This window comes from Arachis hypogaea, chromosome 13 (genome assembly GCF_003086295.3).
Source record: "Arachis hypogaea cultivar Tifrunner chromosome 13, arahy.Tifrunner.gnm2.J5K5, whole genome shotgun sequence".
In the NCBI taxonomy this organism is placed as follows: domain Eukaryota; kingdom Viridiplantae; phylum Streptophyta; class Magnoliopsida; order Fabales; family Fabaceae; genus Arachis; species Arachis hypogaea.
In genome coordinates this window covers 51691458-51763546 of record NC_092048.1, presented here as the reverse complement: position 1 = coordinate 51763546, position 72089 = coordinate 51691458, and the positions used below count along the sequence as shown (strand labels likewise).

The 72089-nt window shown below is 34.6% G+C and overlaps 2 protein-coding genes across 2 annotated transcripts in view; one reads left to right on the top strand and one right to left on the bottom strand.

The window, feature by feature from the left end:
• The window catches only part of LOC112738355 (protein trichome birefringence-like 16), an 11305-nt gene extending 844 nt beyond the window's left edge, over positions 1-10461 (bottom strand). The window contains exons 1-4 of the mRNA XM_025788769.2: positions 10327-10461; positions 9349-9498; positions 2326-2521; positions 785-1128 (exon numbers count right to left, since the gene is read on the bottom strand). Coding sequence (XP_025644554.2) covers positions 785-1128; positions 2326-2521; positions 9349-9498; positions 10327-10408 — 772 coding nt within the window. The 5' untranslated portion in view covers positions 10409-10461. The remainder of the gene's footprint in view (positions 1-784; positions 1129-2325; positions 2522-9348; positions 9499-10326) is intronic.
• A 22581-nt stretch (positions 10462-33042) lies between these two features.
• Positions 33043-39329, top strand: LOC112738354 (ATP-dependent DNA helicase Q-like 3). Its single transcript, XM_072211962.1, has 15 exons — positions 33043-33126; positions 33451-33591; positions 33674-33708; positions 34257-34340; positions 34509-34597; positions 35033-35185; positions 35267-35367; positions 36366-36515; positions 36679-36771; positions 36860-36925; positions 37000-37133; positions 37536-37630; positions 37734-37861; positions 38084-38187; positions 38779-39329. The coding sequence occupies exons 1-15, from the start codon at positions 33055-33057 to the stop codon at positions 39227-39229; spliced, it is 1896 nt and encodes a 631-aa protein (XP_072068063.1). The 5' UTR covers positions 33043-33054; the 3' UTR covers positions 39230-39329.
• Positions 39330-72089: the final 32760 nt, after the last annotated feature.

Genomic DNA, 72089 nt, shown 5'->3' with positions numbered 1-72089 from the left:
AACTGATTGGTTCAATTAGATTTTTAAATTAAACTGAATATATATTACATGTTAATACTTTATATTTGTGATTTATATTATATAAAAACTGAATAACTTTTTGTTTGTTTAATTTGTCAATTTTAGTCATTAATAATGCTGCATATATACCAAAAATTAATTATTGAGTATAGAAACACGTATTTGGTATTTTAAAAAAATTATGATGCTACTATAAACAAATTTAATTATTCTTCTATTGTATATTTGCATGTTTAATTATTTCACTATATAGCAGTATAGCAAGTTTGATTATTTAATTAAAAAAATTGTATAAAGCAATATCTATAAATACATACGAATATATAATTGGTGATTTTTAAAAATAGTTTTGAAAAACAAGATACCAATATATCAATAAAGTTTAATTTAATTTTTATATTTTATATTTTATAGAAGTTATATATAAAAGATAAGGAGTGCTAGGGACAAACACATTTTGTGATTTGTAGCTATTAATTAGCTATCATTAATATTTTTAATAGTGTGAGATTATATCTAATGGTATCAGATTATTCACTTTTTTTTTTCTGATTAAGTGTTGACCAGATTTTAATAAAAGTGTTGTTCCTCTAGACTTTCTCATAAAGAATAGAACACAATTTAACCAATCTACACTCAGTTTAGTATTTTGAATAAAATGAAATGAAAGCAAACTATATATATCCAAGTTAAATTCATAATTTATAAGTTGATGCATGAGTCAAAGCTTTTTTCCTCAAAAGGAAAATCAAAGCGAACTCACCTGTGTTGAGAACTAGCACATGTATCTTGTGAAGATATTTCTGCAAGAATGCTGGAGGCTGGTCAAGGTGCATTGCAACATCTGATTCCGGATCAGTAGCATCAATAGGTTGAGTATCACAGAGAGTTGAAGACCAATAGTATAGAATGGTAGTATTAGTGGTTATGAAACGGTATGCATAACCATGGGGGTGAGTACCACCCTCAGGTTTAACTAATCCATATTCTATTCCAACATCTTCCACATCTTGCATTTCCTCTCCACCGGTGATCATGCACATTAAGGACTGAAACTGTTGACGGCCTAATGAGTCTCCAACAAATGCCAAAGTTTTGTGTTGCATCCTGAAATCTCACATTTATATATAGGCTTTTTATTAAAAAAAATTGCATTTAGTGAAAGAGGCTTTGCTACTAACTACACGAATATTGACTCGTGTGCTAACAAAACGCATTTCGTACATGGCCTGCAACCACCAAATGGTAATTCAGGATATTTCATTCTCTGTACCAACGAATTATGGCAGAACCCATGGTAATCGTGTACTAAAAATGAGTTCCAATATTTTATAAGTCACATTTTTTTGTTCTACAATTCATTGCGGAAAAAAAACAAACAGATATCCTCTGCTACCACTAAATGGCTATAGCCGCCTCAATTTGTTGATGTTGGCCACGAAATTGTAGTTGAAAAAAAAAATATTCTTTGAGACTTCTAAAGTGATAAAATAAAATATTAATTATAATTGAATTTGTAATTTTTATCATGTATAAATTCTGCTATTTTAATTTAAAGATGATTAAACTCTCACTTTATCATTTTAGAAGAGTTTGATTCATAATTGTTATTAGCCACACAAACCACAATTCATGAAAATGCTACACTAATTATTAACAAAGTCTATTTTGCATGTGGTGCACACTAATTGGGGCCACTCAAATGTATCTTTGAAATATGTTTTTTACTTATTTTCTATGTTAAAGTGTTTTTTTTTTTTTTTTGAGTTAAAAGAGTCCAAAACTTAATAGAAAAATTTGTTTCAAATTCTGATTAAAATGTATTTTGTTGGATTTTCAATTTCAAAATATACTTCTTTAGACCATATTAATCTTCCATATTCATGTAATTTTAATCCCCTAATTCAATGCGATTGATATAATAGCATAATTGCAACACAAATAAAGTACCATATAAAAATTTCGAAGCCTTATTATATATTTGTCACGCACACAAATTTATGTTAATCTTTAAGGTGTGTTTATTTTAGTGTTTTAATTTCTTTTTGGCAAAAAAACGTTATTGTTTTTAATAAAATAATTACTTCTCGCACAATTCTTTCTTCTTCCTCTTTTTATTTTTCTCCGTTTTTTTTAAAGGTAAAATTAAATTATATAAAAAATGTTTTTACATCGACTCTTTTAAAAGTTGAAACAAACGCAAAAAGTTTTAATGAATAGCAATCCATGATATAAAATATGGGCAACCTCTTACCTCTACATCTTCTGATATTGCTATAGATATAAAGTGAAAGAGTGAAATACCTTGTAAGAAATTTTGATCCTTGAAATTCCTCTAATTCACAATCTTTTGGTTGCCATCGAAGGTTTTCATATGCAAAATCAGTGCGTTGCGTTAAGCGACAAGCCCATGATCCTGACAACCATCGTTTACAACCAAATCCTGAATACAAAGGTCTATGGTTGTCGATCACCCATTTTCCTTTTGCGTAGTTACAATCTAATGAAATTGAAGAATTTGATAAAACAAAAAAAAAATAGTTTGTTAATATATGGTACTAGTTACACAGATGGATAAAGTTTATGGGTCCAATAAAATAGGAATATATGATAACATATGGCAACTATATATTATGCAGAACAACATAGCATTAAAAAGTAAAATCAAAGTTAACATGCATGCGCACATGGCAACTGTCGTCAAATTGTGTCACAATAAGCATACGACAGTTATTTATATATTATATAGGATATTATGCAATTAAATATTAATTAATCATAAAATTTGATTATGAAGTTCGATAAAATAAGGTCTTCAAATATAAACCCCCATCCCCCTCCCGCAAAAAATTGAACTGAGATTAAATATTTATCTTAATGGACTATTTATAGTAGAATTTGATACTAAATATAATAAGAGTAATAATGTAAATCAATCTACCAAAATCGTCTTAAAATTTTAAAATGCTGACAAAAATATTTTTTACTTTTGATAATGATAAAAATTAAATATCTTTAAAATATTATAAAATTTGAAAAAGAATCTGTTAAATATATATTTTCAAAAAATTATCTAAAAATTGGATTTTAATGCTATTTTCTATAAATATGATTAAAAAATGAGATATTTTTATCTTTAAATTTTGATAATTATACTTTAAATAGATTTTTTTGTTGCGATTTTAATGATCAAGGTATTGAAAAATGAAAAACAATCTAGAAATCAAATTTATTCTGATATTTTATGTGCTTTTTAAATAGTTATCTAAATATTTTTAAAAAAATTTTATATCAAATGCATAAACGATTTGTCAAAAATAAAAATCGTTTGGCACTTATAAAATTTTAAACATTAACAAATCTACATATGAAAAAAAGAAATTAAAGTTGTAGCCATAAAAGATGGGTTCTATATATACGATAAAATTATCCAAACACTGAAAAAATTACTAAAAAACTCCAAATTACCCTTAGATTTAATTATTCTGTTGGTCCCTATAGTTTTGCAAAATTTTCAATTAGATTCCTATATTTTTTTTTTTCTTTTAATTGGGTTCCTACACTAATTTTTTTTTAATTAAGTCCATTTTGACAGTAATTGACTTAATTTTATAGAGACCCAACTTAAAAAAAATTGATGCAGGGACCTAAATAAAAGAAAAAAAAAGTGTAGGAATCCAATTAAAAAAAAATTTTGGTGAAAGGACTCAATTAAAAGGAAAAAAAGTACAGGAACCTAATTAAAAATTTTGCAAAACTATAAGACCACCCTTATTCTAACCCTGATCTCAACCCCCTCCTCGAAATCTCAATCCTCCCTTTATTCTTTTCATAAATTTTACCACCTTCTTTACCAACACCACTACCACTGCCACCAACCATCGGAACCACAAGCAATCAAACCGCAAGCATTTAGATCTTCTTTTTCCAAATAAAAAAAAAGCAAAAGAAATTAAAAGATGGCGGTGATGATCGAGCATGCCGACGGAAAAGCAGTATTTGTTTCACTTGACTTTTTCTTCATCTTGTTCTACAATCATCTTTCTCAAAATGTAAGTTGAGATGGCTGGTTAAGATTTTGCAGAATCAGCCATGTCAAAATCCAAATTCACCACCACCTGAGAAACCACAATCGCTATGCTCCACCGTCGAACCGATAGGTTCGTCGTCGATGTTCTTCGTGACATGCATCCTTTATTCGCTATATATTGGAATAAACTAATTGATTTTCTCTGCTTCCAATCACCAAAAATCCACCAACGCCACAATTTCATTCCACCCATTCTTAGTGAATCATCAATAATCAATTATAACTAACAATATCAAACACCATGGCAAAGGGCTGTGCATCAAACGACAGCACACCATTGCTGCAAATCCAATATGTAGAATTAGAACCAAAAATAATAGGGACAGTGGATAATTTGGGCAGGAGTGTTGAGATTAGGATTAGGACAAAGATAATTTGAAGTTTTTATGTGATTTTTTAGTATTTGAATAATTCGTATAGAATTTATTTTTTATGGATACAACCTTAATTTTTTTATGGGTAAATTTGTTAGTGAAAACTTTCATAAGTAGAAATAGTAATTTTCTCTAAAAATAATATAATACTATTTTTGGTTATTTTTATCGTATTTTATAATATTTTGAGAATATTTTTGTTGTTATCAAAAGTGAGGGATATTTTTGTCGGTATTTCCAAAATTTGGATGCAGTTTTGATAGTTAATTCAAAAAATATTTTGTCTAATTTTTTAGTTTTCAACAAATTTTAATGACTTAGACATTTTATTAATTAATTAAGTTAAGCAAATCAATCTTTGTATCAAATTTTATTAAAAGTTAAACAAATTAATTTTTATTATTATTTAATAAAAATATAAAAACCTCTAAAAAAATTCTCGCATTAGTCCCTTCTCATAGACAAGCAATATGATATTTGAGATTATAGAATGAAATAGGAATTTATAAACTGATTTAATAATTAAAATTTGTTAAAAATTAATGTGTTAAAAAAATCTTTTGAAAATTAAATCGGAATATTACTCTATAATATATCCTATATACTGGTAAGTTCTAACATTAACATACAAACGATAATGGCTTTCTCTAAGTTGGGGTTGACTAATGCGTAAAATTTATATACTATAATACATGCACTTGTAATATATTAGATAATTTTTAATGAAAAAATAACTTTTTTACTCTTAATATTTGGAATTAATTTTAATTTTGTCTCTAAATTTATTTTATTTCAATTTTAATTTTATATTTTTTAAATGTGTCAACTTTATTTTTTGGTCAAATATTTTTTAAATCAACATAGAGTTAATTTCTTTTGGCAATTTTATATTTGTCTTTCCTTTTTTTTTTTCCAAAATTTTTAAAAATTTTTCACATCATCACCGTCACTACCACCATAAACGCAAATACAAGCACCACTACCATCTACCACCACATTCTCACGAGACAGAATACCAAAAAAACCGCCACCACCACATACAACACACCATGACACCAATATATACCACCACCACAAACCCCCACACACATTCTGTAGCTGTAGCTACTATAAATACAAACACATATATTGCTCTATTATTACTATCGTTATGGTCGCTACTAACAACAACAAAAAAACAACATTAATACTATAAAATCATATCACCTCATATCTAAAAATGAATACGTGGAACATAAAGTTTGTAGAATATACATGGTTCAACTACATTGGATCAAATACTTTTTGATATTATAGTAAAATTGAATAGACCTATTTTAATTTTAAAAACTAGTTTAAAAAACAAGAGTTTCTTAACTGTTTTCTTAACAAGAGGAACAAAATATTAACCAAAGTATATAAATTCTATTGCAAAGAACAGTGCAAGCAAGTAAAAGGTAACGCTTTTTTATTATTTAGCAACGTTTTTTAAAAAGAGTTGCTAAAACAAATATTACTAAAATGCAAAAAAAAAAAAATATAACTTTAATTTTAACAACAATTACATAATTTATAAACCATCATTAAACGTAAACATATTAAAATTCATGCACATATATCAACATATTAACTTCTAAAATTATGTTACCTTCGTTCGTGAAAAATCCATTGTGTGAAAAATCCCTTATAGAATTTAACGTATGTTCTTACTCTAAAATTTTATCTTCTATTTCTTCATCCCACCCCTTGCCACCTAACCCCTTTCAAAACCAGACCTCTCCCATCCCCATCCATATCCTCACCTCCCTCATCGTCTAGTGACACTGTCTTTGGTGACCTCTAACTCTCCAGATTGTCGCTGTCAGCCTCTTCACGGCCAGTCTCGTCGTTGCCAACCTCTTTGCCACCAACCTCGGCGTCGTCTCGGCGTGACCACTGTGTTGCTTGATTGCTACTCTGCGCCGCCGATAACTCCTTCCCATTGCTAATCTCGTCGCCGATAGATCTGCATCTTCTCGCCAACCTCATTGTCTCACCTTAACTACTGGAAGCTTATTGCCATTATTGCTAGCTAAGTTGGGCTATGGTTAAAGCATTGTCTATTACCCTAACCAAGCCAAAGAAGTTGCATTCGACTATTGGGATTGAAGTTGGTTTGGCCTGTTAGAAAGATAAGAGAAAGTAGTAGAGAAAGGATTTGTATCTAGCTATTTAGGTTGTGTGAAATGATACAATATAAAAGGAGGAAGTGCATGAAACTGCCGGAAGGAAGCATAGACAAAACTACCGGAAGGAAGTGCAGATAGAACTATCGAAAGGAAGCGCAGACGGAACTGCCACAAGAAAACGTAGACGAAACTGCCACGAGAAAATGCAGACAGAACTGTCACAAGAAAAGCGCAGATGATGCTGCCGCACGAGAAGCGCAGACGAGACTGTCACAAGAAAGCGCAAATAAAACTGCTGCAATAAAAGTACAGACGAAACTACCATAAAAAAAACGCAGATGAAACTGCCTAAAAGATGGCAAACTGTCCGAAAACTGCCCAAAAGTGTGGCACACTGTGAAGAGATGGTAAAATGTCAGAAGATGATGAACTTCTGGAAGGTGATAAAAAATATATAGTTTCTCCATGGGAATAGGTAAACAGCAAATGCCAATGGTGTTAGATTTATTAGACTCGAAAAGATACAAGACAGAGATAATAGGCTAATCGGTGAGGTGAAAAAGTATCAAAGGAGTGACAAAAGACAAAAAAAATGACATAAAAGAAAAGTGTGAAAAAAATAGTGATTTCACTAAAAAAAAAAACAATTTATCCTCTTCAAGGAGGACACTATGACTTTGATAGCATGTTAGAAAGATAAGAGAGAGCAGTAGAAAAAGGATTTGTGTTTATTCAAGTTGTGTGAAATGATACAATATAGAAGGATATTTATAGGTGTTAAGAGAATCGATATAATAATGACATAATATATATTAAATAATTCTAATAAATGTTAATTAATTCTAATATATTCTAACATGGTCTTCCAACTATGTCTTGCCAATAGAATCTGAAGTGGGATAGTGTCGGTTCTTTGTCTTGGCCGAGTAATTTTCGGTCAATAGGGTTTTGAAAGCGGGTTCGACTTCTATGGTGGTTGAGGAACTGAAAGTGTAGGAGGAGAAGCGAAGATAAAAGATAGAAGAAGAGAGTGATATTTTTTAACTGTGTGGTCATCTTTTTTTTTTTTTGTTATAGTGTATAAATTTATTGGGTGACCATTATTGTGAAAATCGATTTTGAAAGCTTATATATCCCCATTTTTTTGTGATGAATGCGACCCCAGATTTGGCTGCCGGAGACTGCAACAGCTGGAAGTCTATGGTTCTTCAATTAATTGTTGGACCAACCGTGGAGAGCTCTCGACCACCGGAGAGACTTCAAGGAGGAATCAAGTGAGATAACATAAGATGAGAAGATACCACATCCAACTCAAAATCTCAAGGTAGTAAGTTAATGGGTCTCTTATCTTATAAACTCCTCACTCTTCCTTGCTTTCTTTGATGTGGGACTAACTTCATGCACTCCTCTCTAGCTCCTCCATCACATATGAGTGTTCGTCCATCACAACGCCACAAAACACTGCGGGACACGCCGCCTGGACCACCTTTGCTGGGAAGACTTCCTTATTTTCTTTGATGTGGGACTAACTTCATGCACTCCTCTCTAGCTCCTCCATCACATATGACGCCGTCTGGACCACCTTTGCTGGGAAGACTTTCGATGCTTCACCTTGAATATCCCTTAAAACCACCAGGCCGATTAGAATACCCCTTAAAACCACCAAACAGGCCAACCGTGGAGAGCTCTCAACCACCAGAGAAGATTCAAGTGAGATAACATAAGATGAGAAGACACCATATCCAACTCAAAATCTTAAGGTAGTAAGTTAATGGGTCTCTCATCTTATAAACTCCTCACTCTTCCTTGCTTTCTTTGATGTGGGACTAACTTCATGCACTCCTCATACTTGCAACATTAACAATCTCCCCCTCAAGTGTGAGCCTCCAGATCAAGCATCAACTCCCCTCTAGCTCCTCCACCACATATGAGTATTCGTTCATCACACCGCCGCAAAATACCGCGGGACATTAATAAGGTTTGATTTGCAAATTTCATGGATATTAGTATGCTGCTGGTGGAAGATGTGGGTTTTCTTTTTATTTCATAAAGTGAAAGGTCACTATTTTTGTTTAATTTTAATTTGGTGGTGGTATTAGCAAAGATAGAGTGATTCTTTTTGTTGTGTTGTGTTATTTTGATGATATTGTTGCTGGTGAATTAGTGATATTAGTAGTGTAAGTGGTGATGGAAGAGGGTTACAGATATTTAAAATTTAAAAAATGGGGTGACGGTTTTGATTATTGTTGTTGTAAGAGGTTAAAGATGATGATAAGAACAATTTAAGAATTTAATATATTTTTTAATAAAATCAATAAAAATTTAATTATTAAATATTTTTGACAAACAAAATTAATTTTTTATGAGTATAAAATTAGTTTAATTTTTTTTTACTGTTATTTTTGCCGGCATTTAAATTTTTTATCATCAGCAATGACTATTTACTTATTTTTAATTTGGAAAAACATTTATCATAACAATATATTTAATTAACTTAGTTTGAGCATCAACTTGGTTTTGTTAAAACAATGGTAATCACATCAATTTGAATACTATAGCTAAAGATAACAATTAACATCAACCTCATCGCATGCTCACTTAGGAAATTTTATTTTCCAAAGTTAGGAATGAGACTCGAATCTGCGACTTCTAAGTGAGTATAAAAAGAATATGCCATTTGAACTATAACTTGTTGGCACTTAAAAACATTTATTACCTTCATTATTTGTTGTAGATCCATTTTCTAGAAAGCCAATGATAGAATTTGTTCTACTATGTTCTTCTTTTTCTAAAGTGGGTACTCCATGGATATCCCCTGCTTCAAAGAGAACTTCTGCTTCTTCATTCGTCAAACTTGAAAAAAATTCTACACCATTATAATAAAACACAAAGTGAAAGTCACAGGATAAATGTGATTATAGAAAGATATGAGGAAGAAGTAGGAAGAGGAAGAGAGCATAAAAGAATGAGGAAGCCCATTCTATGAGATAATATTTTATAGGAAAATTATTATATTTGTACACCTAACATCCTTGAATTTTATTGCAATTCGATTAAATAATTGTCTGTATATAAGACTAAATTAAGTGTTCAAATAATATCACCCTATTTATAATACTACTATCTCCATGTTAAAAGCATATAATCATTTACTTCATATCTTATATATGTAAGAATTGACCTTTTATGTTGAATTTTAAATTAGATTTTGCCATATGGATAAAAAAATTATTATTAATTTCTAAATCTATAATTACTTTAAGGAAAAACTTTTGTCTACATTGTAATACTTAATACCAAATTAGATGTTAGTAATAAAATGGTTTTGCACTTATATTATAGGAAATTTAAACTAAAGTTGTTAGCGAGTTAAGATATTTAATGTAGAAAAAATTCAATGCTTTTGTGATTTGTAATGCATTTATTATAGGGTAATGCTAGGTAGACAAAAAAAACAGCCAAAACTTATCTTATTTAGTATTTATTAATTGTCGTAACAATTAATGAATGTTAAATAAGACAAATTATGTCTGTTTTTGACTAATTTTCTTTGGTTACCAAACATTTCCATTATTATATATATATATATGAAAGAACAATTTACTATAGATAATTCTAAGAAAAAACCTTAGCAATACTATTAAACTTGAACCATATATTATTATATAGTTGCATTGCAGCAATAAAAGCAAACCTGAAGGAAGCAACATTTGTGAATAAGGGGGAATAAGTGCAGAAAGACTCTCCCATGACAATAATATGATAGTTGTGGACATTAACAAAATAGAAAAAAAGGAAAGCTTTTTCCTTTTAAAAAATCCATGGAAGCCCCTCTTCATCCTACACCAAACGTGAGATGAACAAATTAATTAAGAGAGAGAATATAAGAAAATGTTTGGATTAAGAAAGAGAATTTTGCTGCTAAATATTAAGATCCAATTAACTTAAAATCAGTGGAAACGAGGATAAAAAGATTGACATATTTGGTTTTAAAAATGTCTTTTATTTTCATTTCAATATTTTATGTTCCTAGAATTTTATAAAAAATTAAAATTTTACTTTCTTTTTTCACAAAATTTTAAGATATAAAATATTAAAAATAAAAATACAAAAAAGTTCGAAGGAAAATATCTGCCTCCAACACATATTACTCTTTCTCATTACAAAGGAAAACAAAGCTCCTCAGAGAATATTAAAATAATCATTCCAAAAAAAACAAAAGTCAAACATAAAAGATGATAATTGATAAAAAAGGAAAATGCTATTGTGCTCTGCAAAAAATAAAAAAATATCGTCTTAAATTTTAAATTATAAATATTAAATTTTAAATTTTAAATTATAAATTCTAAACTTTAAATTTTAAATTTAAATTATTAATATAAACTATAATTAATAAAGAATTAAAAATTATTAATTGACAAAGAGTACAGTAATTTTTACTTAATAAAAAGTATGCATGGATGAACCAATAAAAGATTATAATATGGGTTTTTCTTGAGCAGGATAAACTTAAAACTACTCACACAGAGAATTTTTTGAAATAGGGCAAGCTTAGTATAAACACAATTATAAGAAATAAATGAATAATTTCAACTAAAAGGAGGCTTTCTTCACTGAAGATAATAATAATAATAATAATAATAATAACTCATATTAGATATATACTAAAATTAGTTATCGATATAAAATATATTTAAAATATAAAATAAATATTAAAAATAAATTAAATAATACATATATTAATATACAAATATATGATAACTTATTTTACTAATGGCTTTTGGTGTGTTTATATTATTTTTGCAAGCTATATTGTTAACATAAACATGCACAATAATCCATCCGAAATTCTGGAAAAAAATATAAAACAAAATCAAAAAGTTTTTTAGGCCAATAGATTTTAGTAATTTTAGTCTGTAATTAGCCGGTACAAATAAAAAAAATTAATTTCGATAAATATAAATATAATCTGTGTTAATTTATGTATATAAATTTTAATAAATATAAATATAAATTATATATTTTATGTGTATAAATTTTTATAAATATAAGTGTAAATTATTATTAATCAAATAAATGATAATATTGTTTGCTAGCATTGCTGAATTATAAAAGGAGAAAGAAATCAAATTAAAGTTCATCAGCTAGGAAGCTATTTATCACAATCACATTAACCAATGATCTGCAAGAACAGAACTACAGAGGAACTCACCTAGCTGATCGAGAAGAGGGAGCTTGGTATAGCTACCAAGGATGAAGATTAGTTGCCAATTTTACTTGTACTTGAATTTTTTCTTTTTTTTTTTTTTGAAAAAATATACTAACCTAGGAGATGAGAGCTCTGAATATAAACTGTTTTGATCGAATAAACTCTGTTGAGCAGAATTAATAGAATCAATGACACCAAAATATTAACACATATACACCATTAAGAAACATATGCTGCAAATCGATTTAGAAACATAGACGAGATAACCAATAACAACAAAATATAATAAATAAAAAAATAATTTTGATGTAACGTGGTTTTATAACACTTTGGTTTTAGTTTTCAATATTGCTGTCATTTTTTTTTTCGGGGGCTGAGACGGAGTGATTGGTATAAATATTTGTAATATTAATAACTATGCTATTCTTTTACATTATATTGCGTTCTTTTAGTTTTTTTTTTTTATTTGTAAAACTATTTTTCAACAATTATTTTATTTAAAGATTAGGTTTTGAAATTTTTATTGAAATCCTTTAGCCCCTTGTTTCAACTTTCAAAGTATGCAACATGGTCCTAGACGTTTAAGAATTATATTCCCAAAAATATTATATCAGAAAATGTTATACGAAAAAAATTGTTTTTGATATGTCCGTAAATAAATTACATACATTTATTGTTTGTTTGTTTATCGCACATACATATTCTTAGAAATATACCTTATTATAATTCTCCAAATGCCCCTAAATTATATTGTTAGTAGTTATCTATTTTTTTCCTCCACTAGTTATTTTTAACTTTTGATTTAATGATTTGTTATATATAAATTGTACTTTTCTTATCTCAAATAAATAACCAGTTATGATTATGGAAATATAGTTCAAGGATAAATTAAACTGTCACATCTTAACTTTGAATAAATTAAACTGATTTACACACAATTAATTTTTTTAATATTATCTTATTTTTCTACTTACTCTTTTTCCTTCATTTGATAAAGTTATAAATAAAAATCACATTAATATTATGAAGATTTTTAACAGTTGTTTAAGGTCAATTAATATTATTTTATGCATGTTTTTCTTGTCTATAGTGATGTTCAATCATCAATGCATCAATAACAAATCATATAGTCATTTTTTTTAAGTAGATTTATAAAACCTGGGAAACCTTTCTCTGTAGACATTACTACTAAATGGACAATGGGCGATTATTAATGAAATGTTGCATTACTTGAAGAAAAAGAAAAAAGAATAATGTTGCGTTCTTCTTTCACCTTTAAAAATGTGTTTGATAATTGAAAGGAACTCTCAGAATATATTAAGATGAATTAATATTTATTAGAATTATTTATTATATCTAAATATTTATTATTAAATATTATGTTTTTATTAATTTTTTTTAGTATTTATAAATATTTTTTTATATTATATTATTTTAGATAATTTGAATACATTCAATAATATATAATTTTTTTTTAGTTTAGTCTTTTATTTCTAACATAGTATCAGAGTCATGGTATTCTCTTTGAGGAGGATATGTTATTTTTCTTTTGATAAAATCACCGTGTTAGGTACTAGACAAATGACATAACAAAATATAGAGATGAAAAATTAGAAATTTGTATAAAATATGGAAACAATTGAATAATTTTTTTTTGAAAATTACAACTTCTCTCTATTACAAGAAAATTACTATAACACTCTCTTTTGACAAAATGAGAATACACCTCTCTCTCTATATATAGGAGAAAACCTCTCAAAGAAATAAAATTCTCTATGTGACTCAATGTTACTATTGTTCTTGTTGAATGACTTGATTGAAATGAATTAAAGAAAAACTCAATTTATAGGTGAGTCTTTTCAATATGAACCATTCGTCCATTAGAAGTATATAATTTTTCTATTTTCAATCATTAAGATTCTAAGGTTATAAACTAGGATTGTTATTACCTTTCATTTTATTTAGTTATTATTTATTTATTTATTTTCTAAAGTTAGCTTTACTAATTTTCACAATCTCCCACTTAAAGCTAATTTTGATAAATTTTCAAAATTCATGTTGCTCATGTATTCGATAGGCCATATGAGGACTACACCATTCAAACTTTTCTCTGTTGATTGATTTTGTCATGGCATCTGCTAGGTTATCTTTCGTGTGAATCTTCTACATATCAACACTCCCTTCTTCTATTACCTCCTGAATAAAGTGATGTTGTACTCTAATGTGTTTTGTTCTTGAATGAAATGCAGGATTCCTTGCAATGTGCAAGGCACTCTAACTGTCACAATACACAAGAATCTTCTGTTGTTTGTGCCCGAGTTCCTCCATCAACCTTTGGATCCAAATAGCTTCCTTGCATACTTGTGTAGCTGCCATATATTCAGCTTCTATAGTAGATAAAGCTACAACAATCTGTAATTTAGATAGCCATCTCATAGCTCCTCCTGCAAGCATGAACACATATCCTGTAGTAGATTTTCATTTATCCAAATCACCTGCAAAGTCTGAATCGACATATCCATTAACAATGAATTCCGATCCTCCGAAACATAATGCAACATTTGAGATCCCTTTGATGTATCTCAGGATCCTCTTAACAACATTCCAATGCTCTTTACCCAGATCTGCCATAAATCGACTTACCACCGCAACTGCTTGAACAATATCTGGCCTTGTACAAATCATGGCATACATAAGGCTTTCCACTGCTGATGCAAATAGTACTCGAGAGATTTCCATCCTCTCTGCTTCACAACTAGGGCACATACTTGAGGATAATTTGAAATTCATAGGAAGTGGGGTTGAAATTGTCTTACATTCTTGCATATTAAAGCGTTGCAAGATCTTCTTCAAATAATTTTTTGCGATAGCCAAATCTTCCTATCCCTTTTGTCTCGGTGGATCTACATCCCTAAAATCTTGTTTGCTGATCTCAAGTCTTTCATATCAAACTCCCTAGCCAACTGTGCCTTCAATTCTTGGATTTGATCTTTGTTGGGACCTACCACCAACATGTCATCCACATACAATAGCAGAATGATGAAATCATTATCACCAGACCTCTTGTAATAGGTACAATGATCTGAACTAATTTTGTTGTATCCAAGGCTGATAATGAAAGAATCAAATCTCTTGTACCAACACCTTGGTGCCTGCTTTAGACCGTACAGAGATTTAGTTAACCTGCAAACTAAGTTTTCTTTTTCTTTTTCTTCAAAACCTTCTGGTTAGAGCATATATATCTCTTCTTCAAGTTCTCCATGAAGAAAAGCAGTCTTTACATCTAATTGCTCTAGATGTAAATCAAATATAGCACACATAGCCAAAACTACCCTAATAGTAGTTAGTCTCAGCACTGGAGAAAATATTTCATTGAAAGTAACACATTCTTTTTTAGCACATCGCTTGACAACCAATCTTGCATGACATCGTTCTACCTGATCATTACTATCTCGTTTGATCTTGTAAACCCATTTGTTAACAATGGCTTTCTGACCTGCTGGAAGTTCAACAAGTTTCCAGGTATGATTCCTATGTAATGCCTCAATTTCTTCTTGCATTGCTATCATCCACATAAAAGCATCTGTATTGCGCATAGCCTCCATAAAAGTTGTTGGCTCTCCATCTTCTGTCAAAAGACAATATGTATCATGGTTTGTCAAAACATAATTTGAGTGCGATGATGGTTTTCTTTTTTGTCGAGTGAATCGACGAACTTTTATGTCATTGGCCTCTGCTTCTTGTTCTTCGTGCTGTGGTTCTACTTCAAAAAGATCACCTTCTCTGCATTTTTCATCTATTTGAACAGTCGTTATCTCTTTAACAGTGCTATCATTTTCTTATTTTTTTTGCAATTCATCTACAAATATCACATCTCTACTGACAACTACCTTGTGGGCAGTGGGATCCACAGGCGATACCTCTTAACTCTATCAGCATAACCCAAGAATATACATTTTCTAGACTTTGGGTCCAACTTTGTTCTTTTCTGGGAATTGTACATCACGTACATAGAACAACCAAATATATGTAAAGAAGAATAATTAGGTGGCCTACCTTGCCACATTTTCATTGGTGTCTTCAACCCAATTGCAGTTGATGGTGACCGATTTATCACATAACAGGCGGTTTTAACAGCTTCTACCCAAAAAGACTTGGCTAAACCTACAGTTTGCAATATACCTCGTGCTCTTTCTAGGAGAGTCCTATTTATTCACTCTGCTACACTATTTTGCTGAGGCGTATTTGCAACTGTGAATTGCCGTTGAATACCTGCTTGCTTGCAAAATGTTAGAAAGTCACCATCGACATATTCTCCTCCACTATCCGTCCTTAAACGCTTGATCTTCTTTTCGGATTCAAGTTCTAACTTTACTTTGAACTCTTTAAACATCACAAACACGTCTGACTTCTTCTTGATCGGGTACACCCATAGCCTCCTAGAGTAATCATCAATAAATGATACAAGATATTTGCTCCTCCTAGGGACATCTCTGGTGATTCCCACACATCAGAATGAATCAACTCCAATATGTGTTTACTCCAAGCAGTTGCTCTACCAAACTTCAATCTATGTTGCTTGCTTATAATGCAGTGCTTACAAAATGGTAAGTTTACCGATTTGAGCCCAAAAATCAGATTACGTTCTAGAAGAATCTTCAAGCCTCGTTGATAAACCATAATTTTATGGTTTATCTTGTATTAAATTTGGCGAATTTTATCAAATTTTTCCACATTTATTCACTAAAATAGCATGGTTTTGTAATTCTCCCTAATTTGTGCTTAAGAGTGAAAAATGCTATTTAGGCCTTTAATTAGCCAATTTTAATTCACTTTAATTCCATTCGATGCCTTGATATGTTTGTTGAGTGATTTCAGGTTCATAAGGTAAGGATTGGGTGGAAGAAGTGAAAAGAAAAGCATGCAAAGTGGAGAATTCATGAAGAAATGAGGATTTTCAGAATTCATGGCGACACGTGTACGTGGCCCACGCATACGCGTGGAAAGAAAATCTGCCAGGCGACGCGTACACGTAACCCACGCGTACGCGTGGCAAGCAGCATGTGACCTCATTAATGAAACACGCTGGGGGTGATTTCTGGGGCTGCAGAAGCCCAATCTAATTCATTTCTAGAGCTATTTGATGCAGAATTCAAGAGGGAACAAAGGGGAGAGCAATTAGGAGTAGCTTAGTAACATGCCTTAGGTCATATTCTAGAGAGAGAAGCTTTCTCTTCTCTCTAGAATTAGGGTAGATTAGGTTAGAATTCCCTTAGATTTACGTTTAATTCTTGTTTTCATTTACTTTTCTTTGCAATTTATTGTTCTTACATCTTTGCTCTTCTAGTTTTACTTGTCATTTCCTCTATTTTGTTTCCTCTATGTTTATGACACTTTGTTGCTTTTAATCTCAATTAATGCAATTTATGTTTTATGTTTGTTAATGTTTAATTGAATTATTATTGTTATTTTCTTGCATTGGGTAGTTGTAGAATTTATATTTCTTGCAATTTTACCATGCTTTCTTTTTATGCCTTCCAAGTGTTTGATAAAATGCTTGGTTAGATTTTAGAGTAGATTTTTGTGTTCTTGGCTTGGGTTGGTAACTTGGGTAACCTTGAGTTACTAATGTCCAATTGATTGATAATTTATTTCCATTTACTCTAGTTGTCACAAAATTAATTAGTGAGTGGCTAGGACTTATGGACTAGGATCAATTAAACTTACTTGACTTTCTTCTAATTTTGGGGATGACAAAGTGGGAATGATCCTTATAATTATCATACTGTGGTTAGTGACAAGGATAGAGATCCTTAACCATTAACCCTTGCTAAGAACCTTTTTACCATTTGAGTTTTCTTTACTTTCTTGCTATTTACATTTCTTGTCCCTTATTTCAAAACCCCAAAAATATTACCTCATAACCAATAACATGAACACTTCTCTGCAATTCCTTGAGAGACGACACGATATTTAAATACTTCGGTTTATTTTTATTAGAATTTGTACTTGTGACAAACAAATTAAACTTTGACTGAGGATTAATTGTTGGTTTGGAACTATACTTATAACGTGATTATTTTTGTGAAAATTTCTAACTGACATTAATCCTCACATCAAGTTTTTGGCACCGTTGCCAGGAAATTGCAAATGTGCACTTGTTATTGGTTATTGTACATATGTTAATATTGTGAATAGTTTGCTCTTTGTTTGTTTGCTTATTTGAGTTAGTAGTTAGGATTTTGTCTCTTTGTTTCTTATTAGCTTTTGCTTTTATTCTCTCTTCACCATGAATTCTCACCCTTTTGGCTATGAGTGTGGTTATAACTATGTTGTAGGAAATGGGAGCTACAATGAAAACATGCATCAAGGATGGAACAATCAAAGGTGGGAGGAGCCTCAAGCTTATGATCATTCTTCATGGCAACAACCTCCTCCAATGTACTATGAGCAAGAACCATACCATGATGCATACCAATCCAATGATTATGGTAGACCTCCTTGTGGTTATCAACCACAACCACCATATGCCTATGAACCCCCTCCTTTAATATAGCCCTTAACCACCATACTCACAAGCCTCATACCACCAAATACCTCCATATGATCCTAACCCATATCCACCATACCAATAACCATATGAGCCATATGAACCATACATAGAACCACCACAACTCTAACATCAATACTCCCACAAACCACCTTAATATACACCATCTCCATACCCTTATCAATATAAACTACCTTCCTATTATGAACCATTTCTCCCAAATGATGAACCCTCCTATCCACCCCAAGGCCCAACGGATGATTCTCTCGCTTCATTACTTCAAGAGCAACGTGAAGCTCAAAGGAGGCATCTAGAATTTATGGCTACCTTGACCGAGGTAGTAAACAACTTAGCCTAGCTCCCAATGCTTAAGTACTCAAAGCATTTCCATGGCTACATGTGGAGGATCAAATGAAGAGCGTAGCATGAAGGAGAGATTAAAAAATTCGATGGAGAATGAGGAATTGGATTTTGTATTGGAACAATTGGAGGAAGCCAAAATCGTTGTTGAAGAGGAAGAAGTGGTTGAAGACTTGGGAGATGTTGAAAGTCCATGGGAAGCTAAAGTTGGAGAGCCCTCTAAGGTTGAAGATGTTGATCAAGAGATGGATTCAATCATTGAAAAATTTTTATCTACAATTGAATCCCCTTATATTGGACTTGAAAAAGAGATCAAGGAAGAATGTGAACAATCTCCAAGACCCTTGGCAAATAAAGAGGAAGAAGTTGAAGTTGAAGAAGCTTGTCAAGAGGTAGAGGTCATCAAAGAGGAGTCAAAAGGAGTGAAGATGTCTAATTGTATGGAACCAATAAGCTCGCGAGCCTCTTCAATGGTCTTTCTCATGTGTATGGAACCACCAGCAGAGTGGTCCAGAGACATTTTAGCCATGTCTGAAAGTCCATAGTAGAAGATGTCTAATTGTACCCATTCTGAAAACATTTCAGTGGGACATTTTCTTAGCATCCTTCTATACCTCTCCCAAGCATCATAAAGAGATTCATGGTGCACGAAAATTACTTCACACTATGTAATTCCGCACAACTAACCAGCAAGTGCACTGGGTCGTCCAAGTAATACCTTACGTGAGTAAGGGTCGATCCCACGGAGATTGTTGGTTTGAAGCAAGCTAAGGTTATCTTGTAACTCTTAGTCAGGATATTAATTTGTGGTTATCAATTGACTTGCAAATGAACAAGAAAGCATGAATTAAAAGTTACTTGTTATGCAGTAAATGAGAATATGTTGGAGATGCTTTGTCTTTTGAATCTCTGCTTTCTCCCTATCTTCTTCTTCACGCACGCACGTCCCTCCTATGGCAAGCTGTGTGTTGGTGGATCACCGTTATCAATGGCTACCATCCTTCCTGTCAGTAAAAATGGTCCAGGTACGCTGTCACCGCATGGCTAATCATCTGTAGGTTCTCGATCATACCGGAATAGGATTTGCTATCCTTTTGCGTCTGTCACTACGCCCAGCACTCGTGAGTTTGAAGCTCGTCACAGTCATCCAATCCTAGAATCCTACTCAGAATACCACAGACAAGGTTTAGACTTTCTGGATTCTCAAGGATGCTGCTAATGAATTCTAGCTTATACCACGGAGATTTCGATTACGGAATCTAAGAGATACTCATTCAATCTGATATAGAACGGAGGTGGTTGTCAAACACACGTTCATGGATTGAGGAAGGTGATGAGTGTCACGGATCATCACCTTCTCTATAATTAAGTGCGAATGAATATCTTAGATAGGAACACGCATGTTTGAATGGAAAACAGAAATAGTTGCATTAATTCATCAAAACACAGCAGAGCTCCTCACCCCCAACAATAGAGTTTAGAGACTCATGCCGTCAGAGATTACAAAGTTCAGATCTAAAATGTCATGAGATACAAAATAAATCTCTAAAAGTTGTTTAAATACTAAACTAGTAACCTAGGTTTACAGAAAATGAGTAAACTATGATAGATAGTACAGAAATCCACTTCTGGAGCCCACTTGGTGTGTGCTGGGGTTGAGACTAAAGCTTCTCACGTGTCTGGGCTGTTTTGGGCATTCAACGCCAGGCTGTAACCTGTTTCTGGCATTGAACTCTAACTTGTAACGTGTTTCTGGCGTTGGACGCCAGATTGCAACATGAAACTGGCGTTAAACTCCAGTTTACATCGTCTATCCTTGAGCAAAGTATGGACTATTATATATTGCTGGAAAGCCTTGGATGTCTACTTTCCAACGCAATTGGAAGCGCATCAATTGGACTTCTGTAGCTCTAGAAATTCTATTCCGAGTGCAGAGAGGTCAGGATCCAACAGCATCAGCAGTCCTTTTTCAGCTTGAATAAGATTTTTGCTCAACTCCCTCAATTTCAGCCAGAAAATACCTGAAATTACAGAAAAATACACAAACTCATAGTAAAGTCCAGAAATATGAATTTTTCCTAGAAACTAATGAAAATAAACTAAAAACTAACTAAAACATACTAAAAACTATATGAAATTAACCCCAAAAAGCGTATAAAATATCCGCTCATCAATTCACTATCTCATTGTTTGAAGCCTTGAATATCTAGTCTCAGCTGAGTCATCTTCTTTGGAGGAAAGTATTGATTTAAAAACTTGTCTACAAACTGTTTCTAAGTTTTCAAGCTATCTTTGGAGTGGTTATCCAACCACCTCTTTGCTTGGCCCTTTACAGCAAAAGTAAAGAGTAATAGTCTGTAGACATCTTGGTCTACTCCCTCATTGTGTACTGTGTCAGCAATCTTTAAGAAATCTATCAGGAACTCAGTAGGTTCTTCCTGTGGAAGTCCAGAATACTGGCAGTTTTGCTGCACTATAGTAATGATTTGAGGGTTTAGTTCAAAGCTACTTGCTCTAATGTGAGGTATGCTAATACTTCTTCCATAGAAGTCAGCAGTGGGATTTGTATAAGATCCTAGAGTTTGTCTGAACTCTTCATTCCCATTTGGGTTCATGATGAAGAAAGCTAGAAAAAGAGAAAGAATAAGGGATAAAGATGTAAATTGTAATTAAAATATTTTTGTTTTTATTTTTATTTGTTAATTAAATTCAAAAATTAAGGTTAATTAATTAAAAATAATTGAAAATTAGTTAATGAATTTCAAAAAAGAGGAGAGAGAAATAAAAGAAGAAATTTTGAAAATAGAAGAGAGAGGAATTAGTTAGGAAGTTTTGAAAAAGAAGAGAGAGAAAGTAAGTAACTAATTAGAAAAGATTTGAATTTCAAATTTGAAGTTAGAAAAGATAAGATAAGAAACTAAAAATATTTGAAAAAGATTTTTATTTTAAAATTTGAGATTAGAAAAGATAAGATAAGTTAGGTAAGACAGGATAAGGAAGTTAAGAGAAGATAAGTTTTTAAATTAAAAAATTTGAAATTTAAATTTGAAACAAGATAAGATAAAGATTTGAAAAAGATATGAATTTTTGAAAAGGTTTAATTTTTAAAATTTGAAATTTGAATTTTAAAAATTAAATTTTGAAATTGAATTTTTAAATTTTGAATTTTGAAATAAGATAAGATAATATTTTAAAAAATATATGATTTTTGAAAAAGATATGATTTTGAAAAGATTTTATTTTGAAATTTAAAACTAAGATAAAATAAGATAATAATTTTGAAATTAAAATCTGAATTTTTATTTAAAATTTTAAAAAATTTAATTAAATTAAAGATATAAAAGATATTTTTTATTTTTGAATTTAACGAGGAAAAAGAAAAACACACAAAAGATACCAAACTTAAAATTTTTAGATCTAAAGCACCTACTATGCAAAATCAAGAAGAAAAACACAAAGAGACACCAAACTAAAAAATTTTAAGATCAAAACAAAAGGAAAACACAAGAACACTTTGAAGATCAAGAAGAACACAAAGAACAAAATTCAAAAAATTCAAAGAACACAAGAACATGGAAAAGACACCAAACTTAAAATTTTTGAAAACCAAACATAAAGTTTTCAAAAAATTAAAGAAAATACACAAGAAGACACCAAACTTAAAGATTGACACAAGATTTAAACAAAGAAACTATTTTTGAAAATTTTTAGAAAGAAAGACTCAAAAATTTTGAAAATTTCAACAAGAACAAAAACAAAAGACTCAAACGAAGAACAAAGATTAAACAAAGAAAAGAAAAAAAATTTGAAAAGGGTTTTAATTTTTTTTTCGAAAAATAGGAAGAAGAAAATAAAAGAAAAGCTAACAAAATTAAAGATAATACCTGATCTAGGGAACAAGATAATCCGTCAGTTGTCCAAACTCGAATAATCCTCGACAACGGCGCCAAAAACTTGGTGCACGAAACTCCACGCTTCGTACAGCTGAACCAGCAAGTGCACTGGGTCGTCCAAGTAATACCTGAGCAAGTCAGGGTCGATCCCACGAGGATCGTGATTTGAAGCAAGCTATGGTTATCTTACAGGTCTTAGTCAGACAGATAGAAGAGTTGGTTTGATTTATGAGATCTGAACTAGGTTGATATGTTTACAATGATAATCTTAAAACTTAGATGGTTAAGGCTTGGAGTTGCTTTGTCTTTCTGGATTAACTCTGGTCTTACTGTCTTCTTCAATTGTGAATGATTTCTTCAATGGCAAGCTGTATGTGATTGACGCTGGTTTGAACAGCCTCCAATACTCCTCCAGATCTGAACCCCAGGGTTAGAGCGGCTCCATTCTGATTGAGGGTGAAGCTTCTGTAGTTCATTCTCCTTGGTGATCCTACTTAAAATGCCACAGACAATGTCAAATCTTCCGGATCGGAGGATGCTGCGCCTTTGGGTTCTAGCCTTTACCACAAAGACCCTAATCTCCCTGTAAATCGGCTGAACTGGTGTCTCGAGAGGTCCCCAACGAAGTCGTGGATTAGCCGTCTAAGAAATGCATAATCAAGCTGGTGGTTCATCATTGTCTGATGAAAGACGTACTCTGAACCCATGTAGAATGTGATAACCTTATGCCAGTTCAACGCATTCATATTGATGAAGAACGAATATACATCTTAGAATAGAGAATCAAACACGGATTAAAGAAGAACAGTAATCTTTTATTAATCCATAAAACTCAGCAGGGCTCCTCCCCTCAACTTAGGAGGTTTAGAAACTCATACTGATAGAAAATACAATGTGAAAAAAGAAATTATGGTAAATGATGGGCGAAGATCCTTAAAAAAGAGTGATCTTCTACTTTAAATACTAAACTAATGACTAGTAAGGGTAAAACTGTCTTTTTAGTGCTAAAATCCACTTCTGGGGCCCACTTGGTGAGTGTTTAGGCTGAGCTTTGATGAGATCCACGTGCTATGAGGCCTCTAGAGCGTTGAACACTGGCTAGGGGGTCCTTTCTAGGCATTTGGACGCTGGTCTCTGCGTTGTGGGCGCTGGACGCCTGGAAGGGGGCAGGAGGCTGGCGTTGGACGCCAGTTTTGGGCCTTCTAATCTGAAACAAAGTATAGACTATTATACATTGATGGAAAGCTCTAGAAGTCAGCTTTCCATAGCCGTTAAGAACGCTCCATTTGGACTTTTTTAGCTCCATAAAAGCTCTTCCGTGGGCAAGGAGGTCAGATCCGGACAGCATCTGCAGTACTTTCTCTGTCTCTGAATCAGACTTTTGCTCCAGCTCCTCAATTTCAGCCAGAAAATACCTGAAATTGTATAAAAATACACAAACTCAAAGTAGAATCCAAAAATATGAATTTAACACTAAAACCTATGAAAACTTAATAAAAAATAAACATAACATGCTAAAAACTATATGAAAATGATGCCAAAAAGTGTATAAAATATCCGCTCATCATAGGCAACCTGCCCAATCTTCTCAAGAATCTCATAAGGGCCATAGAATCTTGCACTCAGCTTTTGGTTGACCCTTTTTGCCAAGGTCTTCATTCGATAAGGTTGCAGTTTGAGGTACACAAACTCTCCTGGCTCAAAACTTATGTCCCTCGTCTTTCTATCAGCATATGTCCTCATTCGGTTTTGGGCCCTTTCTAGTTGAAACCTCAATTCATCCAACATTTGATTCCTTTCCTCCATAAGATTTCTTACTTTTTCAACTGCAATTTCTCCTTCACCCCGCAACATAACCGGGGGTTCCCTTCCATGAAGGGCCTTGAATGGGTCATTTTGATCGACCCATGATAATTGGTGTTATACCAATATTCTGTCCAATTTAACCATCAGGGCCATTGCTTTGTTGTAGACCCCGCAAAGCACCTGAGGTAAGTTTTCATGCACTTGTTGATCGCCTCGCTTTGCCCATCTGTTTGGGGATGATGGGCTGAGCTCATATTTAATGATGTGCCCACTGCTTTGAAGATTTCGGACCAGAAACTACTCATAGAAAGCCGGTCATGGTAAAAAACAATCGATGTAGGGAACCCATAAAGTCGCACCACTTCCTTCACAAACAGGTCTGCAACTTCCTTTGCTGAATAAGGGTGAGATAAGGGAAAGAAATGAACGTACTTCGTCATCCTATCAACCATAACGAAGACGGTGCCCTTCCCTTGTGCCTTTGGAAGTCCTCTAATGAAGTCTATAGCTATATCCGACCAAATATTTGTCGGGATAGGGAGTGGCTGTAGCAGCCTAGCTGGAGTCAAGGTGGAATATTTGTTCCTTTGGCATACTTGACATTGTCTCACGTAATTCATGATGGCCTTCTTCATTTCCTCCCAATACAGCATTCTAGGTATCCTCTTATAAGTTCAAAAAAACCAGAATGTCCTCCCAACTTTGATCATGGAATTCCTCCAATATCTTGGGAATCAACTTCAATGGAATAACCAAACCCCCTTGGTGCGGCAACCTCCCATTTTTCAATGCATATCCAGCAGTAACCTCCTTTCCGAAAATCAGATCCTGCATGATGCTCTTGAGTTTTGGGTCATGTTGCACCTCCTCTTCTAAGTTTGCCCATTCAGTAGCTGAAACCATGGAAACAGCAGCAAATTGGAATTTTTTGGAGAGGGCATCAGCTACTTGGTTGTCTTTTCCTGCCTTGTATTTTATTTCAAAATCAAACCCAAGCAACTTGGTCATCCACTTCTATTGTTCTTCGCCTCCAATTCTCTGATAAAAAAGAATTTAAGACTTTTCTAGTCCATATAAATAGTGAACTGTTGACCTAAGAGGTAATGCCTCCATTTTTGAATTGTCAGGACCATAACCATCAACTCCCTCTCATAAACAGATTTAGCTTGAGCTTGTTCAGAAAGTTTCTGACTCATGTAAGCCATCGGCCTGCCTTCCTGCAGTAGTACTGCCCCTATTCCCTTTCTGGAAGCATCAGTTTCCACTGCGAAGGGCTTTGAAAATGAAGGGACTGCGAGCACCGGGACTGTCACCATGGCAGTCTTGAGTGCTTCAAAAGCTGCTTGGGCCTCATTACCCCACTTGAATTGATCCTTCTTCAGTAGTTGTGTAAGGGGCCAAGCTATGCCTCTATAATTCTTCACGAAACGGCGATAGTAGCTGGTTAACACAAGGAATCCCCTCAACCCTTTGAGGTCCTTTGCAACTAGCCAATCCACCATGTCTTGAACCTTTTTGGGGTCTGCTGCCACTCCTTCTTTAGATATAATGTGACCCAGGTATTCAATACGTTCTTAGACAAATCTGTATTTCTTCTTATTGAAGTAGAGCTGGTTGCGCCGGAGGACTTCAAAAATCTGCTGCAAATGACCCAAATGTTCTTCCAAACTCAAGCTATAGACGAGTATATCATCGAAGAAAACCAAAACAAACTTCCTCAAAAATGGCCGCCACACCTGATTCATAAGTGCCTAGAAAGTAGAAAGAGCATTTGTGAGCCCAAAAGGCATCACGAGAAACTCATAGTGTCCTTCACGAGTTCGAAAAGCGGTTTTGTGGATGTCATCTTCTCTCATCCTTATTTGGTGATAGCCGGACTTGAGGTCTAGCTTAGAGAATACTCTTGCATTTTTCAATTCGTCCAGCAGCTCATCAATCACCGTAATTGGGAATTTGTTAGCTATGGTCTCTCGATTCAATGGTCGGTAATCTACGTAGAATTGCCAGCCTCCATCTTTCTTTTTAACTAGGATCGCCGGACTTGAGAATGGGCTAGTGCTCGAACATATGATGCCAGAATTCAGCATCTCTTCTACAATTTTCTCAATCTCGGTTTTCTGATATTGTGGGTATCTATAGGGTCTGATGCGAGGAATCTCTGACCCTTCCTTCAAGATGATTGCATGGTTCTTCTCGCATTTGGGTGGGAGGCCTACAGGGGTCTGAAACAAGTACTCATATTGTTGTAGAAATTGTTTAGCTTCTGCAGAAATCATCTCGTGCTCTTGCTCCTTGGTGGCAGCAACCCTAGTGGTGATAAGATAACCCGCCCCATCACTCTTCAAAGTGTGCAAAGTCTTCTTCCATGAAGCCCTGCTTCTGCTCAAGGAAGGTTCACCTTTTAGTTGCATCTCCCTGCCATCTTGCTTCCAGTTCAATGTTAATTCTCCATAATCTCCAACAAACCTCCCTAGACTCGCCAGTCATCCTGCTCCTAACACCACCTTCGAACAGCCCAGCTTCATTACAAAGAAGTTTTTGGACTATTTGGACCCCTTGAATATTCAAGTGAACTCCTTTATAGCCTTCATGCCCCTTTTTTATAGCGCCGTTCCCCACCTCCATTTGAAACTCCCTTACTTTCTCACCAGTAATGTCAGCCGCATAACCACCTCGGTGGCAATGAAATTTGCCTAAGCCCCAGGGTCGATGAGCACCACCATCGTTTTGCCCTGAATCTCCCCTTGGACCTTAAAGGTCTTGTGAGTAGTAAGTCCCCAATAACGGTATGATGACAGTTGTAGCTCTTCCCGTTCAGGTTCCCCTTCATGTGCCTCTTGGTTCATCCTTACGTTTCTTTCTGCCTCCTCTTCTGCATCTTCTCCTAGTAGTATGATTTGATAGTACTTCATGGAGCACCCATGATCACGTCCCCACTTCTCTCAGCATCTGAAGCATAACCCTTTCCTCTGTCTTTCTGCCCACTCTTCGTTCAAGAGCTGTCGTGTGCCGCTGTTACGAGTCGTCTGCGAATGAGAAGTGCTGCTGCCTCCATTCGAATTGGTGTTAAGGCCTGTACGAGAAATAAGGTGCCTTTGTTTGTGTTGGATCCAATCTCGCCCCTCGATTCGCCTCTGCTGTCGTGGGTGTTGTACTTTGCCGAACTAGGATTTTTGAAAAATCCAAATCTAGCTCCCACCAAACCAGATCCGCCTGACCCGCTCCCTTTCGGCAACCCCTCCACCCCCTGCCGTTAGGGTCAACCCCACTCTCCTTTCATACTTGATTTCTCCATTCAATAGCCGTGGCTCTATCCATTAGAGCTGGTAAATTATCAAACCGAGCCACCTCCAACTCGGCCTGAATTTCCTTTTTGAGTCCATTTGCAAATATGCACATGAGAGCCTCTGTCTCTAAGTTTCTCTGCGTTCGTGCTGCAATCTCAAACTCATGCCTATACTAAGAGACGTTCCCCGCCTACTTCACCTCTAGTAACAGAGCCATGGGGTTGAGAGCAGCTCTAGGTTGAAAATGTTTCAATAAGTCCTCCTTGAATCGTCTCCATTTCTGAAATGGTGTGTATTCTTCCCACCACTCCATCCATGCGATAGCCTCTCCCTCCAAAGCAAGAGTGGCAAAGTCCATCCTTTCTGCTGGAGCCACCTGGGTTACACGAAAATATCTTTCTATCTTCACCAGCCAGCCATTTGCATCATCTCCAGAGAAGATGGGAATGTCAAGCTTTCTGGTAGGCTCAAATCTCCTCTGTTCTGTTTCACCTTCATTACCGCCACCGCCTCTGCCATTTGAACCTCTTCCGTATCCCCCGTTTCTCCCTCCAGCCCCGTTTCCTCCCTGGTCATGGTGTTGTTGTGGAAGCATTTTCCTCACCTGTCTCAACAGGTTGGTAGATAAGATTTCAAACGATTGGTTTTGAGCTTCCAGCGAACAATTATGGGCCTCCCTCATCTCCTCCATTTGCTTCTCCAAGACTTCCAACCTCGACTCCATGACAGCTCGCATGGAAACCATGCACAGAACACCTAAGATCTGTGCTCTGATACCAGTTGTTACGCTGGTATTTATTTATAGAACAGTAAAAGATAACAGACGAACTTTGAGAGTCCTATTCTCTCGTAGCCTAGGCCTTTCCAAATCTTTTTCCTGCCTCTCACCTAATCAGCTCCTCCTTTTATTGCATTCCCTCTCTGTAACCAAATTAATTATCATAATTATCTATTAGAATCAAGCATTCAACTCCTATGATTACGTCTCCCTGATTCTCTCATTTGACTAATCCAATCATCAATTACTATCACTTATGATTACAGATTTTCCCTGCCCTATTATTCCTTCTTTTTCTTTATTGCTTCTTCTAGAATAATGATAAGGTAAAGGAATTATTTTCTTCCTTTTTTGTCTACCTTTGCTGCTGACTCAGGACTCAGCATTCTTTGTCTCCCTCTCCAGGGTATGTAACACATTCCTTTAAAAAGATGGATTGAAAACCATCTGGACTAAGAGATTTATAAGAATTCATAGCCATGACTATATTTCTAACATTATAAAAGTCATAAGAGCAACTCTTACACACCTTACTACTAAGCTGTGAGAGACGAATATCACCCAAAATATCAATTTTCACCTACTCTGTGGAATAAAAAAATGCTAAAAAAATCTATTGACCATACTTTTAATAGTTTCAACCTTAAAAATCCAAGAACCATCTTCCAAGAAGATACCATGAATTTTATTCTTATTTTTACGTATTAGATTTGGAGATGAAAGAATCTTGTATTACAGTTGCCAAACTTAATCTATTATTCTTAAAATTTATGGTACAAAAAAAAGCTCTTTTTACAACAAAATCTTGTTATACCCATCTTGACCAAAGATTATACTCCAATTGCCAAAGAGAGAAATAATGAAAAAGCTCAAATCATTACCGCAGGTTATAAATCTTCTCCTCTAAATTTTTTTCTTCACAAAGTTGTGCCAAAAAAACCTCTTTATTAAAAGTTAGGGAGTCTTGTTGAACTTCCATCAGAATGCTGAAAAAATATGAAAACCTTTCTTTCAAATATTTTAAATAATCTTTGAAATAGAATGCTGAAAAAATATGAAAACCTTTCTTTCAAATATTTTAAATAATATTTGAAATAGAAGGACGAGTTATCTAAGATACCTAAAATATAATAAGATAAAACTCCTTTCTAAGAGGTGGAGTCTCTTACAATGAATAAGAATGGAAAAAAATTTGAACGAAACATATTGAACACTTCAGCTTATGCTTCTGGAAAAAGTCAAAACTAATCTTGATTAATGAGAATTCTATCAAGCTTTTTAGTAATATTCTTTTCTAATTTTACTCTCCTAAATCAAGTAAAGAGAAGATCAATAGCACTTATGTCCATTATCCACAACCATCAATCATCCCAACCAACGATATAGCTTTAAAAATATTGAACAAATCCCTTTTAATCTCACTTTGATAAAGAATAACAATAAATTATAAACAAAAATTATTATATAAAATTATAAATTTTTAAATAACAATAAATTCTTGTTTTGCCCTACGGAGACAGGAATAATTGTGAACTATAAGAGGATGTTGCATTGTTTTGAGTTGATGTCTGGGTTGAGCATCAATTTTGATAAGTAGAATTTGATCCCGGTTAATTGTGATCAGGAATGGGTGGAGCAGGTGTGTGGCCTTCTGGGGTGTAAGCAAGCTGGTCTACCGGTTCGATACCTTGGGATTTCGCTAGGAGCAAATCCGAGACTAGTGAAGACTTGGAAGCCAATCATAGATAAGGTGGAAGAGAAGCTCAACTTATGGAAAGCGAAGGTTCTAAACAAAGCAGGCAAGCTAGTTCTCATCAAATCGGTGTTGAATAGCTTACCGATCTATTACCTTAGTCTATAAAAGATGCCAAAAGCGGTCGCTGACAAGTTGATTGCACTGCAAAGGAGATTTATGTGGTGTAGGGAGGATAGTAGCTATGGGATGCCTCTAGTAAAGTGGGAAGTGGTTCAGGCTCCAAAGAAGGCTGGAGGCTTGGGGTCGGAGATGCAGTGCTTCGAAACACAGCACTGTTGTTTAAGTGGTGGTGGAGGTTTTCAAAGGAGGACTGCCCGTTGTGGAAGAAGGTGGTCTGCTCCTGTAATAATCTGAACCCAAACATTATACTAGCTAGTCAGACCTTACCAGTGAAGGGAGGCCCATGAAAAGACATCTGTCAGTTGAATATAACAGATCAACAGGTGAAAGAAAAACTTCTTCATGGCCTGGCGATGGAAGTAGGGAATGGCAGCCGAACTCTATTTTGGGTAGACAACTGGGTGCAAGGTGGCCCTCTAAAAGTAACTTTTCCAAGGCTCTTCTCTATTTCAAACCAACAAGGATCTATGATAGGGGACTGTGGATTCTAGGATGGGTTAGAGTGGATCTGGAATTTTCAGTGGAGGAGAGAGTTGTTCCAGTGGGAGTTGGAATTGGTTCATCAACTTGATGAAAGGTTAAGGCTGGTGAAACTATCAGCTAGTAGAGAGGATAATATTGTCTGGAAGTTTGATAATAAGGGTATTTTTTCTACTAAATCTTTTGTGCAGGTCCTGCAATCGGAGATTCTTTCGGAAGAAATCACGAGTTACAACTTCACTAGTTCAATCTGGGGAGGATTGGTAACCCCAGGATTGAGCTCTTTGGGTGGTTTGTTCTAATTGGTAGGGTGAATACTAAAGAGTGGTTGAGCATGCTAGGTGTTATTCGTCAGCATGACAATCATTGTGTCTTGTGTGAAAAGGAGATGGAATTTGTTCACCATTTGTTTCTTTTGTGTGACTTTACGTGGCAGGTGTGGTGCGCTTGGTTGAGTATTTAGGTAAACCGTGGACCGTCCCAGGAACCATGAGCGGGCAGTTCGAGAGTTGGACTGGTTTTCACAAGAGTAGAGAGGAACAGAAGATTTTGCTGATTGAGTTCTTTGCAGTGATCTGGATCTGGTTGGAACGGAATGCCAGAATTTTTAACAATAGAAAAGCAAATGTTGAAGACATTTAAGAAAGGATGTTTTTAAGTTACAAAGAGTGGACAGATGTTAATCCTTTTAATTGTTGATGGCAATGTCAAAAATGATAGGAATTGATCATTTTGTTTCTTTTTCTACTATATATTCCACTTTACTCTGTTGAGTTTTCTTGGTTTTAAATTTTTTTTAATTTTATTAATTTAAAAATGATTAAATTTAAATATTTAAAATTATATTATTAATTTTTTAATTATTTTATTTTTTATTTAATTAAATTAATTCAACCACAGTTTAAGTCCAATTGAACCATTAAATCAATCAGACAATCACTCCACTGATTTACTAACCGGTCTTCGCAACCTTAGTTCATACTTCATAGCATTACTATACGTCTATACCCCCCTTCATTGTGGAATAATACTTAATAGGCCTCTTATTTATTCATTTATTTATTTAATAATATTAAATCGCAGGCCAAGGGAAAAGAAAACTGGAAGCAAGAAAGAAAATCCCGCGAACACTGCAACACACACGAAACCCTGACACAAAAGGCGTCTACTTTTTGTTCCTCTATTGATACAGAACTTCCCAATTCTGCTTCAAATTCGAGTGATCAATTAATCGATCCTCTGTTTTCGTTTTTTTACCCTTCAGGTTGGAATTGAAATGCAGAGGAAAGCAGCATTGCCGTTGAGGGACGCAAAAAGCGGCAATGCGAACAAGATGAAGGCTCTGTGCGGCAAGGAAGCTTTGGTGAAGCTTCTGCGATGGCATTTTGGGTACCCTGATTTCAGGGGAAAGCAATTGGACGCTATTCAAGCTGTTCTCTCAGGTTCATTTTTGCAAAAATCTTTCCTTTTTTTATTTTTTTAATTTTTGGTTTCCGTTGCTGTTTGGTTGCTGAGAAATCATAGGAATGGAATTCTGCATTTTTTTTTATAGGTCTCACTTTTCAGTTTGATTGGTTAAATTAGCTTGACACTTTTCTTTTAACAATGTTTTGGTTGCAAATATAGAAAGAAGAAAGTAAAGAACATGAAGCAAGTTTTATATCAGTGTCCTACTCTGATAAACGGTTTGGATATGGAAGATAAGAAATTAAAAAATGATCTGAAATCATGAACTCATGTTCTTTGAATTTGGTAAATGGATAAGTTGGGATTTTCATTTTTTGATGGAATGCCAATTACCTTCCCACTCCCTCTTTTGGTGCAGGAAGAGATTGTTTTTGTCTTATGCCTACTGGAGGAGGCAAGTCGATGTGTTATCAGATTCCTGCACTGGCCAAAACAGGAATTGTGCTTGTTGTTTGTCCTTTAATAGGTGAATCATGTTCATATTTCCTAATATATACAGTTGTGCATCTTTGTTGAGCTGAATTCTGTGTGGTAATTCACTTGGTTTTTGCATGCTAGGCACAATTGTGATTTCTGACTTTTGTTCTGTTGACAGCCTTAATGGTAGGCATATTTCCAGCTTGATCCATTTTATTTTACATTTTTTTTGCTATATTTAATTTCTGAGTTGAGGCTTTTGCTTATTTGTTCTTTCTGCATGTCAGGAAAACCAAGTAATGGCACTAAAAGAGAAAGGTATTGATGCTGAATTTCTCTCCTCAACAATATCAACTGATGCAAAAAATAAGGTTAAGTGATAAAATACTTTCAAATGATTTATCTTTGTCTATCAGTTTGAATAGATGGTTACATATATATATATGTTCTGATCCTGAGATTTATATAAGAGTGGGTTTGGTTTATATTGATTCTAAAGCACATTGTGTTTGGTACATTCAAGCTTCTTTGTTGTGCCCCCTTTGAATTTATTGTCTCTCATGCCATTGATTTTATATGACTCTGTCCTTATGGGGAGGGAAAGAATTTAGGTAAATTTCATTTATATGACTGTAACCAAATCCTCACTTATTCACAAGTTTAGGAAATTGAAATGTTCTGTTTTATGTTTTAAGATTCATGACGATCTTGATTCTGGAAAACCCTCTACAAGGCTACTATATGTGACTCCAGAGTTGATAGCAACAGCGGGGTTTATGCCAAAGCTGAAAAAGATTTACGCTAGGGGGCTGCTAAGTCTCATTGCCATAGATGAGGTGTGAAAGAAAAACATTTCAAATTATGATTCAGCTGATTTTTCTGGTTATTATAATAATTTCACTTGCGCCAAATTTTCAGGCACATTGCATCTCAAGTTGGGGCCATGATTTCAGGTTTGTCATATATTCTGCTATAGGAAATTGGAGTTTGTAATGCTAGAATTTCATGTTTATATCATTGGGTAATATGTTTCATCTGCTTAGGTGCTAAGTTCTATGCGCTACTGCATTTCCTGATTGGATCCAGTTATCTCATTTTCTCTGTTCAATTCCACATGCATATATGAACAATTTGAAATTTATCTCCAAATGCTAAATTAAGAAATTGATTCTGGCAATACTAAATTGTGCTTCGATGGAAATAGTGTTGAATACCATAGTATCTTGTAATTTCTATGTATATGTGTCCTACTATTAACATGAATATTAAGTTAGTTTTTCCATTCCCACACATATTTCTCTGAGTATCTCAAGTTGCTTGATTGGGCCCAAGTATTTTCATTCTTTCTCTGTTATATTTGCCTTTTTGAATTTTCTTCATATAGTGTCAAGTGTTTTATTGGGCTTATGATTGTATGTATACTTGTGTAGTTTCTCAATTCTCTTGTGTACAAACATAGATTAGTGATACAATTCACCTTTTCTTCTTTATTTGGGAATAGACCAAGTTACCGTCAACTTTCATTGTTGAGAAGCCACCTACCAGATGTTCCAATATTAGCTCTAACTGCTACTGCTGCTCCTAAGTGAGTATTCTTAATCTTCTTCCTTAAAAAAGTTTGTTCTCTTACCTTTTGGCTATATTTTAAACTTGTGCATGAATGCATTTCAAATCCAATCACATGTTTCTACAACCTTTTCTATTGGTAATCATATTGTGGCATACTAGATTTATTTATCTATTTTTTCTGTAGGGTTCAGAAGGATGTTGTACAGTCTTTGCATTTGCAAAATCCATTAATTCTTAAATCTTCTTTTAACCGTCCTAATATCTATTATGAAGGTTAGTCCTGCTTGCTGTATCATTTACTTCTATAGATCAATTCAGCTTTTGCATTCATGCTTCTTAAGTGCCATAAATCTTTGAATCCCATGAATAAATCAGTCCACTCAGGGTTAAATGTAATATAATTGGCACATGAATAATAAATCAGTCCACTCAGGGTTAAATGTTTATCCATGCATATGTTTGACACTGAGTAAAATGTCAAAGAGGACGAAAGAAAGCAATAAATTGCATTTTAATGAGTATTTTATTTTATTTTATTTTGTTTATAAAAAAAATTGTTGATAATGAGTAGGAGGAAAATATCCACATATTTGAGGATATCCTTTCAATTACAAACACCAAATATTGGGCTATTGTGATGCTGAGTTTGCACGGGAGGAAGCTGTTTCAAAATTGAAACAAATCTCATTAGATTTACTAATGATGCAGTTCGATACAAAGATCTTCTGGATGATGCTTATGCTGATTTATCTAATACATTAAAATCTAAGGGAGATGTTTGTGCAATAGTTTACTGTCTTGAACGTTCAATGTGTGATGAATTGTCAGCTCATCTATCCCAAAATGGCATTTCCTGTGCTGGTAACTCTCTTTCTATGTGTGCATATGTGTGTATATTGCTGTCCTTCAAATTGCATTCATGTTCTTTGCTGTTTGTTTCAGCTTATCATGCAGGATTGAATAAGAAAATGCGAACGTCTGTGTTAGATGAGTGGATTTCTTCCAAAATACAAGTTGTTGTTGCCACTGTTGCTTTTGGGTATGTTTTCCATTTCGCATGTTGTATTTATGAAGCTTTTATTATTCTATCCATTTTTGCATTGGCAGTCGATCTGTAGGTTTTATTATTCTAGAGTGCCCTATTATAAATTATATTTATATGCGACCGACCATTGAAATCTAAATCTCTATTGATTGTTTGACCTATGGTCTTATCCATCGTCCTCTACCTCTAGCTATTGGACTACTTCTACCAAATCTAGTCTTCTTACTGGGGCTTCTACAGATCTTCTCCACATGTACAAATTACCTAAAAATATTTTTTATCACCTTCCCTTATAGGAACAACTCTAATTCTCTCTACCACATTGATTCCTAATTCTATCTTGTATAGTGTGTCCACTCATGTCTGCCACATGATGTAGAAATCACATTACTTCATGCATAGTATGGTGCAACGGGTCAACGGCCAGTCTGCCACTAGTGGCAGTTATAGAGTATAATGAGTTATGACTGCTGTTGTTTCCATTTATAACTGGTTTTATTGCAATATTTAATGTAGTATGGTGATTTTCTGTCAATATTTGATGGAATAAAACAAAGAGTTCCTTTGATTGAACAAAAGCTCATCTACAGCATAACAGCTCGAAGTATGATGATTAAAAGGGGTATTAAACAGACACTGATCTTACCACAGGGGTTCATAAATATTCACATCAAATTTTGATTTCTACGAGGCTAGCAAGTAGCAACTTGATTTGTTTTAGATTTTGATGTATATCCTTTCTTTTCTTTCTATGCTGAGCTTTTAGTGTTCACTGAAAATAGTTGCAATCATAATATGATATTAAGAACTTATTATTTGAGATTATGATGTATTTTTTTTCTTTTCTTCCTTTCTTCTGCATGGAGCGCTTGTCTTACACACAGTTACTGAACCTTTGGTGTTTATTCAGAATGGTAAGTTGCCATTTACTGTTAAATATAGTGATGTTTATTACGCTCGTCATTCTTTGTAATCACATAAGATCAAATTCACCAGGGGATTGATAGAAAGGATGTAAGAATTGTATGCCACTTCAATATTCCCAAGTCAATGGAAGGATTTTATCAAGAGTCAGGCAGAGCAGGTCGTGATCAACTGCCCTGTACAAGTCTGCTGTACTACGGGGTAGATGATCGCAAAAGAATGGTTGGCTTTCTTAACTTGAATTTTTTTCCCACATAGGAGCAAAACTGCGGGAGGGCGGGGGTCTTAAATATTCTATTTGCGCCACTTCTATTCAACTCCACCTGCTGTGAAAATGTTTTGTTGTTTTGTTTCCTGTAATTGTGATCTCATTGACCTGCTTCAGGAATTCATATTAAGAAATTCAGGAAGCAAGAAATCTCAATCATCTACTTCACAGGAAGAATCATCAAAAAAGTCAATGGCTGACTTTACCCAGGTGACATCTAAATCCTTGCATGCCTTTTGCAACAAAGTGTCCATGCAGCAAGCATTATGTATAATGGAGCCTATATGAAAATATGCAGATGGTTGAATATTGTGAAGGATCTGGATGTCGTAGGAAAAGGATTCTCGAGAGTTTTGGGGAGAAGGTAATGTGGCCCTTTGTAATATGTGATCCGCTTCATATTGACTCAGTTGGATAATTATACTTTGTTCACAACAGGTTACTGCATCCCTGTGTGAAAAAACATGTGATGCTTGCAGACATCCAAACTTAGTTGCCCGAAATTTGGAGGATCTGACAACTGCAATTGCTCTGCGCCAGAAAGGCAGTTCTTCTCGAATTTTCATCACCAGGTACTACAACCTATAATCATGTGGCCAAAAATAAAAAAACCACAAACAGACAAATACTTATGCATTAGGAGTTGAACATAACGTTGATTAAGAAAAAAAAAAAAAACGTATTGGGTGTGGACAGTCTTCAGTGCTGTGTACTATAATACATAATATAATTGACAGGTTTTAGAGACACATCCCATGGTTGGTTTGTTAGTCTATTTGTGACTTTGACCTCGGGCTTTGCTGGACCTAGCATGAGATTTTCCTTTCTCATGGGCAGACTAGTATTCTGAGTTTTGTATGGTCTGACTTGCTAGCATTGCCTATTTGACTTTTAACGGCCCTGGTGATAATAACCTTCACAATATTGATTCATCTAGTTTTAAAATTGATTTATCCATGACTTGCCATTTTCAGTTCTTCTGATGCAATCAACGGAGAACAGTTATCTGAATTCTGGAATCGTGGTGATGAAGCAATTGGCTCAGATGATGATATATCTGACTCCGATGGTTGGTAGCATTTTACCAAATTTATTTCACTCTTGGGGGAGGGTGGATGGACTGGTAAGTAGATTATTCAATCACATAACATTGATTGGGTTTTTGTTCACAGATGGTAATGAGGTTGTCAACAACCTAACCAAGTCAAAGCTTCATTCTAAAGTGGGAGTAAATGAAAAGCTTGCTATGTTAGAACGTGCAGAAGAAAACTTCTATCGAAATGAGAAAGCTAAGAAACAGGTTTATCTTGTACCCGCATAACACTACATTGTTGACTAAAAATGTATATTCTCATTTTCCTAAAATCCTTGCTTATCCACGGTTATAAACTTAGTGTTATCATAACAAATTTGTTATCATTTTCAATCCTTCAGCTTAGCAGTTGTTATTGCATGCCTTCCCTCCTTCCCTCCCCCGTGTCTTTCATGTCTGCACAGCCACTCATCTAATATTTTGTAACAGAGTAAAGTTGACAAGAATGCTATTTCTGATGCAATGCGAGAATCAAGCAGGCAAAGATTACAAAATGCTCTGAAACAGGCTCAGCAGCGACTTGACAACTTAAAGTATGCTTTGCAATTTCTTTCTAGTTTAAGTTATTTTGCATATCACCTTCATGGATTCGGATCCTCTAAAATGCTGGTATGGTTGTAAAGTGAGAAAGTGAGGGGATCAATCACCCTTTGAACAATAAGCTCCCTTCTGTGTGAATTCTACCAAAATGATCTAAAGGTGATTAGTGGCTTCACTTTCTCACTTTTCAAGTATACCCACTTAAGAGGATCTCATTCTTACCTCACTTTCTCAGCCACAAGCCCACAACAGAAAGAACTATCTACCCAAATTTCTCCTCTGCTTGCTATGACAATGGGGCAACTTACTTGACATGCAAAAGCACCTTGTTCAAAGATCAAACCATTATTGTGCCACAGATAACTATTTGCACAACTCAATCTTTCATCATAATAGCAACGATAATATTTATTATTATTTATTCCCTATGAAGCACAGACAATGGTGTACATGGAAGCATGTGGAACAATAATAAGTCTCGTTCGTTTATTATTACTATTTATAATTGTTCTACACCTAAAATCATATTGAAGCTAAATGCATTATTCCTTGAGTTCCAAATGAGTTACAATACATTTTTTCAGGATTGAGTTGGAGACATCAGCATCTTTCCTTGAAGATGAATGCTACAAGAAATATAGCAAAACTGGCAAATCATTCTATTATTCACAAGTGGCGAGCACGGTTAGGTGGCTGGCAACGACAAGTTCCGTTGATATGTTGAACCGACTTGGCGCAATGAAGGAATCTACATCAATGGATGCTGTTCCTGAAGCTGAAGGTCGCACCCCACCACATGCTATAGATCATTCTGGAAAGGAAGGTACAAGTAATGAACTCTCGGGCAATGCTCAGTCAGAAATTTTGCCTTGCGGTGACAGGGGCATGCCAATAGAAAGTTCTTCCGTTAATACAAAGCTGCCACAGATTCCGTCGTTCTATGAATTTGTTAATAGTAGGAAAACAAAAGGTGACCAATTAGATGACACAAAAAAGAACTCATCTAGAGTAGAAAAGAAAATGAGAGTACAGTAGATTGACTCTTGTAGTTACTGTTGGTCTTGATTATAGTCACAAAAATGTGTCAAATGCCAACTATTGTTATTGCAAAGAAAGTTAGAATTTTGGTTTTCAATCATTTTCGAGCTCTTGTTTGAAAATGGATGTTAAAATTCCATTCGAGTCTTTAAAGCACCCTTGAAGCAGCTTTTTTGTTGGGGTTAAGCTTTGCAAAGAGCTTGTCAAGAGAAATAATCCATGTTCCTTTCCATTATAGAAAAACTACATGGACCGGTGACAAGTATATGTAACCTAATAGGTTATTTACTTGTATTACTTAAAATATATTCGTGAAATCAAACCGTTACGGTAACATATGAAGTAAGTTTTAAATTTTATAAAATGTTATAGTGAAATGTTGGAATTTATAGGTTAGATTAATTAAATGCATTGTATATAAATAGTTATTCGACCGTAAGTCAACAAGACTTAAAGAGAGTATTTTTTTCTAAAACAATTTCTATTATATATCCAAATAGGTCTTTAAAAAATTTTGCAACGGACGCTTTGGTTTTCAAAATTTTTTTATTACATTGAGATTCTTGAATTTTACAAACATAAGATATATAGGTCATTTTGTTATATTTTTTAGGACTTGTCCGTTCAAGTAAAAACCATGAGTCTAAAGTAGGAATTTATATATCTTTATAAAGTTTAAAAATCTGAACGTATTAAAATTTTTTTAGGACAAAAACATCTGACACATTTTTTTAAAGAACTATTTAGGTATATACTCAAAAGTTACTTTTTTTTTTTAATTGTTTAAATACTATGTAGATAAAATGTGTGAATAAGAGAGAACATAATTATTTCACTCGTGTGGAAAGATCATTTCGATTTCTTTTAATTTTTTAATTGTTTATCTTTCTCTTATTGTTTTAGTGTGGCTTGTCTTATTGGTATTTTCGGCGGGTCCAAACAACAAAAATATAAAAAATAAAAAAATAAAAAACCTCTTGCTCCCAGTTTGTGCAAGTTACAACCATGGCTGCTCAGCAACATTCTTTCTCAAAATTGGGATTACAAAACATACATAAAACTAATCACACAATGATTATACAAAAATTTCAAAATTCCAGCACCACAAAATCAACAAATCATGCTGCAGCCATTCACCATTTTCGTTGGTGAGAAGAGAAAGTTGTTCTTCAATTGGACAAATCCTAAAATTAGCTCAGCCATAAACAACATAGATGGAGGACACTGCAAAAATAAAATTACTTTGACCCCCTTACATATTAATAAAATCCCAAAAATGTGTGGGCGATCACAAATTTTTCGGTTTGCCACAACAATAACAGGACACATGTCTTGTCTTTATTCCTTGGTCAATCTTTAGGTACCGTAACCATCTTAGAACTTAAATTTAAATTTTGAATATTTATTTATTTTTTTTTTTGGTGACTATTTTGAATATTTATTTAAAAGAATAAAATGTAATTTTATCGTTATTTTTTTTATATTTTGTTAGTCTCACTAATAAAATAAATAATAAAAGATTACACTTTATTTTTTAAAATAAAATTCAAAATTCAGACACAAAATCCTTAAAACCAAGCCACTCGGAGGGAATGCACACGGCGCCTCAACACCCAACAGCGGCGCTCCTCGTGTGAACTGGTGATGGAGATTCTCTCTTGGGTTCCTGCAAAGCCTCTCACGCGCCTGAAGCTTGTGTGTAAGTCATGGAACTCCATCATCTCCTACCCTCACTTCGTGAAACTTCACCCTTCACCGATCACCCAAAAATGCCATCCTTATGTTTACGCGCCTCGACGAAGTAGCAAAACGGGGCTTAGTGTTGAGTAGCGTTGAATCTTTCATCCAAAATCCATCATCCGCTCTTGATGCTCAAGAGAATCGCCACTCTCTACACGTAGCAGACTGGGTTTCGGGTACATGCAACGGGTTGGTTTGTGTGGCCCATATGCTTTGGCAACCCAACAACGATATTAGCGATATCTGGTTACGTTTATGGAACCCTCTCACACAGTGCTTACGTGTCAATGTGCATAATGCTTTAGGGTTTGGGTATGATGAGTCAAGTGACAGTTACAAGGTAGTGACTGTCATTCGGGATTCTTCTGGAACAGTAACTGCGCAAGTTTATAGCTTCGGTGGCAGTTCTTGGAAAGACGATCAACAGTTTCCCTGCTTTTCCGTTTTCTATTGAAGATAATGGCCACTTCATCGGTGGACTCTTAATTGGCTAGGTCTCCGTAACCCGCATGGAGATGATTATGATTGGGCTGCTGTTACACTTGATATGTTAATGATTGTTTCTTTTGACCTGAAATCGGATACACATAAACAGATTCAGCTTCCAAAGGGATGGTTGGTTGACTTAAGATGTACTTCAGATCTTAAAATAATGTTGTAGAGGGATGGTTGGAAGGGGAGGGGTATCATAACAAAAACTTCATGAGGGAGCTGCTTTTAGTGTTCTATTGTTGTTTTGTCAACAAAATAATCAAGTCCAAGAATTACATATCACATTAGCAGCTGAAAATTTGTTTCAATGCACTAGAAAATATACTGCTAAAAGTCACAATTGACATTGAACTGTAAAATGATAAGTTTGATGCTATCACTATTTGCTGACGTTGCTGCATTTCTAATACTGAATTGTCCCCTGTTGCATTCACTAGAAACCTCAGCTCATGAATTAACTCATTTGAATTGTCAAATGTTTCTTATAGCTATCTTACATTCCCAATTTGATATAAATAGCAACTGCACAATGCAGCCTAATATAAAAGCCATAACTATCATGTACGCCATTTTGACAACTCAATCTATGCTTTGTAAGATCAAATCGTAGACTTGTAACCAATTTTTGGCATCACTTATGCAAACAAAATATGAGTATTTTGAATACTAAATTTAAACTCTTGAACCATTAAGTGCTTGTTTGGGCGCCATTATTTTAATAAAATAATGAAAAAAGATCTTTTTTTTTATTTTTTAGTGTGTTTGGTAAATTTTTAGTAGTAAAAGTAAAAGTACTGGAAAAATAAAAAAAGATCTTTTTTGAGAAGCTGTAATTTACATCTTTTTTTTAAAAGATCTTTTTCTCTTAAAAAAAGATTTTTTCATCTAATAAATAAACAAAAAAGTACTTTTATGTCGTTATACCCAAACATAATTGATAGATAAAAAAATCTTTTTGCATGACATACCAAAACATAAAATTACTTTTACTTTTTCATAAGATCTTTTAAAAAAAGATAACTAAAAAAAAAGATCTTCTCTTAAAAGCTCACCCAAACAAGCTCTATGTCTTTTTTAAAAATCCTTCTTTCTCTCTCTTTGTTTAAACTCTATTCCAACAAATTTGGATTAGTATTTATTTATTAATAGCTTGCAAAACTTTCATTGTGGAAGAAGTGAATGATAAAATAAGTGCGTATATGCAAGTTACTAAATTACGGACTTAGTTGTCAAATAAACAATTTCTATCTGCAGGATCTAGAAAATGTGACACCAATTATTACAAAGATAGACTAGAAGAATGCAACAGAGCTTCAATCGATTGGATAACAAGAGCAATCGATTGAATTGGAAAAAATCCACATGCCTAAAATTCAATCGATTGAATTTTGAGAAACACAGAAATTCAATCGATTGAATGATAAAATAATAATTTATAAAATAAAAAATATATTTTATAATTAAATAATATATAAAGAATTAATTTGTAATTAAAATTAAATAAAGACTATTTAATAATTATTAAAAAATTTAAAAAATTATGTTTTGTTATGGGACCATTTAATGGTCTAAACGTTCTGAGACCATCGAAAATTCGGTGCCGAATCATATGGCTTGGGTACAAGAATGGTAATTCCTACTAGTAGTAGTTATAGTGATTAGATCTTAGCATGTTGCAACCGTAATGTTGAGAACTTTAGATGATACAACATGTGTAGTATGTTACTGCAAGCATAGGAATGTAAGCAGTGAAGATTAAGAACCAAAATTTTATAGAACTAGAAGCAGTTATATATATATATATATATATATATATATATTTGTGGTAATTCCTTTGCCAATGTTATTAGTTCCTTTCAAATATTTAATTATTTTCATGATTTCCATTGGTGCTATCATATTTTATGGTCAACTAGACATTTTATGACAATATCTTGTTATATTGAAGACCAAGGGCAATATTTTTAATCTTAGTAATGATGTTCTGTATAACGAGATATCCAGTGTGCAAAAGATTATGGGCAATCCTTGGTTCTGGCTTGCAATTAAGTTGCTTGTCAACGGTTGACTTCTATGAATTCTTCTGAAATCATGCAAGTGGTTTTAAACCCTTGCATTTCATTTAAGGATACAGAAAATTAGGGTGCCGTAAATACTTTTGGTGTTCCCTTAGTTTGACTAACTGTTGTTCCTGTTCATTCATCATGCTAATTTTGGTTCTAAATATGTTGTTGGGTGAATTTATTTTGAATTTATTCAAGATAATGTCATGAAAAAGTGAGCTAGTATTTACAAATTATAATATAATGAAGTTAGTTGTGAGTAAAGATATTGACATTGAATCTGTTTTGATGTGAATTGCAATATTAACACCCAATCTGTTTATCTAAGTGTTTGCTTATTGCATTATTGTGCTAGATAGTAGAGTATGGTTTAACTTTTTAAATTTCAACCCTGTTAAAATTCAATTCCTTTTCAGGGTTATGCTTCTGCAGTTTTTTGTTCTTTAAGATAGTGTTTGGTGGAGAGATAGAGACGGAAAGACTGAGACTGAGAGATAGAGACTAAGAGACAGGGATTGAAATAAATCTCAGTATTCTGTTTGGTGCAAAATAGGAGACATGAATTGAAACAAGAATGAAACTCTACTTTAATTTGCACAAAGAATAAAATTGGAATTAATTAATTGAAATGAAAGTATTTTAGGTATAAAATGTTATTAAAGTTTCAGTCTCCATCTCTAAAAATTTCAGTCCCCTGTGTCCCTACTTTTTGGAGGTACTGAAATACTGAAATTTTAGAGACAGAGACAGAAATTTTAGTACCAGTCTCTGAACTAACAAACACGATACTAAATCTCAATCTCTCAGTCTCTGTCTCAGTACCTCAAAACAAACGCTACCTAAGTTATTTTAAATGCTTGCCATTAGGGGTGCACAGACCCAGCCCGGCCCGGTCCTGAACACTTTAGAGGCTAATTTGGTGTGATTTCATCAGGTTTAGGGTCGGGTAAGGGTCTCAAAAATAGACCCGGTCATTATTTCGGGTCGGGTCCGGGCCATAGCTCGGGTCACGCGAAGTCGGCCCGGTGGCCCGATCATCATACACAATTAATATTTTGTGTTATTAGTGATGGATCATGACTATTCTTATGTGGAATTTAAGTATTGTAAACCTTAATATTTTGTTTTATTAGTCATTATAAGACTATAAGTTAATGTTTTATGTTTAGAATGCATAAGACTTTAGACTAATGCATAATATTGTGTTATTTGTAATGATTTAAATATTTGGTATTATTAGACAATATTAGTATTGATTGTGGTTTTGCTTTAATTTTAAAGAAGGGTTGGTTCTTGTTATATTTTTCTAAGTGAATTTTACCATGTTAAATAATGGTTGGAGTCTTGGAAATTTGGATATTTTTACATGCTAGCTTACAAGAAGGTATCAACGTAATGTAATGTTAACGGCCCGGTTTTCACCCGGTACAATTGTGGCCCGAAAGTGTATTGGTTTCATCGGGTCTAGGGTCGAATTCGGGTCTAATAAATAGACCCGGTGTATATTTCGGGTCAGGTATAGGTCACATCAAACCCGACTTCACCCGATCCATGTACACCCTACTTGCCATTCCATGTAGGCATAAGAAAAAGTTCAGGTCACTGTGATTATTTTGGTTGTTTCCTTATTTTGGCTACTTATTATTGTTGGATCACATATTACTTCAATTTTGGGTGTTTCCTCATTTTGTTCTTTAATGTTTGAAGTAATCTTATTTATTAATTTGCACGCATATCACTTTAATTTTGGGTAATAACGTTACCGGAATATATATCTTTTGAAGTTACATTGATTTTTTTTGACATTTTAGATTATCGCAGAAAAGATTTATAAAATTAAATTACTTCTACAAAAAGATCGTAGCGGACAAAATTTCTCATCGGTTAAGAAGACCATAGTCTTCATAGATAAAAAAATTAAATAATAAACATTTTAATTATTATTTTCATGTGAAAGAGTTTAATTTCTTATTAATAATTAATTTTATTCATTATCTAAAATTTAAAAGGATTTAATGTGTATATTTTTACATTTAATCAGGTGTTAAGTCTATTAGACAAATAAAAATAATTAATTTTTATACTTATTATTGAAAAATAATATTCTCTCTTTATATATATATATATATATATATAAAAGTATAAAACAAATTTATACTAATAGTTATAAAATTAACTCAAAATTAATTTTTTAAAATAATTGAATTTTAATTCTAATTATTAATTACAATATTAATATTCTCTCTAAATTATATGTAATAAATACTTGAAGGAAGATAAAATAAAATATAGATTAAAAAAATACGTGGTAAAAATTTAAAATTAAGTAAAAAATAAAAAAAGTATGTATAATAATAATAATATATTTTTATGTGAATAATATTAAGAGATTTTTTAAATTATATTTAATTATAAATTTAATATATCCTTAAAAATTTTATGAATTTATTTGAATTATATATATTATTTTATTAAATTTTTTTACAGAACAGAATTGTATAAAGACAAAGAATGAGAGAGAAATTAAAAGAGAGAAAGATAAAAAAAAAAGAACGAAAAAGAGAATTTATTAATTTTAGAAGAAAAAATATCTCGTGACATAGGATAAAGTATATTTTTGGTCCTTGAAGTTTATCAAAAATTTCAAAAATACCTTTAAATTTTAATTTGTTTTAATTTTATCATTAATATTTTAAATATGTATCAATTATATCCTTTTTATCAAATTTTTTAAAACACATTTTTTTTTCAAATTTACCCTTAATTCAATCATCTTCATCAACATCATTATGAACATGGATCCCGCTAGGGAGACAATGAAGTATGTATACAATGGCTACAATGGACTGTTTATTAGGCCCAATTAAAATTAAAAAAGGAAATTAACCTATCAATAACCCTAATCTACTATGGCTATTTAATTTACCACACTACTCACTTTCTGCTATTTTCACTTTTTCCCCCAAATCCCAAACCTTTTGCTTGTCGCCGTTTACCTCCCCCACCAAAACCCTCCCACTCGCTGCACGGACCGGCGACCACGCAGACCCTTTTGCGCCGCAAGCTTCAACCGCGGAAGGTGACCCGTGAACGCAAGCTTCCTCATAGTAGCCCTCAAGTATGGCGCTCTGTTGCTGCTGAACATCCCGCCGTCATCGCAACCGAGCCCGTGCGCGCTACGCTTCCGACCAGAACTGAAGGCAACGGAGTCCTCATCGCCAAACGGAGCAGCTGTACCATTCTCCTCGTGCAGGCGCCGTCGTCTCCGAGCAGCGGAACATCCGACCCTGGGAAAACAGCCGCCTCCTCGTCGATGGTTCACTGGAAACACAACAAACATCATCACCGGAAGAATCCTGACCATCCAAGGTAAGTGGGTGGAGTTGTTCATTTTTTCGAATGGTAATCGCTGTTGCATGTTGTACTATAGATAGATTTTGTTGATGATATGAGTGATTAACCATGGTGATAAAGCAGTAGGTGTGATTGTAGTAACCCAGAGACTGTGGAGTATGTAGTTAGTTTAGGTTGTTGCAATTCATGATGGTTTAACTTTAGCGCAGAAAAGGTCGAAAAAGTTTAGTGATCTTGTTGATATATCAGTGAAATTAATTTTTTTTTCTCTTTCCGTGTGGACCATGTGCATGCAATGTGACGTAAACTGGCTGACCATTGTTGAAATTTGGTTGATATTTGTCGGATGGTTACTTTACTACTTATCCGGATGATTGATTTTCGTTATAGTGAATGCTATTTGTCTTTGCTATCTTGTTGGTATGTTTGAATCAGGTACTGTATGAATTTTGTGTATGTTGAACACTTCAGCACATATTTACTCGAGAAACATGGTGCTATTTTTTCGTTTTTAAATTCCTTAAATCAGTCACCGAAACCTTTTAAAGTTTTGCTTAAATCAGCCTATGTCTATATGGTCCTCAAATTTGCTCTTCAGGTTCTCAAGAAGTGCCATATTGTGGAAATTGTAAAGCAGGATCCAAGACTTCTTGATGCACTAGGTTAGACATTTTTTTAAATAAAATAAAAGGAATACATTACACCATTTAGGAGTATAACTGTGACAAGTCTAAAGTATCTTTATGCTTATTATGTTTAATTCTATCTATTTGACATTTGGTTAAAGCTGTGCAATGTTACAGTGGTTGAGAATAGAAAAAAGAGAAAATTGGAGCATTGGACAAATGCAACTTATTTGTCTTGGCTATGCTGCTATTGAAGAATACAAGGATTTTGGTTCTAGATGAAGCAACAACATCCATTGACACTGCAACACAATTTAATTCAAAAGACTATTAGAAATGAAATTAGTGAATGATTTTGGTTAATCAAGAATTAACTACACATTTGTTACTTATTGCAATATCTCTTATATTCATGAATGTTCTTAAAAATGGAATGCTTCTGTTGAGAGAAAATATATGCCACAATTATTCTAAATCTATGAATGAGAAATTTAATGTACATATTAGAAATTGTGATCAATTCATAATATGCTGGATGTTAATTTTATTAGATATACAAATGCTTATTTTCATTTTTAAGTAAATACAATTATAATATTCTGGATGTTCAATTCAGTAGGTATACAGATGGTTATTTTTATTCTTACGTGGATGTTTATTTGATTAGATTAGATTTAAGTTAATACAATTAAAATACGCCAGATGTTCAATTCACTAAGTATGTGGATGGTTATTTTTTACGATAAAGTAGATATTTATTTGATTAGACTGGATCTAACAAGAAAAGTGGATGTTTATTTTAATTATATTGGTATTTTATTTGAGTTGCTAGATTCTGCATCCATATCTCATATGAAACAATCATCCGCATACATAGTAAAATGAACATCTTCATAGGATGAAAAATAAGTTTATGAATTGAAGTTAGTATAACCTGCTTATAATGTACTTTACAAGTTATAATAATAGGGTATATATGTCATGCCCCCTCTAACACTGCACTTCACATGACACTTCAAAATCATGTCACTAATGCATGCACCTAAGATAAAATAATTTACAATAATCTTTCAAAAATTATGATCATATTAAAATATAACTTCCATGATTTATTACAAATTTACTACTCCTAAAACTTCTTGACATTATCAATCTCAGAACTCCTCGTGCTGCTTTACAAACATATATATGTAGTCTTGAAAGCATTTCCAGGCTAGTTGAATGATTTGATACCAAATAATGTTGCTGAGTATTTACAAGAAAGGCACAAAATTGTACTTCCCAAACCTACAACAGTATTTGTTTCTACATTTAATTATGCAGCTGGTCTAGGTACTTTCATGCTGAATCCATGCTTCATTTTATCAACTCTATTAAAAAAAAAAAATTGTGGTGTAAACAATGATATAAAGAGTCAAGTACTAAGACAATTTGAACAATAAGCAAACAAAACTGAAACTAAGCACTTTTTTTAAGTAAGAAAAAAGGAAATAAGACTTAATTCTGGTGGAGAATGAAGATAGATAAATCTCTTCTACCACTTTCAAATAGTAATCAAACTTAAAATCTGATAAATAAAATAGTGAAGAGAGAAGACAAAAAGGTTTTTTAGTAAAGCAAGCATTGCACAACATCCCATAATAAATCTACAATGATTTGAAAAAAAAAATCATGTTCTCATCCTAAACTAGAGATCTTATAGTTAATAAATAATAACTAGAGCATCCTACAGTCCTAAGTAACATTATATGTGTAAGTGCATTAGATACAAAGAGATAGGCAGTTGTTACATAATATAAGGACAGAATAAGCAAAATCGAAGCACTTAAACATTTTCTTCTCATATGAAATAACCATCCGTATACATAGAAAAATAAACATCCTCATTGGTTCTTCATTAGCAACTAACAAATTGACCAAGATGCCACCCGTGCACCATGTTTAAATGGCTTAACTCAGATTTAAGTTCAATTCAACCAAAGTTAAAAGAAAACTGCTGAGCATGTGCATGCACAATCCAGCAAATCAAGTAACAAAGCAATGGCATAAAGCAGATAAACATCCGCTTTGTCCATAAAAATAAGTATTGCATATAATACTTGGACCCTAGATTCACACCCAATTTCAAATGAAGCTACATTATGCTGAGTTATAACTATTTTTGGGTTTCAAAAAGCTAATAACAATCACAAAATTAGGAATTGAACTTTCATTTCTTCTATGGTTAGTAGCTCATCCTTGCAGAGAAAATGCTATGATATAAATGAAAGTCGTACATTGCTAAATGATGTAAAAGATGAGACTGTTAATGGGTATCTCACTATTGAGAGGAAGTCTTCTACTTACCTTTTCTGGTCCAAGGCATGGGGGCTGGTCAGAGATGTTTATATCCAGTTCCATAGGATAAAGAGTAATGAAATTTCAGTACAAGATGTGAGAAAAACCTGCAAACAGTGAATTGAAAATGTCATCTGAGGTTGCTAAGGAAGTTAAAAGGCTGAAGAAGAAGCTGGTGTAGTTGAACCAGAATTGTAGTTCATGTTCCTTGGTAAATTGTAGTTGCCAAAGCAAAAGAGCTAGTAGTGAAAGCAGTGCAAGTAGTAGTAGTGCAGATATGAGCCTGATGACTTATGAGAGAAAGTACGGTAAACAATGGTTTACTAAAAACACCAATTATTTGCATCCAAAAGATCCTGGAGATGAGCTCATTCTTAATGAGAATCAAAAAGATTTTGAACATTTTGAGCACAGTAATTATGGTGGAAACTTGATAGATACTCTTGATGGTAGCGTGATTGAAGTTGAATCCTTGGCAGCTATGAACTCCAAAACACATGAGGGATCTTCAGAGCCCGACAATTCATGTTCCAGTTTGCAATAGGTATTTTAAAGCTACATAAATTTCAAAACTTTAAGGCTTCAGAATTCCTCATTCTCATGCCACAGTTGATGAACAAAAAAAATATATATTTTTCTTTGGCATTTTTCCAAACAGTTAGAGTGCTCATTGGAAATGTCCTGGTGAGTGCTTACTTGTAGCTGCATTAAATTTTCGTTGAATTTAATTTAATTTTTCCCTTTCTTGTCAAGTTTTTTTCACTTGAATATCCAACTATCTACTAACAACAAGTTTCTATCAGCTTCTTGGAACACTAACTTAAAATTTTATCAACAAAAAAATGCATAAAAGGAACATAAAAAGGATAAAGACAAATCAACATCTACCTCCTTTTCAAGTTGACAAAGAGAATCATTTGTCACTTTGTCATTGATGAATAACTAGTTTGTTTGCCCTGAAAAGTCCCAAATATACATCTGCACAATCAACACCAGCAAATTATACATAACCAATGTAACATTGAAGCCCATGCACAAAATCAACTAATAGTTAGATAACTCACAGACTATACTCCAAGTCGATTATGTCACAGGCTTTCTTGTAGAATTTGGCCACATAGTATCACACTATCACATAACCTATTAATCAATCAGCAGATTTCAATCATCCAAAAAAAAACAACAATTCACAGCTTATCCAACCATTGCATATTTCAATCAACCAAGGTATACATCAATGCAAAAACATAGAAAAAAACCCACAAAATATCCAACACATTTTTATTCAAATCTGGAAAATTAATAACACGAAGAACATAAAATTTGAAACAGCACTGCAGAGAGGAGATTACCATGTTGGTGGACGTCAGCCATGGGGAGCAGGATCGCAACAAGCCCAGTGGCAAGTAGGGTGGAGACCGTCGGGCAGCATGGGGTGGCGAGCTTCAACGGCCGCACTAGCGATGGCCGGGGTCGCGGTAGCATGGTGGAGGGTGACATGAGGGAGGACAAGCCCGCTGAGGCGCGATTGAGGAAGGCGATGCGAGGGAGGCTTGGTGTGGTGGATGATGGCAACACGAGGGAGGAAGGGGGACGCCGGTGCTAAAAGAAAAAAAGAAGGAGAACGGCACTGGGAGAGAATTAGAATTAGGGATGCCTTTTTTTGTTTACGTCGCTGAAGGAGAAGGAATCTTAATTTTCTTTAAATTTTAAATATGAAGCAATTAAAAATTAATTAATTAACCCTAATTTATTTTTAATTTCAACTAAACCCCATTGTATGTATTGTACAATAAGAATATTGTCTCCTCATACTTTTCCTATGAACATTATTCTTTCAGTCCCATCCTATGTCCCCATATCACCCCACCGTGATACTCCCACCCGACCTCTCTTCATCTTTTACTCTAACCCTCACCTTTTCACCGCCGCCGCCGTTGCATCATTTTTCAATAAACACCCAATACCATGGCATCAGTACAACCTTTCACGGCTACCACCTCATCTCAACCACAAACCCTTCCATTGTCACTCTAGTCATCTCACCCTCCCAAACCCCCAACTTCTCACCGATGTTGCTACCCTCCTGAACCTCCAATTTATCAATGCCATCCTACCCATTTTTACGTCATCTCCAACCTCCACCGCTACAACTCTATTACCACCATCACATTCTTTAATTCCAACAACAATAATAACAACAACATTCAATTTTTTTAAAATAAAAAGAAATTTGAAGAAAAAAAATGTCAAGATCTAGAGGAATAGAAGAATAAAACAACAAATCTGGAGAGACAAAGATGGGAGATATGGGGTATGAAGTCAGAGGTGTAGAGTTGGAAATGAGGGTGTAAGGGTGGTAGTTATGGTGATGAAAGTGAGGAATAACAATAGAAGAGTGGCAGTGAGAATGACGGTGGCAACGACGATGTCATTCTTTTGAAGCGTCCTTCGCTTGTTCTCTTCAGCTTGGAGCTATGGCTGATGTTGTTGGAGGAAGCAGTGGAATGGTGCAGTGGAGGATGGTGGTGGTGCGTCGCTGAGGACGGTGGTGGTGGGAGGCTAAGGGTGAGGGTGGCGCAGAAGGATGAGTGTTAGGTGGTGGTGGTGATAAAGGCAGAGAGGACAAAGGAGGAAGATACTGGTGGTGGAAGTAGAGGTGGCTTGTGATGTGTGATGTATGTTGACAGGACGGATTTATACACATTGTAATGGGAGAAAATGCCTCCACTATAATTTAAATTTTTTTTGAGTAGTATATGATAATAATATTTATTTGTCCTGATTAAATTATTGAATTTGACTTCATAATAATTTTTTACTCAACTTTTGATACTTAATAATCAGTTTAAGAATATTATATTAGATGTTTATTAAAATGATCAATTCTCAATTTAAATAAGATTAATATTTTTTTTAAAAATGAAATCAAAAGATATTATTTATTTTTTCTAAAATTAGTTTTAGTTTTTTCTGTAGCAACTATATTAATTAAATTTTTTTTTCAACTATGAGAAGTGAATTTTTAAATAGTTGTTTAGTGATATATATATATAAAGAGACATTTCGCTTATATTGTTAAAAAAATATTATTCAATTTTTTAAAAAATATAAACCTAAAAAATAGAATTATAAATTATATTTATTATTTAAATTATTATTTAGTGTTTTAATTTGTAAATTATATATTTTAAAGATTAATCATATTTTACAATAATAAAATATAATTATAACAATAAGGGATAAGTATTGTTTTGGTCCCTAACGTTGAGGGTTAGAATCGAAACCATCTCCAATGTAATTTTCGATTCATCCTTAACGTTGTTTTTCGTATTAAAAACGTCATTTTTAATAAAATTTTTAATTTTATTCCTAAACTATCCCTAATCGCCAGCGAGCCACCGCGACCACCTTTCCCCCTCTCCCCTTTCTTTTTCTTCTTTTCTCATCTCTTCTCTGTCCCCTTGCCCCACTTTCTTTTCCTCTGCCACCGAACAGCCGCCGCGTCCTTCAGTGACGGCGTTGCCACCCAACCTTCGCCACTGCGCCCTTACCTGCGTCCCAACCAGTCACCACCCCCTGTCCGAACCCTAACCCAGCCAACCACCCCCGCGACCCTCTACCCTCTTCTCCCCCTCGCGTCTCCTCTCAGCGTCGAACCACCATCGCGAACCAACCTCCCCATGGCCGAACCACTGACCCGTAGCCTCCACCATCGACGAGCCATGGCGACCCAACCCAGTGCTGCCGTGGCGTCCAGGGCCTTCCCCTTCGTGCGAAGCCCTTTCCCCTTTCCCTTGCTCCATCGCTCCTCTCACTGTCTTCGAAGGTTAGAACAGGGCAAAACTCCTATTTCTATTTCACTGCGTACTGACCGCTGCCACGTCGCCAGCACCACCACCACCCCCTGTTTCCATTTCTACTTCTTCTGCTTCTGCATCTTCTGGGTTTGCTTCTACATCTTCTGCTTCGTCTTCTACTTTTTGCTTCTGCTTGAGTGCTTCTGCTTCTGCATCTTCTTTGTTGAATCTGATTTGATTTGTTGGATCATTGTTGGTTTTGTTCTTGTTTTGATTTCTGAATTGCTGTTGATTGGTTTGTTCTTTTTTTTATTTCTGAATTGTTGTTGGTTTTGTTGAATCTGGTTTTTGTTCTTGTATTTTTAATTTGTTAATGAAAGAAGAATTTATTTTTTCTGGAAGAAGAAGAACAAAAAGGATGAAATGGTGAAAAAAGGGTAGTTTGATTTGTTGAATCATTGTTGATTTTGTTCTTGTTTTGATTTCTGAATTGCTATTGATTGGCTTTGTTCTTTTTTTGATTTTTGAATTGTTATTGATTTTGTTGAATCTGGTTTTTGTTCTTGTATTTTTAATTTATTAATGGAAGAAAAATTTGTTTTGTCTGGAAGAAGAAGAAGAACAAGTTTCTCCTGGAGGAAGAAGAACAAGAAGAATGAAATGGTGAAAAAAAGGGTAGTTTTGTCATTAATAAAAAAATTTTATTAGAAAGGACGATTTTAAAATAAAATGTAACATTAAGGACGATTTTAAATAAAAAATTATATTAGGGATGGTTTCGATTCTGACATTCAACGTTAGGGACCAAAAAATACTTATCTCTAACAATAATTATGTTATATGTACATAAAAAGTAACTATCCATATAGAATACATATTGAAATATAAAATACATATTGAAAATAAATTAAATAATAAATATATTTATACATAATACATAATGGTTAATGAACAATTTTATAACTGATTTTTATGCAATATAATATTTTTATTATAAAAATTATTGGAGTTTATTTATCTTGTGTCTTAGAGGTATATATTAAAATTACAAATTAAGAATATTTTTATTAAAAATATAAAAAATTTAAATTTTTAATATATTTATTTTGCAGTTATTAAATAAAAAAATTTAAAACCTTTCACTAATATTAAGCTTGTTATGTGTCTTTAGGACATATATTAGCTAAACCCAAATTATTATTATGTTATATATATTTTGCCTTCACTGTCAAAATTTTTTATATCCGTTACTGTATGTTGATGATAGAAACGAAGAGAATGAAGTCATGAAGATGATCAGAGACAGAGATGATAATATTATAAGAGTAGAATGGGAAAATAATATTTTGATTTTAAAAAATTTGATAAAAGGATATAATTGATATATATTTAAAATATTAAGGACAAAATTAAAAACAAATTAAAATTTAAAGGTATTTTTAAAATTTTCGATGAATTTCAAGGACAAAAAATATACTTTTCCCGTGACATATTTTAGTTTGTCGAATTAGAAATATAAAATATAAATTATAAGTTATATATAGAGTGAGAACAAAAGAGAGAAATAGAGAAAGTGAAAGAGGTAGATAAGAGGATGAAAGAAAAGAGTTTATTAATTTTTGAGGTAAATATTTTATCTCAATTTTAACGAGAGAGTATCATGTGATACATTGTAGTTGTCAAATTAGTGATATAGTATAGTTATATTTCAATTTCAATTTTAATATTTTAATTTCAATCTTAATTTATTTTAATTACAATTAGAGAATGTCAAATTTGTAATTAATTATTGATAATAATATATATAAAAGAGATAGAGTAGGTGAAGAAATAAAAGGGAGAGACAGGAGAAAAGAATTCTTTAATTTTAGAAGAAAAGATTTGATTTCAATTGTAATGAGAAAATGACATGTGACATATTTTAGTGGTAATAGATTAGTAATATATAATAAATATATAATAATAATAATAAAATATAATAAATAATAGATAATAGATGTGCACAAAATTCTAAAAGTTTATTAATTTTTTATCACTAGTTTTTGCCGTAGAAATTGTGGCTATGTAAAGGTGACTTTGATCATCTGCATCTCCATTTCCTATTCAATTTTCGTTCCAACAGTCCATTCTTAGAACCAAGAAGCTTACTTGTTATGGTATTATTTTTAGTTCTTTTTTAGTTCGGAGTAAATTTATTATGCAGGTATGTTTTTTTTGGATCTTTCGATACGTGTCTAATACGATAAGAACTGAAGTGAGATTGATTGTTTAGATAATAACAAATTAACAGCATACATGTTTAATAGGATAGTAATTATGTGTATTCTGAATTTTGTTGATGTGAGATTAGTTAATACAAAAAAAAGATGACAACACATAAATAATTATTTGCCACTGAAAAAGTTAGATGTTCTTAAGATCTTCAAATGTTATAGAAGAATGATTGGGAGAGGATGGGTATCATAATAAAAATTTAATAAGGAGCTGTTTTTAGTGTCTATAGCTGTATTTGGAGATTTTTTTTTTCAATATAACATTATTTTCAAATATAGCTTGAATCATATGGCTTGAAGAGTTTATAGTGATTGGATCATATCATGTTGCAACCATAATATTGAGAACTTTAGATATATGTAACATGTTACTGGCATGACTTTGAAGTGTTCTCTCCTCCTTACATTATGGCTTACGATACAAATTCTCTTATGTTTAGTGTCATGTAAATCGAAATTTAGTTGGGGGAATTTACTTCTATATTAGGTTTGATACTATTACTAAAAGTTTTATTTTGATTTAAACATTTTACATAGTTATACACAATTGTTTATCAAGTGGTCATTTAAATATTAGATTTAAAAATTTATTATTTTTACTGATATAACAAAATTTTTGAATACTTATGTAAAATATTTTTTATACTAATTATACATCGAACTACCAAATAAATGAATAATAGAAAAAGAAATTGACTATATATTGAAATTAAATATTAAATATAAATAGAATTTAATCTTTATTATGACATAAAAAATGATAGAAAAGAACGTTTGATATATAGCTATACCAATAATAATTAGTTAATTATACACAAAATAAGAGGGTTAAAAATGTGTAAATATAAAATGATAGTGGTTTATATGCTACAAAAATGGACAAGCTGACGTGAATCACAACTATAAAGGAGCAACGCTTTTTTTTACCGGGAGAAAAATAGTTTTGCGGATTTTATCTTTTTTTATCTTTTTAATGTTGTAAGCACATTTTGTTGGGGAAGAATTTTATCTTTTTATTTTGATCTGTAGTTGAAGGTTGTAGAAGGTTTAGAGAGGGGATTGAATCTATAACCTTCTTTTACTTTCAAGAAATAACTCTTTAAATACAAACTTTTAGTCTGAATCTGTTTGAACTCAGCAGCAAAAAATTTATGAGACAATTTCTTTTTGTCTCATGAATATAAGAAAATAGAACAGAGAAGGGAAGAGAGAAGCTGACACTATCATGTATCCTGGTTCAATTGCTTTGTGTAATGCAACTTACATCCAGTCTCCACCACAATAGTGGTGGAATTTCCACTATAGTTAAAGTATTACATACACCAATTCCACAGGATTGACACAATTCTTTCCCACTCAAGTTCTAACCTAACTTGACTTGGCTATGCTAATACCTAACTCTTCACTCTTAGTGCTTACCCAACTAAAAAAAGGGTACCTTATTGGTACAAGATACAAGACACTATAAACAACCTAAAGAAATCTGAAATACTCAGACTTTTTACTCAAGTGTATCACTCAGCCTTTTATCACTCTTTGGCTTTTTCATAAGCTCTCTCATTCATCCTTTTACCACTTAAGAAATTACAGAAAGACATACATTGAAAAATAAAATTATAATCTGTAAAACATGAAGGAGATTGATGCTTCAACAGCCTTACTTGCTATAGGTTGAACTGGATTCACTTGACTCTGTTTGAGTTCCTCATTCTAGCGAAATGCTTCTTTAACTAGAGAGCACTGTCCAAGTTGATGAATTCTTCAGAGAAAACTTCTCAGAACAAAACTTCCAAATCTTGATTCTTTCTCCTTATTTTCAGAAGAGTCAAAATTTTCTTTTTGTATCTCCTTGCATGTTGCTGAATTGCTCTCTTCCAAGTCAACTCCTCGAGTTGTGTACTACCAACTTACCATTTCACTCTTTTCAATTAATCCCCAAATTAGGAATATTAGAGCTGGTCCTTTTTTCATGACCGAAGACATCAGAGAGAAAAGAGAAAGTTATTCAGTGGTAAACCCAAATCCGAGCCATTAATAATGTGCTTTGGCTCCAAAAAACTTTGTGAACCATTGATTTACAGCAGCAGAGATCAAAGACTTCTTTCTTCATTTAACCAAAAATGGTATCACAGAAAGTTGGAGAAGGAGTGAAGAAATTAACATGCATGCAAATGAAAATAAATCACCTTTAACTTTTGACTTAGCTTACTGTGGTTTGATTTGGGTGATTAGACCTTTGCTTTATACTTAACCTTTTTCTTTCTTTCTTCTCTGGTGAAATGAATAAGGAGGATGAAGCTCTCTCTTACTTTCTGATTCTGACCGAAGCACACATGTGAAGATTTGCTTTGGAAGACTTCAGCTTAAAGGAGTCATCTTGGGCTTGTGTTGGATTTGTTTTATTTGGCCCAGCTGAATTGTTTGCCTTGATTCGTTTGGGATTTCTTTGTTTAGACAACCCACCAACTGCGGTTTTTGTTTTCTTGCATTTGGGCTGCTGTTTGTTTTAATTTTGGCCTGCATCACTTTATCGAACATAATTAAAAACTAATTGGATGATTAACCCAATAAAATAATGTTTGTCATCATCAATTATAATTAGTTAATTTCTTAACTCAACAATCTCTCCCTTGATGACAAACATAATTGTAACAATGATCAAAGGGATTGAATTTAAATAAGATTAAGGAACTTCCCTTTCAAGTGATGTCATTTGCCTTTGGGTTGCTCCCCTTAGATTTATACTCTTCTCTTCTTTTCTGTTTGCATATACTTATTGGAAACACAATAAAATACTATATACTATCCATGGATGCAGCAAGCAATAATAGTTTCAAACAGTTTTAACATCTCATGAAACATGACTAAGGAAATTTTTAAAAATAGCCAAATGTTTAGCCCAAAACTGAATCAAAACAAATCAGCAATTGTAACAAATATCCAGCTCAAAACTGCTCAAAAACTAAACAATACACAGCATCAAGACTAGCAATGTCAAAACAGAGCAACACATCATGTAAAGCAAACAAAACAGAGCAACAAATTATGTAAATCAAATTCACATGCTAAAAAAAAATCACAGCTGCAATAAGATTAGCAAATTCATATGCTACTACTCCCCCTTTTGTCATCAAAGGTGGTACAAAAGTGAACTAAAAACTGCAACAAAAGTTTAGGTCAAAGTTCAAAACCAGTGAGTAACTAGAATAAAGTGCAAAAGTTGTTTAAAGTATTATAGTCATCCGAAATAGGCAAAGAGTAGTTCAAAAATAAATAACAACAGTTTTCATGAGACAAAAGTGAACAAAAGGCTGCAGCAACATGAGACAAATTCAGGCATCCGAACCATCCTCATCAGAATAGCATCTTCTTCAGGATCAATGGTAGCATTGTCATCCTCTTGGAGATTGTCAATGAATTTCATGAATACAGCCACTCTATCTCTGGATTTCCTAAGGAAGTTTTTATGCTTGGTAGCTAGTTTTCTTTGCTCCTTATTCATAGCAATCAGATGGTTTGACTGAGAGACAAACTCTTGCACCATATCCTTAACAACCTCAAATAAAGCAGCTTTCTGTCCAGTGGAGGCTGAAGTACCTGTGGTAGAAGGAGAAGGAATGTCTTTTGGTACATAGTCATCATCATCATCATCATCAAGAACCACCGTTTCAGATCGAATGGGTCTCTTTTTATGTTGTTTCATTGAAACACTTCCTTTTAGATAAGAGTGTCTATTTTCATATGACTTATTTGACAAGTCAACACCAAAATGTTAAAAAATACAGGTTAAGAACATGCCATAAGGAAGAGCTTTATCCTTCTTCTCACTTCTAACACAATCAAACATATATCTTACCATTAAGTAAGCAAAAGAAATTTCAGTTTTTGTGAGAATAGCATACAAGTGTAAGACACCATTTGATATGAGCCACTTTGAGGAAGGATAATATGGTTCACTATGCGGTGCAACTGAGCACGAGTGTAACCCAAGACTTTGTGAGTTGGAGTGATGCCATCAATCAAAGAAATATGTTCATAAATATAGGCTAGAGCATCATTGAAAGAGAGACCTACCCCTTCATCCCACTTACCTGATGTATAGGCACATTGGTGCACAATTTGTGAATCACACTTTTCACAACTCGTACCACTGACCAGCAAGTGCATTGGGTCATCCAAGTAATACCTCACATGAGTAAGGGTCGAATCCCACGGAGATTGTTGGTTTGAAGCAGTCTATGGTTATCTTGTAAATCTTAGTCAGGAAGTCAGTTATGTTTATCAGTTGAATTGCAAATAAACAAGAGAGCATGGATTAAAGGTTACTTGTTATGCAGTAATGGAGAATATGTTGGAGTTTTGGAGATGCTTTGTCTTCTGAATCTCTGCTTTCCTCTGTCTTCTTGTTCACGTACGCATGTCCTCCTATGGCAAGCTGTGTGTTGGTGGATCACCGTTGTCAATGGCTACCTTCCATCCTTCCAGTGAAAACTACGCTCACGCGCTCTGTCACAGCACGGCTAATCACCGGTTGGTTCTCGATCCGGTTGGAATAGAATCCCTTGATTCCTTTGCGTTTGTCACTAACGCCCAGCCTTCAGGAGTTTGAAGCTCGTCACAGTCATTCAATCCTTGAATCCTACTCGGAATACCACAGACAAGGTTTAGACTTTCCGGATTCTCATGAATGCCGCCATCAATTCTAGCTTATACCACGAAGATTCTGATTAAGAGATCTAAGAGATACTCATTCAATCTGATATAGAACGGAGGTGGTTGTCAGGCACACGTTCATGGATTGAGAATGGTGATGAGTGTCACGGATCATCACCTTCATCACAGTTAAGCGCGAATGAACATCTTAGATAGGAACAAGCGTATTTGAATAGAAAACAGAAATACTTGCATTAATTCATCGAGACACAGCAGAGCTCCTCACCCCAACAATGGAGTTTAGAGACTCATGCCGTCAAAGAGTACAAAGTTCAGATCTTAAATGTCATGAGATGTAAAATAAGTCTCTAAAAGTTGTTTAAATACTAAACTAGTAGCCTAGGTTTACAGAAAATGAGTAAACTCTGATAGATGGTGCAGAGATCCACTTCTGGGGCCCACTTGGTGTGTGCTGGGGCTGAGACTTAAGCAATTCACGTGCATAAGGCTATTTTGGGCGTTCAACGCCAGGTTTGGGTCCATTTCTGGCGTTGAACTCCAACTTTTGATCCTTTTCTGGCGCTGGACGCCAGAATTGGGCAGAGAACTGGCGTTGAACGCCAGTTTACGTCGTCTATCCTCGTGCAAAGTATGGACTATTATATATTTCTGGAAATCCCTGGATGTCTACTTTCCAACACAATTGGAAGCACGCCATTTCGAGTTCTGTAGCTCCAGAAAATCCACTTTGAGTGCAGGGAGGTCAGAATCCAACAGCATCAGCAGTCCTTTTTCAGCCTGAATCAGATTTTTGCTCAGCTCCTTCAATTTCAGCCAGAAAAATACCTGAAATTACAGAAAAACACACAACTCATAGTAAAGTCCAGAAATATGAATTTTTCCTAAAAACTAATGAAAATAAACTAAAAACTAACTAAAACATACTAAAAATTATATGAAATTAACCCCAAAAAGCGTATAAAATATCCGCTCATCACAACACCAAACTTAAACTGTTGCTTGTCCTCAAGCAACTAGACAAATAAAATAGAAGACTAATGGGTTGAGAAGCAATAATATCTCAGAGTTTTTGAGTGAAGCTCAGATTTTAATTAGATGAGCGGGACTAGCAGCTTTTTGCTTCCGAACAGTTTTGGCATCTCACTTTATCCATTGAAGCTCAGAGTGATTGGCATCTATAAGAACTTAGAATTCAAATAATGTTATTGATTCTCCTATTTCAGTGTGATGATTCTTGAACACAGCTATTTTATGAGTCTTGGCTGTGGCCCTAAGCACTTTGTTTTCCAGTATTACCACCGGATACATAAATGCCACAGACACATAATTGGGTGAACCTTTTCAGATTGTGGCTCAGCTTTGCTAAAGCCCCCAATTAGAGGTGTCCAGGGTTCTTAAGCACACTCTTCTTTTTGCTTTGGACCTTGACTTTAACCGCTTAGTCTCAAGTTCTCACTTGACACCTACACGCCACAAGCACATGGTTAGGGACAGCTTGGTTTAGCCGCTTAGACCAGGATTTTATTCCTTTAGGCCCTCCTATCCACTGATGCTCAAAGCCTTGGGATCCTTTTTATTTGCCCTTGCCTTTTGGTTTTAAGGGTTATTGGCTTTTTGCTCTTGCCTCTTGGTTTTAAGAGCTTTTGGCTTTTTCTGCTTGCTTTTCTTTTTCTTTCTAATTTTTTTTCGCCTATTTTATTATATATATATATATATATATATATATATATATATATATTTTTTTTTTTTCTGCAAGCTTTGTTCTTTGCTGCTTTTTCTTGCTTCAAGAATTATTTTTTATGATTTTTCAGATTATCAATAACATGTCTCATGTTCATCATTCTTTCAAGAGCCAACATATTTAACAGTCTTAAACAACAAATTCAAAAGACATATGCACTGTTCAAGCATTCATTCAGAAGACAGAAAGCATTGCCACCACATGTTACTAATTAGAATTTTTCTTATTAAAAACTCGAAATTTTATTGCCTCTTATTCAAAAGATCTACTATTTTATTCATGTTTGCTGATGATGAGAAAAATAGACTATAACTTAATTGGGGATAAAATCAAAATAGACACTAATTACTACTAATGATCATGTAATGAAGACACAAACATAGATAAGCACTTAACATAGAGAAAACGAAAAACAGAGAAAGTAAGAACAAGGAACGAGTCCACCTTAGTGATGATGGCATTTCCTTCTTGAGGAACCAATGATGTTCTTGAGCTCTTTTATGTCTCTTCCTTGCCTTTGTGGCTTGATTCCTAGTGATTTTTGGTATTTGTATCCTCAGTTGCTTCCAATAATTATGTGGAGGGAAGTGCATCCCCTGAGGTATCTCAGGGATCTCTTGATTTGCAGCCACATGTTCTACCACTGAGCTATAGATCCTTCACATAATTGTTTTACCACACCAAACTTAGAATGTCGCTCGCCCTCGAGCAAAAGAAGAAGGAATAGATGAAGAAGAAGATGTGAAAAAAAAAACTAGGATTATGAGGAGGGAAGTGGAGATCCTGTGGGGTCTACAGATCTTGAAATGATCCTGTGAGGTCTACAGATCTTGAGGTGTCAAGGCATTTACATCCCTGCACCAATTTAGGCATGCAAAATGCCCTTGCACACAACTCTGGGCGTTCAGCGCCAAGTTGGTGCCCATTTTGGGCGTTCAACGCCCATTTACTAGCCATTTCTGGCGTTGAACGCCAGAACCATGCTTGTTCTGGGCGTTCAGCGCCAGGATGTTGCCCATTTTGGGCGTTCAGCGCCAGAACCATGCTCTGTTCTGGCGTTGAACGCCAGACAGGTGCTTCCTCCAGGGTGTGATTTTTCTTCTGCTGTTTTTGATTCTGTTTTCAATTTTTAATATTTATTTTGTGACTCCACATGATCATGAACCTAATAAAACATGAAAAACCATGAAAGTAAATAAAAGTTGGGTTGCCTCCCAACAAGCGCTTCTTTAATGTCCTTAGCTGGACCTTGCTGAGCTTTTAATCTAGCTTCAACCTTGAGCACTCTTGCTCAACATTGCCTTCAAGATAGTGCTTGATTCTCTGTCCATTAACAATGAACTTCTTGTCAGAGTCAATATCTTGAAGCTCTACATAACCATATGGTGATACGCTTGTAATCACGTATGGTCCCCTCCACCGGGATTTCAATTTCCCGGGGAATAGCCTGAGCCTAGAGTTGAACAGCAGAACCTTCTGTCCTGGTTCAAAGATTCTAGATGACAGCTTTCTGTCATGCCACTTTTTTGATTTCTCTTTATAAAGCTTGGCATTTTCGAAAGCTGTGAATCTGAACTCCTCTAGCTCATTTAGCTGGAGCAATCTTTTTTCTCCTGCTAATTTGGCATCAAAGTTTAGGAATCTGGTTGCCCAGTAGGCCTTATGTTCCAGTTCCACGGGCAGGTGACATGCCTTACCATACACGAGTTGGTATGGAGAGGTCCCTATAAGGTCTTGAATGCTGTTCTGTAAGCCCACAGAGCATCATCCAAGCTCCGTGCCCAATCCTTTCTACGGGTATTTACTGTCCGTTCCAGGATTCTTTTTAATTCTCTGTTAGAGACTTCAGCTTGCCCATTAGTTTGTGGATGATATGGAGTAGCCACCTTGTGGCGAATCCCATACCGAACCATGGCAGAGTAAAGCTGTTTATTGCAGAAGTGAGTGCCCCCATCACTGATTAGTATTCTAGGGACACCGAACCTGCTAAAGATATGTTTTTGGAGGAACTTCAGCACCGTTTTAGTATCATTGGTGGATGTGGCAATGGCCTCAACCCATTTTGATACATAATCAACTGCCACCAGAATATAAGTGTTTGAGTATGATGGTGGGAAAGGTCCCATGAAGTCAATTCCCCATACGTCAAACAACTCAATCTCCAAGATTCCTTGTTGAGGCATGGCGTAACCATGAGGCAGATTGCCAGCTCTTTGACAACTGTCACAGTTACGTTCAAACTCTCGGGAATCTTTATAGAGTGTGGGCCAATAGAAGCCACATTGGAGGACCTTGGTGGCTGTTCGCTCACCTCCAAAATGGCCTCCATATTGAGATCCGTGGCAATGCCACAGGATCATCTGTGCTTCTTCTCTAGGCACACACCTACGGATAATTCCGTCTGCACATCTCTTAAAGAGATAAGGTTCATCCCACAAGTAGTACTTTGCATCAGTAATTAATTTTTTCTTCTGTATCCTGTTGTACTCCTTGGGTATGAACCTTGCAGCTTTATAGTTTGCAATATCGGCAAACCATGGTGTTTCCTGAATGGCAAACAAGTGCTCATCTGGAAACGTCTCAGAGATCTCAAGAGAGGGGAGGGGCGTCCCTTCTACTGGCTCTATCCGTGATAGATGATCAGCCACTTGGTTCTCTGTCCCTTTTCTGTCTCTTATTTCTATATCAAACTCTTGCAGAAGCAGCACCCATCTAATGAGCCTGGGTTTTGAATCCTGCTTTGTGAGAAGATATTTAAGAGCAGCATGATCAGTGTACACAATCACTTTTGATCCTACTAAGTATGATCTGAACTTGTCAATGGCGTAAACCACTGCAAGTAATTCTTTTTCTGTGGTTGTGTAGTTTTTTTGGGCATCATTTAGAACGCGACTAGCATAATAAATGACATGTAGAAGCTTGTCATGCCTCTGTCCCAATACTGCACCAATGGCGTGATCACTGGCATCACACATTAGCTCAAATGGTAACGTCCAGTCTGGTGCAGAAATGACTAGTGCTGTGACCAGCTTAGCTTTCAGTGTTTCAAACGCCTGCAGGCACTCTGTGTTAAACACAAATGGCGTGTCAGCAGCTAGCAGATTGCTTAGAGGTTTTGCGATTTTTGAAAAATCCTTTATAAACCTCCTATAGAATCTTGCATGCCCCAGAAAGCTTCTGATTGCCTTAACATTGGCAGGTGGTGGTAATTTTTCAATTACCTCTATTTTTGCTTGATCCACCTCTATTCCCTTGTTTGAGATTTTATGCCCAAGAACAATTCCTTCAGTCACCATGAAGTGACACTTTTCACAGTTTAAAACTAGGTTGGTCTCTTGGCATCTTTTCAGAACAAGTTTCAGGTGATCAAGACAGGAGCTGAATGAGTCTCCATATACTGAGAAGTCATCCATGAAGACTTCCAGAAATTTTTCTACCATATCAGAGAAAATAGAGAGCATGCATCTCTGGAAGGTTGCAGGCGCATTACATAGCCCAAATGGCATCCTTCTATGAGCAAACACTCCAGATGGACATGTGAATGCTGTTTTCTCTTGATCCTGGGGATCTACTGCAATCTGGTTATAGCCTGAGTAGCCATCCAAAAAGCAGTAATAATCATGACCTGCTAGTCTTTCTAGCATCTGGTCTATGAATGGTAAAGGTAAATGATCCTTTCTGGTGGCTGTATTGAGCCTTCTGTAGTCAATACACATGCGCCACCCTGTAACTGTTCTTGTAGGAACTAGTTCATTTTTTTCATTATGAATCACTGTCATGCCTCCCTTTTTTGGGACGACTTGAACAGGGCTCACCCAGGGGCTATCAGAAATAGGATAAATAATCCTAGCCTCCAGTAATTTGGTGACCTCTTTCTGCACTACTTCTTTCATGGCTAGATTTAGCCGCCTCTGTGGTTGAACCATTGGTTTGGCATTATCCTCCAATAGGATTTTGTGCATGCATCTAGCTGGGCTTATGCCCTTAAGGTCACCTATGGACCACCCAAAAGCTGTCTTGTGTGTCCTTAGCACTTGAATAAGTGCTTCCTCTTCCTGTGAATTTAAAGCAGAGCTTATGATCACTGGAAAAGTATCACCTTCTCTCAGAAATACATATTTCAAGGATGGTGGTAATGGCTTGAGCTCGGGTTTAGGAGATTTTTCCTCTTCCAGAAGAAATTTCAGAGGCTCTTTCATGTCCTCTGAGTCTTCCAAATCGGGCTGAACATCCTTAAAGATATGTTCCAACTCTGATTCAAGACTCTCAGCCATGTTGATCTCTTCTACCAAAGAGTCAATAAGATCAACTTTCATGCAGTCTGTTGATGTGTTTGGATGCTGCATGGCTTTGACAGCGTTCAACTTGAACTCATCATCATTGACTCTCAGGGTTATTTCCCCCTGTTGGACGTCAATGAGGGATCGTCCAGTTGCTAGGAAGGGTCTTCCTAGAATGAGAGTAGCACTCTTGTGCTTCTCCATTTCTAGCACAACAAAGTCAGTGGGAAAGGAGAATGGCCCAACTCTGACAATCATGTCTTCAATCACGCCTGATGGGTATTTAGTGGAACCATCAGCAAGTTGGAGACATATCCGGGTTGGTTTAACTTCTTCAGTTAAGCCAAGCTTCCTGATAGTGGATGCAGGTATTAGGTTGATGCTTGCCCCAAGATCGCATAAAGCTGTCTTGGTGCAATTACCTTCTAATATGCATGGTATCAGAAAACTCCCAGGGTCTTTAAGCTTTTCAGGAAAGCTCTTCAGAATGACTGCACTGTATTCTTCAGTGAGGAGAACTCTTTCTGTTTCTCTCTAATCCTTTTTATGACTCAAGATCTCTTTCATGAACTTGGCATAAGAAGGTATTTGCTCAAGTGCTTCTGCAAATGGAATCTTTATTTCAAGAGTCCTGAGATAATCTGCAAAGCGAGCAAATTGCTTATCCTGCTCCTCTTTCCGGAGTTTTTGAGGATAAGGTATCTTGGCTTTATATTCTTCAACCTTAGTTACTGTAGGTTTATTGCCTACAGAAGTGGTTGAAGAAGCCTTTTTAGAGGGGTTGTTATCAGCATTTGTGTGTGTCTGATCCCTCACTGGCAGTTGAGTGCCAGAGTTAGAAGCTGGAGTGAAATTGGACACCAGCTCCTTGTCTGCTCCTGGCGTCTGAACGCCAGAACTGTGCCCATTTTGGGCGTTCAGCGCCAGATCTTGCCCATTTTGGGCGTTCAACGCCAGATCCTTGCCCATTTCTGGCGTTGAACGCCAGTTTTGCCTTATTTCTGGCGTTGAACGCCAATTTTGAGCATGGTCTGGGCGTTCAGCGCCAGCCTTCCACCAATTTTCTGGCGTTTTAGTGCCAGAATTATTTTTCCCTGGGCTCTTACTGTCCTCAGGTGAATTTTGGGTGGTTTGCTCATTTCTTAACTTTTTGCTGCCTTGAGGTGGGGTATTTAATGTTTTCCCACTTCTTAGTTGAACTGCTTGGCATTCTTCTGCTATTTGCCTTGACAGCTACTGCTTTGTTTGCTTAAACTGTTCGTCCATATGTATATTAGCCATCCTTGTCTCTTGTAACCTGTCTTTAAATTCGGCTAGCTGCTTTGTTAGAAAGTCCAATTGCTGATTGAATTCAGCAGCTTGTTTTACAGGACTGAGTTCAGCAGTTACTGTTTTAACCTCTTTATTCATGGAAGGGTTGCTGCTTAGGTACAGATGCTGATTCCTGGCAACTGTATCAATGAGCTCTTGAGCCTCTTCAATTGTCTTTCTCATGTGGATAGATCCACCAGCTGAGTAATCTAGAGACATCTGAGCTCCTTCTGCAAGCCCATAGTAGAAGATGTCTAACTGAACCCACTCTGAAAACATTTCAGAGGGGCATTTTCGTAGCATCTCTCTGTATCTCTCCCAGGCATCATAAAGAGATTCATTATCTCCTTGTTTAAAGCCTTGGATGTCCAGCCTTAGCTGTGTCATCCATTTTGGGGAAAAGTATTGATTCAGGAATTTTTCTGTCAGCTGTTTCCATGTCCTTATGCTGGCCTTAGGTTGGTTATTTAACCACCTCTTAGCTTGATCTTTCACAGCAAATGGAAACAGTAATAGTTTGTAGATATCCTGATCTATTTCCTTATCATGTACTGTGTCAGCAATTTGTAAAAGCTGTGCCAGAAACTCTGTAAGTTCTTCTTGTGGAAGACCGGAATACTGGCAATTTTGCTGCACCATGATAATGAGCTGAGGATTCAACTCAAATCTACTGACTCCAATGGAGGGTATGCAGATGCTACTCCCATATGAAGCAGTAGAGGGGTTAGCATATGACCCTAGAGTCCTCCTAGACTGTTCATTTCCACTTAGATCCATGATGGAGAAAGGGAGATGATGTAAAATAAAAAAATATTTTTATTTATTTATTTATTTATTTAATTATTTTGAAAATAAAATAAATTAAAATAAAATAAATAAAAATAGGTAAAGATTTTCGAAAAAATGTGGAGAGAGAAAGTGGTTAGGAAGTTTTGAAAAAGGTTTTAAATTTTGAAATAAAAATCTGAATTTTAGAAATAGATTTTGAAAATTTGCTTTTAAAACAGAGAGAAAAGATATTTTTGAATTTAAAGAGGAGAGAGAAAACAATAAGATAGCACAAGATTTAAAATTTTTAGATCTGATGCTCCTTGTTTTCGAAAATTTTTAAGGGAAAAACACTAAGGAACACCAAACTTAAAAATTTTAAGATCAAGACACAAGGAAAACTCAAGAACACTTTGAAGATTCACAAGAACACAAGAACACGAAGGAAGAACACCAAACTTAAAATTTTTAGAAAACCAAACTAAAATTTTCGAAAAACACAGAGAAATCAACAAGAAAACACCAAACTTAAAGTTTGGCACAAAATTTAATAGAGAAATTATTATTTATGAAAAAGAAGATTTTGAAAAGAATATAAAAGATTCTAACCCAATTACCAAGAACACAGACCAACGCTCTAGCCAAATGAGTTATGAATGTAACACTTGTTTTGAAGAAGTATATATTTTTTTTTTTGAAAAATCAACAAGAAAATACCAAACTTAAAGTTTGGCACAGGATTTAATAGAAAAAATTATTTTTGAAAAATATTTTAAAAATATGATAGCCAATTACCATGAACATAAACACCACGTTCTAACTAATTGAGCTATAAATTTAAAGTGTTTTAACAAGGGATAAATAATAAAAGACTCTAAACCAAAAAAGAAAAATTTTTCCTAATCTAAGCAACAAAATAAACCGTTAGTTGTCCAAACACGAACAATCCCCGGCAACGGCGCCAAAAACTTGGTGCACAATTTGTGAATCGCACTTTTCACAACTCGTACCACTGACCAGCAAGTGCACTGGGTCGTCCAAGTAATACCTCACGTGAGTAAGGGTCGAATCCCACGGAGATTGTTGGTTTGAAGCAGTCTATGGTTATCTTGTAAATCTTAGTCAGGAAGTCAGTTATGTTTATCAGTTGAATTGCAAATAAACAAGAGAGCATGGATTAAAGGTTACTTGTTATGCAGTAATGGAGAATATGTTGGAGTTTTGGAGATGCTTTGTCTTCTGAATCTCTGCTTTCCTCTGTCTTCTTGTTCACGCACGCACGTCCTCCTATGGCAAGCTGTGTGTTGGTGGATCACCGTTGTCAATGGCTACCTTCCATCCTTCCAGTGAAAATTACGCTCACGCGCTCTGTCACAGCACGGCTAATCACCGGTTGGTTCTCGATCCGGTTGGAATAGAATCCCTTGATTCCTTTGCGTTTGTCACTAACGCCCAGCCTTCAGGAGTTTGAAGCTCGTCACAGTCATTCAATCCTTGAATCCTACTCGGAATACCACAGACAAGGTTTAGACTTTCCGGATTCTCATGAATGCCGCCATCAATTCTAGCTTATACCACGAAGATTCTGATTAAGAGATCTAAGAGATACTCATTCAATTTGATATAGAACGGAGGTGGTTGTCAGGCACACATTCATGGATTGAGAATGGTGATGAGTGTCACGGATCATCACCTTCATCACAGTTAAGCGCGAATGAACATCTTAGATAGGAACAAGCGTATTTGAATAGAAAACAGAAATACTTGCATTAATTCATCGAGACACAGCAGAGCTCCTCACCCCCAACAATGGAGTTTAGAGACTCATGCCGTCAAAGAGTACAAAGTTCAGATCTTAAATGTCATGAGATGTAAAATAAGTCTCTAAAAGTTGTTTAAATACTAAACTAGTAGCCTAGGTTTACAGAAAATGAGTAAACTCAAATAGATGGTGCAGAGATCCACTTCTGGGGCCCACTTGGTGTGTGCTGGGGCTGAAACTTAAGCAATTCACGTGCATAAGGCTGTTTTGGGCGTTCAACGCCAGGTTTGGGTCCATTTCTGGCGTTGAACTCCAACTTTTGATCCTTTTCTAGTGCTGGACGCCAGAATTGGGCAGAGAACTGGCGTTGAACACCAGTTTACGTCGTCTATCCTCATGCAAAGTATGGACTATTATAAATTGCTGGAAAGCCCTGGATGTCTACTTTCCAACTCAATTAAAAGCACGCCATTTCGAGTTCTGTAGCTCCAGAAAATCCACTTTGAGTGCAGGGAGGTCAGAATCCAATAGCATCAGCAGTCCTTTTTCAGCCTGAATCAGATTTTTGCTCAGCTCCTTCAATTTCAGCCAGAAAAATACCTGAAATTACAGAAAAACACACAACTCATAGTAAAGTCCAGAAATATGAATTTTTCCTAAAAACTAATGAAAATAAACTAAAAACTAACTAAAACATACTAAAAATTATATGAAATTAACCCCAAAAAGCGTATAAAATATCCGCTCATCACACATGCACCAACATCAGTGTATTTCAGAGAAGCACTGATGGTTTCATTATTCAAAATTATGTCACGGCCTTTTACATAGGAATGAATAGTCCCCTCATGGTAAGTCATGTTTGCATAAAATTTCTTGAGTAACACTGGGTAAACATGTTTTTTGATTTTAAAAAGATGGTTCCTAGTCCAAAAAAATAAGATTATCAAAAAATTCAAAACCTTTCTTTTTCAGATTAGGTAAATCAACCAAAAAGGTAGGACACAAGGTACGGTGAACAATGACACCTTCATAGAAATTATTATTCATGGCAGATCAAAAACGGTGAGGATTGTAGTTTGAGTGGGAGGTCATAAAGTGAGCTTCGTGTGCAAAAGGGTCTATGGAAGGCTCTTTAACGGATTTGAGAAGGATTCGAGTTTTACCTCTTTAAGCAAGAGAAGGAGCAGACCTAGGTTTAGGTCTGGTAGGTTCAGACACAGGTTCCTCTGCAGCCAGGTGCTTCCCTTTCGAAGTGCTTGGCTTGGAAGGAGGGAGGAAACCTTGAAGGGTTCTTTGTGCGAGTCATAAGGTCAGTGCAAGGAGGAGATTTAGGAGGCGACATAGATGGTATAAAGGTCTGATCTTGAGAGCGTGTGCAAGGTTTTGATTTTGCTGGGAGCTTAAGAATCTTTTCACGAGGAGGCTTTTGAAGAACAGTTTTCTTCCTCATTTGGCCTAGTTCTGATTTTGAATGAAGTGAAGCACTAATGGTAGTGGGAAGTAACCGAAGAGGTGGATGAAGGAGTTATGAAGGGAGAAGCCAGAAGGTTGGAAATCGTATCTAGAAAAAAAGGTTTCTTGAAAAATGCAACTGCAACACCTATGATTTGACCTTGAAAAGACTTGACATCAT

Coding starts and splice junctions, on each gene's coding strand:
- LOC112738354 (XM_072211962.1), top strand. CDS start 33,055: ATGGCACTAAAAGAGAAAGGTATTGATGCTGAATTTCTCTCCTCAACA. Junction 33,709..34,256: donor AGTTGGGGCCATGATTTCAG/GTTTGTCATATA, acceptor ATTTGGGAATAG/ACCAAGTTACCGTCAACTTT. Junction 37,134..37,535: donor TCTCGAATTTTCATCACCAG/GTACTACAACCT, acceptor TGCCATTTTCAG/TTCTTCTGATGCAATCAACG.